Raw genomic sequence first — 72,089 nt, forward strand, 5'->3', positions numbered from 1 at the left:
CACAATTGCACTCATCTCATACACTAGTAAAGTAATGCTCAAAATTCTCCAAGCCAGGCTTCAGCAATACGTGAACCGTGAACTTCCAGATGTTCAAGCTGGTTTGAGAAAAGGCAGAGGAACCAGAGATCAAATTGCCAGCATCCGCTGGATCATGGAAAAAGCAAGAGAGTTCCAGAAAAATATCAATTTCTGCTTTATTGACTATGCCAAAGCCTTTGACTGTGTGGATCACAATAAATTGTGGAAAATTCTGAAAGAGATGGGAATCCCAGACCACCTGACCTACCTCTTGAGAAACCTATATGCAGGTCAGGAAGCACGAGTTAGAACTGGACATGGAACAGCAGACTGGTTCCAAATAGGAAAAGGAGTACGTCAAGGCTGCCTATTGTCACCCTGCTTATTCAACTCATATGCAAAGTACATCATGAGAAACGCTGGACTGGAAGAAGCACAAGCTGGAATCAAGATTGCCGGGAGAAATATTAATAACCTCAGATATGCAGATGATACCAAAGTGAAGAGGAACTAAAAAACCTCTTGATGAAAGTGAAAGAGAAGAGTGAAAAAGTTGGCTTAAAGCTCAACATTCTGAAAACTAAGATCATGGCATCTGGTCCCATCACTTCATGGCAAATAGATGGGGAAACAGTGGAAACAGTGGCTGTCTAATTTTTTGGGCTCCAAAATCACTGCAAATGGTGACTGCAGCTATGAAATTAAAAGACGCTTACTCCTTGGAAGGAAAGTTATGACCAACCTAGATAGCATATTCAAAAGCAGAGATATTACTTTGCCAACTAAGGTCCTTCTAGTCAAGGCTATGGTTTTTCCTGTGGTCATGTATGGATGTGAGAGTTGGACTGTGAAGAAAGCTGAGTGCTGAAGAATTGATGCTTTTGAACTGTGGTGTTGGAGAAGTCTCTTGAGAGTCCCCTGGACTGCAAGGAGATCCAACCAGTCCATCCTAAAGGAGATCAGTCCTGGGTGTTCATTGGAAGGACTGATGCTGAAGCTGAAACTCTAATACTTTGGCTACCTCATGTAAAGAGTTGACTCATTGGAAAAGGCTTTAATGCTGGGAGGGATTGGGGACAGGAGGAGGAGTGGATGACAAAGGATGAGATGGCTGGATGGCATCACCGACTCGATGGACATGAGTTTGAGTCAACTCTGGGAGTTGGTGATGGAGAGGGAAGCTTGACGTGCTGTGTGATTCATGGGGTTGCAAACAGTCGGACATGACTGAGTGACTGAACTGAACTGAACTGAACTGATGCATAGTTTCACACTAAATGAAACAGGTATAAGTGTAAACTAATACACATATGTTATACTGGTAACTCAAATTCCTTAAATGCTGTTGTCATTAATGACAGCGTTTTCCAAAAATTGTGATAAAATCTCTGTACATTTCTGGAAAACCAAAAGTTTGTGGGTTTTTTTTTTTCAGTGTAAAAGAGAAATGCATTTTGTAGAAAAAAACAATGTAGGGTAAAAATTTTTTTTTTTAAAAGGTAAACTCAGGAGGAAGAACTTCAGGGATAGATTATTTGTTCTTGAAATTAAAATGTGTGGATGAAGAGAAGCTTCCCATCTGTGCCTCTGGCCGCTGAGGGACTTGCTCATATTTGGACCTGTAGTAGACTTGAAATCATGGAGAGATAGCTAAGGACAGAAACCACAATGAGTCTTTGATGAGATCATTGAGTTTAATAAACCCTAGAAACTCACTAAATTCAAAATTATTACATAGGATAAATTCTCTCATTAAGTCAAGTTTATTTTTCCCTATTACTTGCAGTCCAAAGCCATGCAATGAACACACTGAAAACATGAGCCTTTCAGGGTGTCACAGGCTGATTGGTGGAGCAGATGCTCTCAGTGGTCTACCCTTATCTTTCTCAGAGCTGTTATGAGAATATAAGATTAAACCATGCAAAAATAAAAAGCCTAAACATTTCTGGGCACATGTTCAGTTCTCCATGATAGTCATTAGTGATATCATATGAAAGATAAGCATAAAGTATATGAGCTGTATATTAGATTCCAAGTGCTGCTATAACTAATTACCACAAACTCAGTGGCTTAAAAAAAGCAGAGTTATTATCTTACAGTTCTGTAGCTCAGAAGTCCAAGATGAATTTCACTAGGCTAAAACCAAAGAGTCAGCAGGGCTATACTTCTTTCTAGAGGTTCTAAGGGAGAAGCCATCCTTTTGCCCTTTCTGGCTTCTAAAGGCTGTTCAGATTCCTTTCTCTATATCCGTAGCCAGCAATCTCATCATTCTAACCCCTGCTCCAGCTATCATATCTCCTGCTCTGACTTTTATCATCCTGCATCCTCTTATAGACTCTAATGATTATATTTAGTCCACCAGAATAATCCAGGAGATTCTCTCATCTTAAGATTCTTGAATAATTAAATCTGCAGTCTCTTTGGCCATGCAAGGTGACACCGTCACAGGTACTGCCCACTATACATTGGGAGAGAGTAATAGCTGGATTCAATGGAATCAAATGGTTAGAAGAGCATTTTGAAGAAGAGAATTAGATGTCCTTCCTTACACATCTTAAGCTTTGTACGCATTAAGATTTGTAACACCATAGAAGTGCTGGCTTCAGGCACAGTCAGGTCTGTGTACTCAAACAACATCAGGAATGTTTGCCATTTTACCCTTAACTCTGCTTTCCTCTGAGTTTTCTTCATTCTTGGGCAGGTAGGCAGGCAAGATGGCCATCAGGTATATATTCTAACAGTTAAGGACCCCACAGAAAAGAGAAAAGTTTCTCTCTTGAGTAAGGAGAGACTTATTCCCCAATAATTTTCATCAAAAATAATAATGGACTGGATGACTCTGATAGGTGTGACCAAGTCCCAGAGCCAGCACTGATTGAATCACAAGGACTAAGAGTGAAGTGTTTCCCCAAAAATAAATCAGGGCATTTTGACCAGATTGGAATGGATGCTGAATGGGCAAAAACTATAGACACCCTCCCCAACTCCTTTATAATGATAGGTAGTCAGCGGTCTGGACTCCATTCTGGGTGGGAACACCAGACGCTAGTGCCTTCATCTTCACTGCTGTGGAGGGCAAAGCCTTCTGGCAGTGACAAAGTGCCACACAGCCAAACTCAAGAGCTTCAGAAAGAGAGCAGAAGTAGATTTCATTCCCAGGCATGAGGACCAACTTGTTCTTCCACAGCGATACCTACTCTCCTTTTTATTCTTATAGAAAGAAGAGTGAATTTTATGTTTGCTGAGTGTCCAGGGAATCATTTGGAGGTTTTAGAAGCTCTACCTCAGATAGGTGTTCCAAATCTAAGAAAGAGAAGTGAAGAGTTGCAGGCCCAAGGACCCTTTCCTAGATGGACTTCATGGGTCTCAAGACACATGTAGTTTAAGCAGAAGTCTGGGAAGCCAGGTAGCTTCATAATTTTCTTACTCTGTGGGTCTTATTCTGTCTCCCTAAGCCCATTTTCCTCATCTGTGAAACAAGAGATCATACTAATACCTAAATTGTGTGGTTATCTCAATAGATGTTAGCTAGTGTATAGGGCGGAGAAGGCTATGGCACCCCACTCCAGTACTCTTGCCTGGAAAATCCCATGGACGGAGGAGCCTGGTAGGCTGCAGTCCATGGGGTCGCTAAGAGTCGGACACGACTGAGCGACTTCACTTTGACTTTTAACTTTCATGCATTGGAGCAGGAAATGGCAACCCACTCCAATATTTTTGCCTAGAGAATCCCAGGGACGGGGGAGCCTGGTGGGCTGCCGTCTATGGGGTCGCACAAAGTTGGACACGACTGAAACGACTTAGCAGCAGCAGCAGCAGTGTATAGGGACTGCTGTGGAGAAAATGTTTTATAGATGGTCTCATTCCTCTCACAAACCTGGAGATGTTGATCAACTTGCCCATAATATAGGTGAACACACAGATATAGTTTAAGCAGTAGGCATTAGAATACACTCTTTCCAGCAGCTGTCTCTAGTATAGGGTCAACTGGTGCTGGAGTGACAATAAAACTAGCTGTCATGAAGCACCTACCATGGGCAAGGTACTCCACTGTATTTGGGTTTTAAAAGCATCATTGAAACATGTATAATATCATATGTGAAATGAATCACCAGTCCAGGTTCGATGCATGATGCTGGATGCTTGGGGCTGGTGCACTGAGACGACCCAGAGGGATGGTGCGGGGAGGGAGGAGGGAGGGGGATTCAGGATGGGGAACACGTGTATACCTGCGGTGGATTCATGTTGATGTATGGCAAAACCAAGACAATATTGCACAGTAATTAACCTCCAATTAAAATAAATAAATTTATATTTTAAAAAGGTGCACACCACAACTAGAGAGTATCCTCAGCTTGAAGCAACTGGAGAAAGCCTACATGCAGCAATGAAGACCCAGAGCAGCCAAAACAAGAAAATCTGTGGTTAAAACCCAACGTTGTCAAGTTGCAATGACAGGAACAACAAATTTTGAATGACCATCTACTATATGTCAAATGTTTTCTTCCAATTCTTTCACAGACTTACTAGCTAGATAACTCAGAAAGTATTATAACCTTTGTGAAATTCAGTTGTAAATAAAAATAATACTGTGTACCAAAAAAAAAAATAGCAAACAGGTTTTAGGAAAAAATAAAATAAAAGCATCATTTTATAAAATCTCTGTAACTCTAAATCAATCAGTGCAAAAACCTGAGAAAGCTGAGGGTCAGTGACATTAAACTGCTTGCCCCAAAGCACATAGTTGTAAAGAGTAGAACCAAGTCTGTCTCTTTAAGCCTCTGTACACTCTTACTGACCTTCCTCATTCATGTGAGCACAGGGTGGATGCAGATCTGGACAGGAAGAAACATAACAGACCATATTAAAGGAAAGTCCACAGTTAAAATTCCTGGCAAATGAGAGTTGAAAAATAAATAGAAGATTGTTGTTTGAACTCAAGTAATGTGTAGTCTGAATGTGTAACTAAAATATATCTAGGATGGAAAATACTTATTATATGCTTTCTATATTCTGGGTAATGCTATGCAGTTTAGCTTATTTTATTAATATAATCATTTCAATTACAGTAGTAATGCCTTGATTATATATATGAGGAATCTAGGAAACTGAGAAAGCTTAGTAATTTTCCCGGGAACAGCTCGCTAGTGAGTGGTAGATCTAGGATACAAACATAGGCTGAGACACTGGGTCAGGGTTCCTTTTCATCAAGTCACACAAAGAAAAACCCTAAACAAGTGCCTAGCTTGCAGCTGCATGGAGCTCATGCACACAGCTCGGCGGGACTCACTTTCCAGCAATTTTCTTCCTTTTTCATTGTTACAGCCCTGCTGTTACCAGTATATTTAATTCCTGCAATGTGCACTGATTTGACAATCTTCTCATTTCCAAGAAGTCCTTGCTCAACAGCTATACTGTGTGTCACAAAACTAAGCCTAAAGAATGTGTGGAAATTTCCCCACATGCTGCTAAACCTGAGTTCAGGGAGCCCAACCGATGCAAAACACATCCCACAGGCAGGAGCCACCAGGCAAGGAGCTGGTTCTTGATCCAGAACTTTAATCAGCTCCCCCATAAGTGAGGCATGGTGGGAGGGAAGCTTACTGGCCCCGACCTTAGATAATGTTCTGTTGGAAAAATCCAGTATACTCTATTTCCTCTATGCATGTGCCATTGTCTATAATACAGAGATGACTATGACCCAATCATTATGCTCAAGAGGTTCATAGTCTGATGGGAGATACAGGCCAACCAATAGTCAACAACACAGGAACCTGAGATGTGTGGGACCTAGGAGCAGGGACAGCTTCAAGGGCATGGTGTTTGTGTAGCTGCACTGGGCTTCCCTGGTGGCTCAGATGGTAAAGATTCGGCCTGCAATGCAGGAGACGCGGGTTCAGTCCCTGGGTTGGAAAGATCTCCTGGAGAAGGGAATGGCTACCCACTACACTGTTATTGCCTAGAGAATTCCATGGACAGAGGAATCTGGGGGGCTACAGTCCATAAGGTCAAAGAGTGGAACCTAACTGAGCAACTAACACTTTCACTTTCACAGGGCCCTATGCTTAGTAGGGCCCATGTTTAGTTTAGGGTCCTGCTGTTACTGTCTTGAAACTCTTGAACAGGAGGCTCCATTGCATTTTCACTGGGTCAGATAAATTATAGAGCCTATCCTGCATGACACATGCTCCTTGCCTATACTGTTGGTAACAGAAATGGCTCAGGGAAAGATGATGCCCCTTGAAGACTGGAAAAAACTAAGAAAGAGGGAGAGGACACTACTTTCGCTTTTGCACAGAGGTGTGAAATAGAGTAAGCAGAAAGAACTCCCAGTATTTATGGGTAAATGAATAAGCCTGGAACAAGAAATAGAAGGCATAGGAGTTGAGAAGGAAAATGTAGATGAAGCCACCAGAACATGGGAGGCATTGGACAGCATCCTCAGGAGTGAATTTTATCTTATAAATGGTAAGGAATTACTGGAGAGATGATGGGAGACTGGCGGATTAGACCATCATTTTAGAGAAATTGCAATGGGTGGGAAATAATTAAATAATAATTAAATAATTAAAAGTGTAATTGTGAAACTATTGTCTTGGTCTACTATGGTCTTCCCAGTGGTCATGTACAGTTGTAAGAGATGGCCCATAAAGGAGGCAGAACGCTGAAGAATTGAACCATTGAACTGTGGTACTGGAGAAGACTCCTGAGAGTTCCTTGGACAGCAATTAGATCAAACCAGTCAATCTTAAGGGAGATCTGCCTTGAATACTCATTAGAAGGATTGATGCTGAAGCTGAAACTCCAGTATTTGGGTCATCTGATGTGAACAGCTGACTCATTGGAAAAGTCCTCGATGATAGGAAAGATTGAGGGCAGAAGGAAAAGAGGGCATCAGGGAGTGAGATGGCTGGATGGAATCACTGATGTGATGGATATGAACGTGGGCAAAATTCAGGAGATGGTGACGGACAGGGAGGCATGGTGTGCTGCAGTCCATGGGATCGCAAAGAATCAGACACGACTGGGCAACTGAACAGTAACAACAGCAAGCATGAAACAGAGAGTGACCAATTAGTAGGCAATTGTAACCATCCAACCAAGCAGTGAAGAGAACAATAGGGAAGGAGGAGAAGTCATGAAGCAAAGAAATATTTAGAAAATAAAATTGCTACAATGGAGCATGGCAAACATTCTAAGTTTTTTATCTTATATTGGGGCTTTCCTAGAGGCTCAGTGGTAAAGAATCTGCCTGCCAATGCAGGAGACATGTGTTGGGTCCCTGAGTTGGGAAGATTCCCTGGAGAAGGAAACAGCAACCCACTCCAGTATTCTAGCCTAAGAGATCCCATGGACAGAGGAACCTGGCAGCCTACAGTCAACGGGGTCACAAAAGAGTTGGATATGACTTAGCAAGTAAACAACAAAAAACACCTTTTATTGACTTTCTTCTCTCTCCTTATGAATATAACTTCAATTTTATGGAGGGCAGCAAGGAATTAAATAACTTCTCTTTCAGTCTTTGAAGCTGGAGAATGGCAGGTGACATAGTCCTGGCCCATGAGATATATATTAATACAAAAGGCACCAGGCCACCAGTGGAGGACATCTCCTGGGAAAGCTACCATGTTCTGATAAAGAGAGACAGACTAGGCCAATACATGTCTTTTGTTGATGGTCTTCCCCATTTATTCCCATTTTGTGATTGTAAGAAAGCCCACGCTAAGGGTGAAAGAGGAAGAAGCTTGGAAGAGCTTAAGTCCTTGTTGACTTAGGCCAACATTGTCGCTTGCCTCTGACAACTCACTACTAAATGCGTTTCTGGGAAAAAGGAAACTTGGTTTAACTAATTCATTATGGATGGTCCTCTGTTAAATTCCACTGCATGCAATCCTGACAGACACAGTTGATAAATGATTAAATGCTAATGGCGAAAGAGACAAAAGGATCAGGTAAGTTCAAACTGGAGAACTCAACTTCCCAGATGAATGGTATTTAATATTATAGTAAAAGCCCCTTTAGAAAGGCTTTTAAAAGTCAGAAAGTCTTGAGATCATGAAATATTAGCAGCAGATATAAATGCTGAAGAAAAATGGGGCAGAGGATAGTATGGTAAACCCAGGGTTTTCACCCTCAGGTAAGCCAGGCCTGGGAGACAGCAAGGTAGAAGGCTACAGAAAGCTCAGCACAGTACCAGAGGGAATGCAGAAACCAAGCTTTGTTGATGGGAAAACAGAGTGACTGAGATGGACTCAACCTTCACTTTGTTTGAAGGTGACTTTGCATAAAATAGATATTACATTAATATTTACTGGTGAAGTATACTACAGTACTGCAAGACTCAATGAAGTTAAGTGACTTGGACAAGGATATACTCTTAATGGAAGTTGGCAGCCAGGACTCCATATCTCCAGATCCAACAATTCCTGCAGCCTTAGGAAGGCTCAGGTGGAGAAGAGAGTCTGGCAGTCAATATGTGGAGGCAGCTGAGCCCGGCACCTGAGCAGTACCAGGAGTGACAAGACAGCCAGCCATCCTTCAGAGAAAGCAGTGGACATGGCCAGAAACAGAGTAAGATCACTCGCTGGAGATGGAAGCATGGATTCTTGCCAGGGCACCTACAGAGGCAATCAAACGCCTCTGGATCAGATGAGAAAATGAGGCTGGGAGAACAGGTAGTCAAAATCCCTGGCCTCTTAGGAAGTCACATCTGGATCCCAGGTCTGGGTGTGAATCACATACTTCCAAGTGGCAGGAAAGTGATGAGCCTTCACATACACCACCAGAAAAGGGCAAAGCCAACAACTTCCCTTGACTTCCCTATTGCCTCTGTTCATAAAAGAAGAAACAGTATATAATTCTCCTGGATAGCATGATTCCTAGTGTCTCCTTTTCAAGCCTGTGTGAGGCACTTTATGTTACTTATTCATTTTTTACACATTATCTCATGACTTAAAAGCTTGGTTCTACCATTTGCTATCCAGTCTGTCATGGTGGATAATGAGCTTCACTTATCTTAGCATTATTGCTGAGGTGAAACAAGATAGAGACAAGAATCTGACCCAAAGCAGGAGCTCAAAAAACTATTTTCACTATACACTGAACATCTCGTGGAATAACATCTTATTGTCATACTGCAGATAAAACACGTGTGAATTAAAGAGGTGCAGTGAGTTTCCCAGGAGAAATTTGAAGCTACATCATTTTATATCACTTAGATTCCACTGCCTCTCAGCTAGTAATAATTATTATAATAACCACCATTCCTAGACACTTGGTCCAGCTCTGAGCAAAAATACCATTATGTATCTATATCTGTTTACAGTTATATCTCCTCTCACCATATCTATAGGACACATATTTTTATTTGATATATTTTAAAGTCTCAGAGTTTATAATAGCTGGATAGATGTCCATAGCAGATGGCATATACACAATGGATATTACTCAGCCACCAATACAGTATACTAACACATGAGAAGATGGGTGGTCAGGGGACACTCTTAGAATGGCATAAGCTATCATGTGAATTGAATTCTATGTCTTTGCAAGAGAGATGTTTTAAAATTTAAAAAATAAAAAACTCAGAGTTCTATAGATTACAAAGCAGAGACTGTAGAGAAATTGGTCCAGAAACTTTATGTAAAACACACTTAGATTACAGGCATTAGTTGGTCAATTAACACACATTTAGGAGAATAAATACCATTTATAGTTTATCTGGAAAGTGATCTGGGATTCACCTAAAAAGCCCTTCATGAGAAGTAGGAGCTTGACAAAAGTAAAGTCACTCAGGGAAGAGGAGATGACTGCATGGAGTTTTCAGAGAAAAGAGAGCCAAGATCCTTGAGATGCCGTGTTCCCTGGCCCTTGACTAGAGGTGGAATGGAGTGGGGAAGCAGCCATATCTTTTTACACTCTGAAGAAGTGAGGTAAATTGGGGAGCAGATGGACTTCAATGGGTATCAAAGTCAAAGACAAGTAGACTTGGAACAGAAAGTGGCCATGTGGCAATGCAGAACCCCAACCAACGTGACCACATAAGCTAGTTTCCAAATTAGGGCAACATTAAAGAGTGAAAGGAGATAGTAAGTGGGCAAGAACACCAACATAGTAAGTGCAGCTGGGGCTGTCCTCAGCAAACAGGTCCCTGCTCCAGGAGAAGCCAGTGTGGAGGTATACAATACATAAGAACCAGGCAGGATCATATACCTGCCAATGCCAGATGTGGACACTTGGTAGCCACAAGAACTAAGATTCTCTGAAGGGTATCTGCAAAATTTAGATATGACTCTAGAGAACAAGAAGACAGTAGGAAATCCTCAAAAGACCGGATTTAAACCTGAAATGACCAAATTTACACGAAATAGACTAACTGCGTGTTTTGGTTTTTTTTTTTTCTAACCACAAGGTAAAATGTGGCTTTTAAATGGGAATTAAGTGAAACTATAGAAAAAATAGAGCACATTACAAGTTTTCCATTTTGGAGACTGTACTTTAAAAATGTAGCAACTACTACACAAATATTACAGGCTGGATCTCAGCAAAACTAAACTCAAAGTATTCTTAAGCAGACGGTCCACAATGATTAAAGTATGTTTCCTATCTTGAAAGTTTTCTCAGGGTTAGTAATATTTTTCCCCTCATCATGGGGTGAAAAAGAAACCAAAATACAAGAGAAAAATTTTATAAGAAAAGAGATGGCTGGGGGGTGTGGCTGATCCTGAAGACACACAATGGCACCGTGAAATTTTGCATATTACACCTAATGATTTGAGGAAGCTGCGCAACTGACAGTTACAGCCCTATTACCCCTGTTTAGTCTTAGCTGATATCCTAGTGTCAGTTGGTTATACCTCCCTTTGTGTTCTTGTAGAATCCACTATTTCACCTTCGTCATAGCACTTACAGTAAAAACAGCTAACAATCGCCATGAGTTAGGCACTGGGTTAAGTGCTTTATGTGCATTATTCCACTGAGCTCCCATAACTCTTTGTGATGGACACTATTATTACTTTGATTTTACACGTGCAAAAACTGAAGCACAGCTATTTATTGACTCTATTTCCCTTTCTGCCTAGACACACACTTGGGCTTCCTTTTCCTGTCTTTTATGTTTTTGCCCACAGAATATTAGATGTTGTCCACTCCCAGGTCTGACCTACACAGACTTCTGGTGTGATCCTCCACTTCCTCTCTTCCCGGTCTGTTAGCTGGACATCAGTGCCTTGAGCAGTCATCATGCATTCTAGACCCTGAACAAGGATGTGGAGCAGAGCTTCCCCACCACACCCAACCCAATCAACATTTGGATTTTACAAGATGAATAAGCAAACTTCTGTTATGTCAAGCCACAGAGACTTTTGTCTTTAACAGAATCTAGCGCTACCTTGACAAATACTCAGAGTGAGGTAAAATAGTTTGTCAAGAGCCATACAATTAGTAAGTGGGGAAGCAGGGATTCTAAATCAGGTAGTTTCATGCCAAAGCCTGCACATCTAGACAAAATGCTACAGTGAGTCACTATATGTTACCTATTTCTCATTAAGTTGTAGGTTCCTTGATGGAAGGGATTTTTTTTTCATTTCTGAATTATTAAAATTTGGTATTAGTAAGGAACCCAAATAAAATGAGTTGAATGGAATTAAATTGATTTGAATGAGATGTTACTTAAACTTTACAGGATCATCATTTCACATCCCCATCCTTCCAGGATTTTTCTTAAAACTAACATTTTCATATCACTTTGCTTTACCTAAATGCATTTTCTAAATTCTCAGAAGTTATTTGTGTTTGGATAGAAGTCCAGTCAATATGTTGTAATTCATCTTGACAATTTCTATGTAAGTAACTCTTTGGCATTTTCACATCATGTTCATGTAAATCATTGAGGTTCAGCAATGACTGATTGAGCTCAGGTCTAGCACTTTGCTATGTCATTAGTTAGTTCCACAGCAATTTCATGAAATATGTATTATCTCCATTTTACAGATGAGAAAACAATGAGTTAGCCAAGACTCAAGATGCTCCGGGACAAACCTGAAGCTAATTATTGAAAAATTTGGAACTAGCATCCAGATTACTTCCTAGCCAATGGTGTGTACTTGTTTTTACCATGCTGATTATTTTCAACATAATGCCTTGAGCAATTTGTTCAGTGTTTTTCAAATATTAGGAGAGTTATTACTGATACCGATACAAATACATACTGAATAATGAGATGTAGTAGAAACAACTGGCTAGTAGTATTATACAACTTGAAGGAAGCAACAAAGGCTATTTCAAATAATGGTTATAATAAAGGCAAGCTTGGAACTCACTCAGTCAAAGGAGGTGTGAGCTCCTCGTATCATGTTATAGTATGGCTCTACATGGCTAGGAGAGTATCCTTGAAAAGGATATCCTGGAAAAGGTTGAACAGCAAGAGACAGTCTTCAGAGCCCCAGATCTAGGATTAAGTTCATCTTCTTTAAAATGAAAATGAAATTAAAATTTTCCAGGCCATAAATACTCACGAGACTCTACCTCCGGTAGGCCAGCACAGCAAAAACTAGGAAGTTCCATAGGCTGACATAACAGTTGGAAATTCATATTTATATAAATGAACATTGGAAATGGTAAATGTGGATACATGTAAAAAATATTATTCTTATGTTTTAATATTTTAAAAGATTAGTGACCATCTAAAGCAAAAATTGCAACAATATAATATGAAGTTTATAGAAATAAAGTAAATGCCAAGAGTAGTGCAAATGTTGAGAAGGGATCAAGTGTAAGATTCTTGTTTTATATGTTAAGTCATATATTGGAAATCCTATAAGAGTAACTAAAATTCAAGAGGTGTAGCCAAAAGATTAAGAAGAAAATAAAATGAAATACTAAAATACACTCAATTATGTTGAAAGAAGACAGGATAAGCAGATAAAAAAGAAATAAAGAAAAATGGGACCATTAGAAAACACACCAAAAGATAGCATAGTTTACTCATTCGTGTCAATAATTATGCTATAACAACATTAGACTCTATGAGAAGCAAGACTCTAGTAAATAATGTCTGCAGGAAACAAACTGCAAATATAAAGCAACAGATAATATAAAGGTACAAAAAAATTTATCAGGCAAACACTAAAGACAGGTAGCTTGGCTGTATTAATAACACAGACTACGGAGACTTCAGAACAAGAAATATTAGAGATGAAAGGAGATATGCCACTATGATAAAAAGAATGTCTTTAGCAGAAATATACAGCAATCTTAAATATTCATGCATCTAATAACAGAGTTTCAAAATACAGAAAAAAAAAACCTTAAGAGAACAAAAAGGAGAGATAAGTTAATCCACAAGTATAGTTGGAGATTTAAAAACTTATTTTTCAGTACTTAAGAAAACAAATAGACCTCCCCTCAGAAAACCCAACTGTGTTACTTATTTCTTAATTTTCATCAGGGAACAGTCTCTATATTAGTTTGTTAAATATATAAATATTTGCTTTTTTACCATCCTGAAAATTCCTGAAATACTTGGAAATTAAACAATACCCTCAATTGTTCTAAATTGTCCATGAGTCAAAGAAGAAATCCCAAATAAACCTGGAAAATATTTTTAAACTCAATGATAATGAAATCACAAAATATCAAAATTTGCAGCATGTAGCTAAAGCATTGATTAAAGGGAAACTTATACCTTTAAATCTCATATGAAAAAATGAAGCTCTAAAATTAATAATCTAAGCAATTCACTTAAAGAAAGTAAGAATTAAAAAAGAAAACCTAAAGTGGTAAGGTAGAAATAATAAAGATATGAACAAAAATTAATGATATAAATAAATAAAACAAGCTAACAAAACCTAAGTTTAATTCCTTGAAAATATCTTTACATTTGATCTTAGTTAGAAAGATCAATTAGAAAATAGAGAGCAAATTATCAATATCATGAATAGAAATTACCATTAATCCAATTACCACAGATAGAAAAAAGTTATGATATTATTATAAACAATTTATGCCAATAAATCAGACAACTTGGAAATCATGTACAAATTCTTGGAGAAATAAAACTTTATAAATATTAAAAATAAAAGTCTATTGGATAAATTTATTAACAATAATTTTTCCACAATGAAAATACCAGATTGTTTCACTGTAGCACTTTAGCAAACTTTTCAGAAATAGTAACACTAATCTCATTAAAATAAAAAAGTCTCTTTCAACAGAAAGAGAAAAATGGAATACTTGCCATATCATAAACCTGATGTTTAAACCAAATAAATATATTACAGGGAATAAAATTACGCACCAATATTCTTCATGAATCCAGGTACAAAATTTCATAACAAAGGCTGGCAAGTCAAATTCAGCAAAACAGTAAAGTTTTACTACAATACGAGAAAGAAGATATGTTCATCTCAGGAATACAAATTTACTTTAACACTTAAAAGTCAATCATTATAAACTGCAATATTGAAATAACATAAAGAATAAAAGTTTTATGATTATCTCAATGGATACAGATCTTGCACTTCATCAAATTCAATGCTAAATGTATGATTAAAAAATCTTAACAAACTAAGAATGCATAGAAACTTCCTAGTCCTGGCAAAGGGCATGTATAAAAAGGCACAACAAGATCACTCTTAATAGAGACTGAATCATTTCCCTTGAGATGGAATAAAATAGGATATTGGGTTTCACCATTTCTATTCATTATTGCACTGGGAAATAAAAGAAGCAAAACAGTCTTCACTTGAAGACAACATAATTATTTTCATAGAATATCTTTGGGAATCTACAAAGTAACTATAATAAATAAAGCAAATCTTAGAATATAGATAATTTATTGTCTACATATACTAACAACAATTTTATTCAAAAAATAAAATTATAAATACCATTTGCAATCAAATAAACTTATATTTAGGAAATGCTTCCAGCAGCTTTATTTTAAAAATCACAGACCTGAAAACTACACAAATATTTATCAATAGGAGAAAGTATAAACATATTGTGGTATGTTTGCATATTATAAACTGATTTAGTAATAAAATAGAACAGATTACCAATAGGTGCAGCGACATGGATGAATTCCAAAAAGAATATAAGCTAGATACAAAGAGTATATACTATGATTTCATTTATCTAAACTTCTACTACCAGAAAAGCTAATCTATGGTGAAAGAACCCAAAATTGGTTGTTTCCAGGCAGTTGAGATAGCTCTCTTGTGCCGATTCCAAATCTATCTAGGATGATGGGAGTGTTTTATATCTTAATAGGTATGTGGGCTATATAGGCAATTGCATGTATCAAAGTTAATTAAATGTATATCTTATATCTGTGCATTTTATTATATGAAAATTGTACTTCAATCAAAAGAAGAGGAAAAAGGCCCAGAGGAAGAAAAGGAGGGAGAGTGGGCAGAGGTAGAAGGGAAGGATGAAGGCGAAGAAAATAATGGCGCCAGAAACTGGAGAGAATCTGAGCCAATAGCTTTGGGGGCTTACATTGCCAGTAGCTGAGAAAAGCAGAGGGCACCACTGAAGGGTCACAGTCCCAGCCATAATTTTTTAATTTTTCAAGTGGCCATACTAAATCTTGATACAAAAGAAAAAACATTTTTTTGGAAATGTAAGATGGAAAAGATGAGCTCTGAACTCTGCCTTCTACCCTATTGGTTTTAAATAGTAGTCAGAATTATAAAGGTCCATTTTCAGAAATTTATTTGTACAGTTTTCTTATTTGGTTCCTTTAACTTGGAATATTAAAGTTGTTTCAAATTGCCCCCTGTATTTGGCCCAACTTTTTATGTGAAGAATTGGATGGCAGGTGTTTCTTTCTGTAATCTTTCTGAGAAGGGTTTGTTTCCATGTTTGAATGGAGTCAGTTATACATGCCCCCTCCCCTCAATCTCTTGTTGCAGCCTTGCTTGAAATCTATTCTTTTGCAGTACAGTGGAATGTTAACCCATTTTTAATTGCAGTGACCATTCATTTCTCTTTCTGTTGCTTTGCTGTGTGCCAAGCACATCACAGCTAAATTCTTGGCAAAAGAGTTTTTTGCTTGTAGTAGTAGGAAAAGGATCCTACTCTGCCCTGAAGTATGTGCGCTGGATGGATATGAGAAAAGGCAGAAAATAACCAAGGGAGGGATGTCTTAACACTAACAATTAATATAGAAAAGTAAATTTTCACTGCAACTACATTAAGATACTTTCAATCTGTGGGGACAAGATGAGGAAAAAATATTTCTTTGAAAGCAAGAACCCCAAAACCCAATATAAAATAAGTTATGTCAACCTGAAATATATTGTGTATCATCAATCTACTTGGTAATTATTGCTACTCCTTTCTACTTCAGATGGGGAAACTTGGTTTCAAAGACACTAAATAATGTGTCTAAGATTAAAAAAAGAAAAAGTTCCACAAATGGGATTTGTATCTTTATGTATTTAGTTCCATACTACACTCTGTTTTCACTATTTCAGCTTCTATCTGTGTACCCTAAGGGTCTAGTACAGTTCTGAGGCATTGAATGGACTCTCAATGAATGTGCTGAATGAAAAATCTGTGCAAAAGTTAGGGCCTGTGAGAGATGGCTGAGAAGTTCTGGGAGAAAACTCATGTATATTAATACATATGTCCAGAGCATCTCAGTTTTCTTAGAACCTCAGAAACAGGGAAAAGATGAATATTAACTAACTATATTATGGAGTATATTTCAGTTTAGTAATAAATAGTAACATGATCCATACATTTCAAAGAACCAGTATTTGAAGAAATGTTTGCATTAAGTTGCTTGAACAGTTTCTAACATAGTTAGGAATTTCAGTGATTAGACCCTCATACACAAAAGATCAAGAACTTGAAGTTATTTCAATAATCACCAAGAAAGTGCTTTACAAATTTTGAGTTCATTTGACCTTCAAATGGCACCAGAACAACCAATCACCATCTATTCTAATGGAGTACAGTAGCCAAATTGATTGATAGTCGATCAGGTTCCAGGTGAGTTAGATAATGTCCATTTGGATAAGTGTATTAATCTTTTAAGGTTTTTGTTTTGTTTTACATTATTTTTACATTAAGTCAGTGGTCTTTAGGTTTCAGTAGAATCCCTGACATTTTATGGATACTTTTGTGGATAGCTATCTTTTGGGGAGAGGTATCATAACTTTACAACATTAGTAATGGGTTCAGGACACCGAGATTGTTAATCATCCAAACATCAAAGTCTAAGGAATGTCTTCAGAGACTTCATTTCTCTAGTGAAAGCAGCATCCACTGTGGATGCTTAGAGCTTGGAATGGAAAAGGAGCCTTGAGAACATAGATGGCCTCCTCTGAGATCTTTATTCTATTTTTAACTATCATTTTTATATTCCTTCTCTGATCACAGAAATAAAGGATGGACTAATGGAAGGCAGGTTTTCTGCAGAATCCAGAGTTATTTTCAGCATAGTGGTCTTCCCAGGTGGCTCAGTAGAGCAGTAAACAATCTGCCTGCCAATGCAGGAGACAGGGAGACATGGGTTTGATCCCTGGGAAGGGGTGCGGTGTGGGGGTCAGGAAGATCCCCTGGAGTAGGAAATGGCAACCCACTCCAGTATTCTTGCTTGGAGAATTCTATGGACAGAGGAGACTGGTGGGCTACAGTGTATGGGGTCACAAAGAGTTGGACATGACTGAGTGACTGAGCATGCATGTGAAAATTTGACAGTGTATTTTCTTCCACAAGGTCTTGGCATATAGCCCAGTGGCTTCTCAGATATTCTCTTTATAAAATTGATTTTCTGGGCAATATTATTTGTCTAGGGTATACAAGAAGCCTGTAATATTTCTGGAAAAACACCTACAGCGTTCTTGAAGCACCTGAACATTTAAACATTAATGAGTATGATTCCACCTACACAACATTCTGGAAAAAGCAAAACTATGTAAACAGTAAAAAGAGGAGCAGTTGCCAGGCAGGGGGATGAGGGATGGATAAACAGGTAGAGTACAGAGGATTTTCAGAAAAGTAAAACTCTTCTGTATTATACTATAACGGTAGATACATGTCATTATACAGTCACCAAAACCCACAGAATATATAGCACAATGAGGAAACACTAATGTCAACTATGGACACTGGGTAACAATGACATATCAATGTAAATTCATCAATTGTAACAAATGTACCACTCTGGTGCAAGATATTGATATAGAGGAGGCTGTGTCTGTGTGGTAATGGGGTATATGGGAATGCTCTATGCTTCTTGCTCAATTTTTTCTGTAAATATAAAACTGGTCTAAAAAAACCAGTCTAATTTTTAAAAAATAATGTATACTTATGGCTATTTTCATGGGCTTCCCCGGTGGCTCGGATGGTAAAGAATCCACCTGCAATGCAGGAGACTTGAATTCCATCCCTGGGTTGGGAAGATCCCCTGGAAGAGGGCATGGCAACCCACTCCAGTATCCTTGTCTGGAAAATCCCCATGGACAGAGGAGCCTGGTGGGCTACAGTCCATGGGGCTGCAAAGAGTCAGACAAGACTGAGTGACTTAGCACATAGCACATGGCTGATTCTCATTGTTGTATGGCAGAAATCAATACAACATTGTAAAGCAGTTATCCTCTAATTAAAAACAAATTCAAAAAATTAATGGTGTATGGGAACAAGACACTATGTTATGGTGAACTGGGCTAATTTTCAGCATTTCCTAGTGTAAAGCTCTGGGCATCCTGGGTTGTAACCCCTGCTATTGCTTCAAGGCAATGGAAACTTTTCCCTCCTCTTAGCCAGAAATCCAGGTGGCAGGATGAGTCCTAAGGAGCAAGGTTTCTTTTACCTTATCATCCAAATACATGGAAGGAAAACGTAGGAACAGGAAACAAAGCCACACATATGTAAATTTTAATCACACAACATCCACAAAAAGGACCCAATCTGACTAGAACTATTTGGAGGAACAAGCAAGAAAGGAGATAGGTTAAAGTTTAGAGAAGTAGATAGAGATGGGCATCCTTGCCGACTACAGCCCTGCTCATTAATATTACTCAACATCCTTGTGCCTAACATTAGATTTTCCAAACAAGCTATTCAAATTGATTAAATTCTCATATAGATTCTCCTTCAGAGGAGAGACCAACCAAATGAAGTAGTTCGATTGGCTTACCAACTTAATTTTTCTAGTTATAGGCATCCTAGTTTATTTATCTGTCTCCTGGTAGGTGCTTATTCTTGTATATCCAAAACCCAGCATGGTCCCTGAATATGGCAGATATTACCAAATGTTTTTTACATTAAATAAATGACTATCTTGAAAGTGATACTCTAAAACACTTCAGAGCAGTGATTCTCAAGATGTGGTCTCCAAGCTAGCAGCAGCAGCATCACCTGGAATGAGCCCCACCCCAGGCTTATTGGGCTTTCCTTGTAGCTCAGTCAGTAAAGAATCCACCTGTAAAATAGGAGTCTGCCTGCAATGCAGTTGATCTGGGTTCAAACCCCAGGTCTAGAAGATAGATCCCCTGGAGAAGGAAAAGGCAACCCACTCCAGTATTCTTGACTGGGAAATTCCAAGGACAGAGGAGCCTGTGGACTACAGTCCATGGGTTCACAAAAGTCAGACACGACTTAGTGACTAAACCACCACCACCAGGACCTACTGAATCAGAAACTCGGGTGGAAGGGCCCAGCAACTTAAATTTCAATAAGCATAATTAAGTTCCCCAAACACTTTTTCTTTATAATTTGGTCTAATAGAATAATGAAGTTCTTGAATTAGCCGGATGTGACCATGATAATCCTACCAAATTTCCCCCTCTGAATTGCTCATTGATAGCAATTCATTGATAGCAATGCATTGAGATGCATCTGGAAGCTGCCAGGTTTTTGACTTACAGAATGTGTACTAAGAGATGTTTTCCATTGTGAATTCAGCATAGTTTATACAGCTCAGATCCTGATCTGATATTTGTCAACCTCATATAGCTGCAGACATTACCTCAATAATGTGTTGAAAGTATCCAGTCTCGGAGAAAATGGCAGGCAAATAAGAATGGTATTTTTAAATTTATAATGAGTAGTATAACTATCACATGGACCATAATAATAATCATTATATTTCCTCTATGGCCGGACCAACCTGGGAAAGTCAAGAAACTCCTTCAAAATTGGGCAAGTAAACCCAGGAGAGTTAACTGAATGATAACTTAATGTAAACAACCTCAAATAATAATAGAAAAAGCTAATATTTATTGAGGATTTTCTAGATGCCAATCCGGAGAAGGCAATGGCACCCCACTCCAGTACTCTTGCCTGGAAAATCCCATGGACAGAGGAGCCTGGTAGGCTGAAGTCCATGGGGTCACTAAGAGTCAGGCACGACTGAGTGACTTCACTTTCGCTTTTCACTTTCATGCGTTGGAGAAGGAAATGGCAACCCACTCCAGTTTTCTTGCCTGGAGAATCCCAGGGATGGGGGAGCCTGGTGGGCCTATGGGGTCACACAGAGTTGGACACGACTGAAGCGACTTAGCAGCAGCAGCAGATGCCAATCACTAAGTAATTTACATATATCATGGCATGTAGTACTCATAATAGCAATATGAGTTGAAATTAATACCATCCCCATTTTGCAGATTAGAAAATGAGAATTTGAGAGGTTGAATAGCTTGGCTAAAGCTATCCTGCTAGTAAATACCAGGGCCAAGATTTAAACCTTTGTGTTACAACACAGCAGTGCTATTAGCTACTATATTGAGCTGTCTGAATGGCAACCCACTCCAGTACTCTTGCCTGGAAAATCCCATGGACCGAGGAGCCTGGCAGGCTGCAGTCCATGGGATCGCTAAGAGTCAGGCACGACTGAGCGACTTCACTTTCACTTTTCACTTTCATGCATTGGAGAAGGAAATGGCAACCCACTCCAGTGTTCTTGCCTGGAGAATCCCAGGGTCCGGAGACCCTGGTGAGCTGCTGTCTATGGGGTTGCACAGAGTCGGTCACAAGTACAACTTAGCAGCCCAGCTATAAGTCTAACATAGACCTCCCCAACTCAAGGTGACCTGGCCATTGGGGCCATAATGATTGTAATTCTTCCACCAAGACCTTTTTGTTAGAACACAAAGTTAAAAGGGGCCTCACTATTGGCCACCAAAATAACTCTTTTTCTCCTCTATATTTCTGTTGCCTGACCAAAAGCCATTAAACTCTGGGGACACTTCCTTTAACTGTGTGAATATATTTAATCAGGTTAGAGTCAGAGCCTTCAGTCGGAGAATTGTTATATCTTTTTAAAATGACTTTGTATTGGATTGACCAAAAAGTTCTTTTGAGTTTTTCTGTAATAGCTTATGGAAAAATCCAAACAAACTTTTAGGCTAACTCAACATATCTGTGCTCTAAGTAATTTATGATTTTACTGTCTTTCTCTTAGAGAATATTTTTTTTTTTGCCACATTTTAGCTTTCTCAAGAGAAAGCTCTCTCAGTATTCTTCAATTACCCCTAACTCAAACACCAATGGGGAAAACTTCTACAGAGACCATAGATAACACTTAACAGAATTTCCATAATTTTTATCAACCCTTTTTTAAAATCATTCTCCTTAAAAATTCTGAAAAGTTGAGGGGAGCAGTGGGAGTTAAAACCAAGGGCCTCCCATATTTCAGGCACAGTTTCTATTATTTCATCTAATCCCTATATGAGTCCTATTGCATCTCTGTTTTACAATGATAAAATCAAGGTTCAGAGAAGATAGAGTCCTTGAGAGATTTTTGTAACAGAAGAACAAATCTGACTCCATATTTGATCTATTCCTTTAGCTTTAACCCTTGTATTCTGTTGCCTGTGCTTAGACATGTTGGCCCTGCACCTTTCTAAAAGAATGCTATAGCCTGAAATATATATGATAGTCCATTCTCTTTAAAGGTATTATTATTTAAAAGGAACAGAAAATGACACTTGTCTTGTTGGAGGTTTATAGGAACATTTTTTACCAGACTTACATAGACAGCTGCAAGAAAAAAGAATGCCTGCACCAAGAAGTTTGCAACAGTCAGCCATACCTCTTACCCTTTTAGTAAAGAAGAAGCCTCAATTCTAACTCAGATAAGATGGTTCTTTAGGATACTAGCCCACTGCCTTCTCTATTTGCTGGCTTTTGCTATTCCTTGCCCCAACTTCTCATGTCTAGACTTACTGGCCTGTCATGTGGCAAGCAGTACAAGTTTGGACTCAGTAACTATTTGAATCCAGGTCTTCCTGTCATCAAAGCTTGGCCTGAGCTTATTTCTCTGCTCCACACTTTGTGTAGCTTCATTGTGAAGTTTCAAAGATTTTCTGGAGGTTGTTGGGAGGTCAATTGGAGAACATATCCTTTTCTCTATCCCATTAAACTCTTATAATCTCTTCCATCTTGATGATGTCTTTCATACTACCAAATACTTTGACAGATTTTTCATCCTACCAAATATTTGACAGAGTTTGAGTCCCCTGGCTTCCGAAAGCTTGGGTATGCAGGGACCCAAGTAGGACAGCCCTAAACATCCTTGATTAGCATACTGGGAAACCAAATCTCAGAAATATTAACTGACTCAGCTAGGGTCACCTATCTGTGAAAGAAAAAGATAGGACTGTACCTAAATCTTCTAACTTTTTGTAGTAGTCAGGCCACTCCACCATGTTCTAGGACATAGCTCAGCTCTGGTTTCCAACATACGATTCATGAAGGAGTTCAGTAGGGGTTTAAAAGTAATAATACCATGACTGTAGCATCAATTCACACCCAAACCTTCTGAAAAATTATTACTACTTTCCTAAATCTCAGATATCCCTGAAAAGAGAACCCATTTTTGAATGGCGTCTGTAAAATATACTTGCTTTTAAGCTCAAAGTCATCATGAGAAACCATTCAATTTGCCCCATTTCTAGAACTTCCCCATGAACAGGACTAGCAGAAAGGGAAATTCATACCAACTACTTCTAGAAAAGTCATGCACACTGACCTATTTCTGCTTGCCTTTTCCTTTTAAAAAGTGCATGCTCAGAACTGCTATCATAGTTAGATGCCTCTAATTTCAATAGTAGGTACCTCTTGATTAGGAGGTTATTTGGTCTCTAAGTAGCAGGGAGCATGCTGTTTTCTTTTTCACTCTTGGCATTTATTCAGGTTCCCAGGGGCTAGTTAGTGACCAGCAAATCCAGTAAAAACAGAAATTGTTACCTAATAAAACACCAAGAGACTTTCCAGGCCTCAGGGCAAGTAACACTCCTGCCCTTTCTAATTCTCAGACCACATTCCAAGTGCAAAATGGAATCATTTTTGTTTTCAAAGTGATGCTAATTTATTAGCCATGGTGCAAATGTTGACTGTGGTAATGGGACTTCAAAAAGAATGTCTGCAGTCCAGAAAGCTTGAGGGGGAAAGGGAAATCAACTGAGAGGAAAATAGAATCCAGTAGAGTTCTCCCAGACCAAACTGACTACATTCAGCAGTTTATCCATTCACTTTTCTCCTCATTCACTCGTTCTTTTATTACTGACCTACTAGATTCCAAGAACTTCCTAGGTATTAGGGATATACATATGCTTAATATATACAGTATTTTCTCATAGAAAGTACAACTCAGGGACACAGACTAGTAAACAGAGCATTGAAGAGAAGTTTATTAATAAGAGGATGGAGCAAGATGTCAGGGAAGCATCGCAGTGGTGGAAGATATCAGGGAAAGCATGAAGAGAGTATGAAATTTTGAAAAGATGATGAACCTGAAAGGACAATTTACACAAACATTATTTCAACAAAACCTTAGATAGTTCAAGGACTAATTAAGTGTGTATGTAAGAAATGCCTATGTGAGTCGAAATAACTTCACAAGAATCCTAAATCTTATTTTGGGTGTTTCTCACCTCTAGAATGTCTTCCAGGCTTTCTCCTTGGAGTGGAGACTTGTTTCAATAAAAGTCTGTTACTCAGGGTTTTGGTTACATGCAAAAACTAAAAAAAAAAAAAAAAAGACTGGCTATATTAAGCAGAAAAGAGCTTTACTGGAAATTTATTAGGGAACCACCCTATTGAGAGCAATTTGGAAGAACAGACCTGGAAAAACAGAGAGAAACCAGAAGAGCTACAAAGGGTCAGGCAGTAAAACCAGAACAATGGTTGACCAAGAGTAATCTGATTTTACTCTGTGCCTCAGAGAGGTAAAGTGACTTTCTCAAGACCACACAACAGCAAGCACCCTTGAAACCTCCAGAGTCAAAAGTGATTTTTAAGCACCTCTCCTCTTGGGCCTTATTAGGGACACTTACCATTATTTGAGCATCATTATACTCTTTCCTAATTGTATACTTTCATTTTTTACTTGATTATTATTAAAAACTTTTTAAATTGTAATGAAATACATATAACACAAAACCTATCATCATAAGTGTTTTAAGCACACAGGTAAGAGGCATTATCTACATTCACATTGATGGGTAACCATCACCACTATCTAGCTTCAGAATTCTTCCATCTTGCAAAATGGAAACTCTGTACCCACTAATCAATAAATTCTCATTCTCCCCCTCCCAGATCCTGACATTACCCATATTTGCATTTTTATCTCCCTTTTGCAGAATCCCTCAGGTTGTGTGGTCCTTCAAGAAATGGCTGCCTCTCAGTAGATTTTCCATTCTTTTCCCAGATAACACAGCACATGTCAGGTGACTTAAATTCAGCCAATTCAGAGCTTTCTCCCAGGAATCTGTATCTTCAGTAAGACATAAAAGATGTTGAGTTGGTTGGAGAGAGAGTCATGGGAAGCTGCAAGGACAAGTGACCTACCCAATATTACACAATTCATTAGTGGTAGAGCCGGGATATCAACCCTGGTGATGTGAAGGCAGAAGCCACAAAGCTATTGAAAAAAGAGCAACATTCCAGCCACTCACTGGACAGAAAATTTGGTGAGTTTCTTTACATATTAGACCATCAGTTCAGTTCAGTTCAGTTGCTCAGTCGTGTCTGACTCTTTGCGACCCCATGAATTGCAGCACGCCAGGCCTCCCTGTCCATCACCAACTCCCGGAGTTCACTCAGACTCACGTCCATCGAGTCAGTGATGCCATCTAGCCATCTCATCCTCTGTTGTCCCCTTCTCCTTCTGCCCCCAATCCCTCCCAGCATCAGAGTCTTTTCCGATGAGTCAACTCTTCACATGAGGTGGCAAACATACTGGAGTTTCAGCTTTAGCATCATTCCTTCCAAAGAAATCTCAGGGCTGATCTCCTTCAGAATGGACTGGTTGGATCTCCTTGCAGTCCAAGGGACTCTCAAGAGTCTTCTCCAACACCACAGTTCAAAAGCATCAATTCTTCAGTGCTCAGCTTTCTTCACAGTCCAACTCTCACATCCATACATATTAGACCATAGGAATATATACATATACAAAAATGTTTCTGCCCTTAAGCAGTAGGAAGTGAGGACATAGACAGAGTCCAGTGGGGTGGTCATTTCTATGAGATTGGATGGGAATATGCAGAAGCTAAGTTGGTAAAGAATCTACCTGTAATGCAGAAGACCCGGGGTTCAATTCCTAGGTCAGGAAGATCTGCTGGAGAAGGGATAGGCTACCCAATCCAGTATTCTTGGGCTTCCCTTGTGGCTCAGTTGGTAAAAAAAATCCACCCACAATGCAGGAGACCTGGGTTCAATCCCTGAGTTTTGAAGATCCCCTGGAGAAGGGAAAGGTTACCCACTCCAGTATTCTTGCCTAGAGAATTCCATGGACTTTATAGTCCATGGGGTCACAAAGAGTAGGACACAACTGAGTGACTTTCACTCTCACATGCAGAAAGAAAAGCCTAGATTGGCCTAGAATGTGGGAAAGAATTTCAAAGGAATTATTGCTTGAACCAGATCTTAAGGTTCGATTTATAAGTATGCACAGCAAGCAAACCCTGGAGAGCTCAGAACATGAAAATTCATGGAGGCATGAGAGATCTCAAAGTCCACCAACTATAAAGGAGCTCAGAGATTGCTAGATTGTGGAGTGGAGGGTGAGACATGGTCAGAGAAGACTCGGGACAGATGGTCGGGGCATGGACTGAGCAGGAGGAGGGGCTCTTATGTCGCGGAAAGAAGCTTTTTAATCCCCTAAGAATATAATTACAAAGGGAGGTCCTTAGAGCCCTGAAGGTTCATAAACCATTCCATTGAAGAGATATAAAATGTTGTTGGTGGATATTTTCCTTAAGGAGAATATCTGGAACTTACATCATGTTTTTGTCTGGTGGGTAGAACCTGGGGCATGAGGTAAAAACAACAGAGAACCTTGAAGTATTCCTGTTTTCAGAAATGCACTCTTGCCTTTGGTAGTTTACATTGTAATCCCCGCATTAGCAAAACTGTCATCACTAGTACTTAACACTGGGATAGAGGAAGAGCATGCATGAGGACGGGGAACATGGGGATATGAAATGGAAGGAGACTGTGATTTACATTTTTCCTTAGGAATGGCAGCACGCTGATTGCCAAAACAATGAGCTCATCCTGAATGTTAACACAGTGAGTGCCAGGTGAATAAATTTTCTATTATTAGACTTCACCATGCAGTAAGTGCTCTTGTTCCCTCCTTTCTTAGGTACACCTGCTGTCTCAATGTATATCAACTTTGGGAACATTGGTCCCCATTAACATGGAAGGAATAGAAAATATTTGAGATAGATGTTTGCACAGGAAGTGATTAGCTGGGAAAAGGAGCTTTGTTGGAGTACTTTAAAAAAAAAAAAAAAAACTCCATTTATGCTAGCAGAGTGGTGGTAACATCTATCTTCCCTTTCTAGATTTATTTTAAGTTTTAAGGCAGGGAATACTAGGATGTAATTCTTCTCTCACCTTTGGCACCTTAAAGTATCCATATAGAAATTTCTTTAAAATGGTATACCTCGCTAACCTGAGTTAAACTATGTCATTTTAGCAAATCACTTAGCAAAGAAGTGAGAACCTTGCTAAATACAGGGACTGTGGGAGTGCTTGTGCACTCTGTCAGCTTAAAATGTATTGGGAGACAGATTGTGAATGCCTAATAAAGCTACAAATAAGAGTAAACTGTGCCCCATAGAAAAAGACAAGGTAATGTGGTATTTTAGCCAGTAGAGTCAGATTAGCCTGGACTAGAATTCTAGCTCTGCAATTTAACAGTTCCATCATCGTGTGTGTGCTCAGTGGCTCAGACATGTCTGACTCTTTGTGACCCCATGGACTGTAGCCTACCAGGCCCCTCTGTCCATGGAATTTTCCAGGCAAGAATACTGGAGTGGGTTGCCATTTCCTATTCTATCCTTAACCTCAGGAAAGTTACATAATCCCCTGGGTCTCAATTTTTTCATTTATGAAATGGAAATAGTAACAGTGCCTCTAGGTTTTGTGTTTTGTTGGTGGTTGTTTGTTTTGTGGATTATAGGCACACTATGTGTGAAGAGAGGTGGCAGAGTATAAGGACACTGGGCTCCCCTCTGCTGACAAACACAGTAAAATTACAACTACATGTAGAGAAACTCTCACTGAAATCAACCTGGGGGTGAGAAGAACAGCGCTTCTATAAGCAAGGCTATAAAGAAAGATACACACAGAGTCTGGTAGGCAGGGCAAAGTATCTGTACCCCTAGTGGGGAATACAGAAGAGGAGGAGGATATCATGGGCTAGGGGATCCTCCCTGCTAGTGATGGGCTCAAGTCATATATTAGGTACCCTAGCCCTGATATCTGACACTATGAAGACAAATCCCTTAATGGTTTAAGAATGAGTGGGGCTTACCATAGGGATGTAAGAAACTGAGATTCCAATGCCTGTGAAGAATTCACACTCAGAATTACTTATTCTTAGACAGTCAGGTAGCAAAAGGTTGAAAAATGCCTGGCTTATCCGACCACCTCAGTGCCCCAAGCCCATAGCAGGCTCTTGCTCTAGGCTCTTGCTCCAGCACTGCCCCCACCAAGGGAGAGGCTGTCACTGGGAGTGCATACACCTGGAGAGAAAAGAGCTGATGTAAACACCAGTCCTCCTCTGATCGGGCTGGAGGCAGCCATTGCCAGTTCACATGTCCCTACACATAATTTGAATGGAGCAAATGTAACTCCAGGGTGAAAAACACCACATCAGGAGTATGCACATTTGGGAGGGGATGGGGCAAGCTAATTGGTGTGGCACCAACCCCTTCTGCTCCACTCAGGATTTAACCAATGCATGCATACAGTGTGAGTGTGGGGCAATAAGAGGGGTTGAAATAATCACAGAACTTTACGATCCAGTCATGCTCCAAACCAACGTGAGACTAACATCACACCCAGAGAAACCCAAATCCCTCATGGCTCCTATTCCAGACTTCTAGGCACCAATCCCATCCTTAATAGGTCAGAGATGGCCAGTGGGTATAGGACAAGCCCTAGTCAGCACCTGATTCTGGCTCTAGGCATACCAACTCCAGCCTTACCTCCCACCAAGTCAATGACTGCCAGCACACCTTAGGGAAAGATATAGCTGATGCTCACTTCATATCTAGCTCTCCCACCAAAGCCACTGGGTACATGAAAGTTGCATAGGAACATCCCCATACAAGGACACATTCTCAAAGCCAAGACAGGTAACTGTTTCACCTAATTTCATAGAGACAGAAAAAGTTAAAAAAAAAATGAAAAGACAGAAAAATGTGTTTCAAATGAAAAGACAAGAGAAAGACCTGAAAGAAACCCTAATGAAACAGAAGTAAATAACTTACCCAACAAAGAGTTCAAAGCAATAGTAACAAGAATGCTAACTGGGAAAAGGATAGATGAACACAGTCAGAATTTTAACAAAGAATGATGTGGCTCAAGTGGTAAAGAATTCACCTGCAATGCAGGGAGACCTGGGTTTGATAACTGGCTTGGGAAGATCCCCGGAGGTAGGCATGACAACCATTCCAGTTTCTTGCCTGGAGAATCCCCATGGACAGTGGAGCCTAGCAGGCTACAGTCCATGGAGTCACAAAGAGTCAGACACAACTGAGTGAATAACCACAGAAAATACAAAAAGAGCCAGTCAGAGCTAAAAATATGATAATTGAAATGAAAAATACATTAGAGGAATTAATAGCAGTTAGGTGAGACAAAAGAAAATGTAAGTGATCTGGAAGAAAGGATAATGGAAATTACCAAATCAGAATAGCAGAAAGAAAAACAAATTTTACAAAATAATAGTCTAAGGGACATCTGAAACAGTACCAAGCATGCTAACATTAACATTAGAGAGGTCTCAGAATGAGAAGAGAAAGAAAAAATGGTACAAAATATATTGATGAAATTATGGCTTAAAACTTCCCAAATCTGAAGAAGGAAACAGACATCCAGGTGCAATAGCAAAGAGAGTCCCAAAGAAGATGAACCCAAAGAGATACACACTGAGACATATCATAATAAAAATGACAAAAGGTAAAGAATTTTAAAATCCGCAAGAGAAAAACAGTCACCTAGATGGGAAGCTCCATTAGGCTGTCATCTGCACTATTATACTCTACCCAGCAGAGTTGGTTCAGTTCAGTCACTCAGTTGTGTCCAACTCTTCATGGCCCCGTGGACTGCAGCACACCAGGCTTTCCTATCCATCACCAGCTCCTGGAACTTGCTCAAACTCATGTCCATCAAGTCAGCGATGCCACCCAAACAACTCATTATTTGTGCTCCCCTTCTCCTCCTGCCTTCAGTCTTTCCCAGCATTAGGGTCTTTTCCAATGAGTTAGTTTTTCAAATCAGGTGGCCAAAGTAACCCAGAAAAGTTAACATTCACATTGAAAGAGAGAGATATCTCAGACAAAAACTAACTTCATCAGTACTAAACTGACCTAACAAGAAATGTTAAGGGTCTTCTTTAAATGAAAATGAAAAGATTATAATAAAAAATTATAGGAAGGGAAAAATCCCACTGGCAAAGACAAATAAATGGTAAAGGCTGTGAGGGGGTTAAAATCTAAATAAGTCAGTACAAGGTTAAAGGACAAAAATTATAAAATCAATTACAACTATAATAAACAGATACACGAAGATGTAAAGTATAGTATCAAAAACATAAAACAGGATGGGAGGGAATAAAAGGTGTAGAATTTTTAGAATGTGTTTGAGCTTAAATAACTATCAGCTTCATTCAGTAGATATAGTTATAGGTCAGCAAATATGAACTCCATAGTATCCACAAATTGAAAAACCTACAATAGATCTATACAAACTAAAGAGAAAGGAAAACAAACATAATAGTAAAGAATATCATCAAACCAAATGAAATAAACTAAAAAAGAAAATAGAGAAGAATGACCAAAAAAACCCCATAAAATAATTAACAAAATGACAAAAAGTACTGCCCTACTGACAGTCATTTTAAATGTCAATGGACTAAATGCTCCAGTCAAAAGACATAGGGTAGTTGATTAGAGTTTTTAAAAGACCTATCTATATGTTCCCTTCAATAAAGACTCACTATACAGCTGAAGACACACAGAGACAGAAAATGGGAAGATAAAGAAAAGATATTTTATGCAAATGGAAAGGAAAAGAAGCTAGTGCCCCATACCTACATCAGAAAAAAAAGTAGACATTAAAACAAAGTATACAATTAAATACAATTAAAGAAAAAGAAGGACATTATATACTGATAAAGCATTGAATACAAGAAGAGGATATAACACTCATATTTTTGAACCTAATATAGGAGCACCTGAACATATAGACCATATATTAACAGACATAAAAGGAAAAACTGACAATACTATTAATAATAATAGGTGATTTTAACACCACACTTACATCATGGACAGATCATCCAGACAGAAAATTACTAAGGAAATAGTGATCTTAAATGACATATTTGATTAGTAGGAGTTCATGAATATCTATAGAACATTCCAATAAAAAGGAGCAAAATACACATTCTTTTCAGGGGTGCGTGGAATGTTTTCTAGGATAGATCACATGCAAGGCCACAAAACAAATCTCAACAAATTTTAAAAGATACAAATTACATAAAGCAGCTTTTCCAACAACAAAATATAACACTAGAAATCAATTACAGGAAGAAAAACAGTAAAAGTACCAATCAGTGGAAAAGAAAAACATACTACCTAAAAACCCAGCTGGTCACTAAAGAAATCAAAGAGGAAATCATAAACTACCTTGAGACCGGTGAAAATAAAAACATGTTCCCAAAATATGTGTGATGCATCAAAAGCAGTTATTAAAAAAGAGATTAATAGCAATACAGACATACCTCACAAAAAAGAAAAATCTAAATTAGCAACATAATCTATCATCTAAAGGAATTAGATAGGCTCAAAGAAACCAAAGTCAGCAAAAGGAGGAAATAGCAAAAATCAGAGAGAAAATAAATAAAACAGAGGCAGAAAGCAATAGGAAAGATCAGTAAAAGTAAGAGTTGGTTATTTAAAAATATAAACAAATTTGCTAAACCAAGAGCTAGGTTGATTAAGAAAAAAAAAAGACTCAAAGTAAGAAATGAAAGAGGAGAAATTACAACCAATATTACAGAGAATGCTCTATAATATTCATAAGAGAATATGTTCAGAAAATACGTTCAAATGTTCATAAGAGAATGCTATGAATAGTTATTTGGGCTTCCCTTGTGGCTCAGCTGGTAAAGAATCCACCTGCAATGCGGAAGACCTGGATTCTATCCCTGGGTTGGAAGATCCCCTGGAGAAGGGAAAGGCTACCACTTCCAGTATTCTGGCCTGGAGAATTCCATGGACTATATAGTCCCTGGAGTCACAAAGAGTTGGACACAACTGGGCAACTTTCACTTTCATTTTCAACAAATTGAATACTCTAGAATAAATTTAGTAATTCCTATAAATGTACTGTCTTACAAAAACTGAATCAGGAATAAATAGATTATATGAAAAGACTTCTTACTAGTACTGAAATCGAATCAGTAATCAAAAAATTTCAAAATCCAGGACCATAGAGCTTCACAGTAGAATTCTACCAAACATATAAAGATGAGTTCAAACTATTCAGAAAATGTGAAGAAGAGTAAACACCACCAAATTCCTTCTATGAGGCTACCATTACTCTGATGATACCAAAACCAGATAGACACTACAGAAAAAGAAAATTATAGATCAACATTCCTGATGAATACAGATGCAAAAATTCTCAATAAAATGCTAGCAAAATGAATGCAACAATATATAAAAAGGATCATACACTACAACCAACTGGGATTTGTCCCAGGGATGCCAGGAAGTTTCAACATCAGCAAGTCAATCAATGTGGTTCACCACATTAACAAAAAGAAAGAAAAAAATCACATGATGCAGAAAAGGTATTCCCTGGTGGCTCGGATGGTAAAGAGTCTGCATGTAATGCGGGAAACCTGGGTTCAGCCCCTGGGTCAGGAAGATTCCCTGGAGAAGGAAATGGCAACCCACTCCAGTATTCTTGCCTAGAAAATCCCATGGATGGAGGAGCCTGCCCGACTACAGTCCATGGGTCACAAAGAGTCAGACACAACTGAGTGACTTCACTTTCAGTTTTCACTTTCTTTCAATACCCATTCATGATAAAACTCTCAACAATGCTGGTAAGAGAGAAAATATCTAAAATAATAAAGCCCATTTATGACAAACTCATTGCTGATATCATACTTTATGATGAAAAACTAAAAGCTTTCCCTCTGAAATCAAGAGCAAGGAAAAAATTGAGGATATCCAGTCTCACTATTTATATTTAAAATAGTATTGGAATCTCTACCCACACTAATCAGACAAGAAAAAGAAATCAAATGCATCCAATTAGAAGGTAATAACTAAACTCTCACTATTTGCAGAAGACATGATACAATGTATATAAAATATCAAAGTTTTCATCAGAAAACTATTAGAACTAATAAATGAATTTACTGAAGTTGCAGGATATAAAAGTAACATACAGGAATCTGTTGCTTTTCTATACATTAACAATGAAATATCAGAATGAGAAATTGAGGAAATAATCCTATTTGCAATTATAAAAAGAATAAAATACCTAAGAAAAAACAACCAAGGAGGTGAAAGACTTATAGTGTGAAAACCATAAGATGCTGATGAAGGAAATTGAAGACAGAAATGAATGGAAAGATATCCTGTGTTCATGGACTGGAAGAATATTGTTAAAATATTCACAGTACTCCAAGTAATCTACCGATTTAATGGAATGCTTTAAAAATTATCTATGACATTTTTTACAGAGCTAGAACAAATAATCCTAAAGTTTATATGGAACCACAAAAGACCCTGAATAGCCACATCACTATTGAGGGGAAAAAAAAAAAAGCTGGAGATTTCATACTTTCTTATTTCAGACTATACTACAAAGCTACAGTAATCAAAACAGTACTGTACTGGCACACACACATGCACACACACACACAGACACATAGATAAATGGAACAAAATAAATAAACCCATAAATAAATAAATCCCATAAATAAACCAGTGCACACATAGTCATTTAGTCTATGGCAAAGGAAATAAAACTATACAATTGATAAAAGACTATTGAAGAAGTGGTGCTGTGAAAACTGGACAACTGCATGTAAAAGAATGAAATTATAACATTTTCTCACACTATATATAAATATCAACTCAAAATTTATTCAAGGCCTAAATATAAGACCAGAAACCATAAAAACCCTAGAAGAAAACATAGGTAGTCCACTCTTTCACATAAATTATAGCAACATGTGTTTGCATCTGTCTTTTCACACAAGGGAAGTAGAAAAATAAACAAATGAGGGCTTGTTTGGTGGCTTAGTAGTAAACAATCCACCTACCATTGCAGGAGACACCGGTTCGACCCCTGATATGGGAAGATCCCCCACGCCATGGAGCAACTAGGCCTCTGTATCACAACTACTGAGCCTGTGCTCTAGAGCCCAGGAGCCACAATGACTGAACCCACATGCCAACTACTGAGGGCTGCATGCCTAAAACCTGTGCTCTGCAACAGGAGAAGTCACAGCAATGAGAACTCTGCACACCACAACTAGAGAGTAGCCCCCACTTACTGCAACTAGAGAAAACACCCACACAACAACAAAGACCCAGCACAGCCATGAATAAATAAAAATTTAAAAAATAAACAAATGGGACCTAATAAACTTAAAAGCTTTGCACAGTGAAGGAACCATCAACAAAACAAAAAGACAATCTGTTGAATGGAAAAAAGATATTTGTAAATGATATGTCTGAGGAGGGGTTAATATCCAAAATGTATAAATATTTCATAAGCTCACCATAAAAAAAAGCAACTTAAAAATAAGGGCAAAAGATCTAAATAGACATTTTTCCAAACTTTTTCTGACAGGTAAATGAAAACATGTTCATTATCACTAATTGTCAGGGAAATGCAATCAAAACCACAGTGAGTATCATCACACACCTGTCAGAATGCTTATCATCAAAAATAAAACAAATAAGAAATGTTTGTGAGGGTGTAGGGAATAGTCCTATATCAGTTCACTGATGGTGAGATTAAAAGTTGGTACAGCCACTATGGAAATTGGTATGGAGGTTTCTTAAATTAAAAATTGAATTTTAAAATCTTTAATTCTTACATGCGTTCCCAAACATGAACCCCCCTCCCACCTCCCTCCCCACAACATCTCTCTGGGTCATCCCCATGCACCAGCCCCAAGCATGCTGCACCCTGCGTCAGACATAGACTGGCGAGTCAATTCTTACATGATAGTATACATGTTAGAATGCCATTCTCCCAAATCATCCCACCCTTTCCCTCTCCCTCTGAGTCCAAAAGTCCATTATACACATCTGTGTCTTTTTTCCTGTCTTGCATACAGGGTTGTCATTGCCATCTTCCTAAATTCCATATATACGTGTTAGTATACTGTATTGGTGTTTTTCTTTCTGGCTTACTTCACTCTGTATAATTGGCTCCAGTTTCATCCATCTCATCAGAACTGATTCAAATGAATTCTTTTTAACGGCTGAGTAATACTCCATTGTGTATATGTACCACAGCTTTCTTATCCATTCATCTGCTGATGGACATCTAGGTTGTTTCCATGTCCTGGCATGTAAGAATTAAAGATTTTAAAATTTAAAAAATAAAAAACTAAAAAAAAAAAAACATACAGTGAAACAAAAAAAAATTGAATTATCACATGATCTAGCAATTTCATTTCTAAGTATACATCTGAAGAAAACAAAAGCACTAATTGAAAAAGATACATGCACCTCAATGTTCAAAGCAGCATTGTTTACAACAGATAAGATATGGAAGCAGCTCATTGTCCATCAACAGATGAATGAATAAAGAAGACATAGCATATATAGGAGCATGGGCTGCACAGTGCAGGAGTGGCTGGGAGGAGAGAACCCATGTCCAAGATGAGGAGTGGTGGCTGTGAGGAGATACCCTATACCCAAGGGAAGAAGCAGCAGCTGCGCTTTGCTGGAGCAGCAGTGAAGAGATACCCCATGTCCAAGTAAACCCAAGTAAGAGGATAGGTGCTGAGAGAGGGCATCAGAGGGCAGACACTCTGAAAGCACAATGGCAGACAACTAGCCAATCTGATCACATGGACCACAGCCTTGTCTAACTCGATGAAACTAACCATGCCATGTGGGGCCACCCAAGACAGACAGGTCATGGTGGAGAGGTCTGACAGAATGTGGTCTCTGGAGAAGGAAACGGCAAGCCACTTCAGTATTCTTGCCTTGAGATCCCATGAACAATATGAAAAAGTAAAAAGACAGGACACTGAAAGATGAATTCGCCAGGGGGGTAGGTGCCCAATATGCTACTGGAGACAGTGGAGAAATAACTCCAGATAGAATGAAGGGAAGGAGCCAAAGTAAAAACAACACCCAGTTGTGGATGTGACTGGTGATAGAAGCAAGGTCCGATTCTGTAAAGAGCAATATTGCACAGGAACCTGGAATGTTAGGTCCATGAATCAAGGCAAATTGGAAGTGGTCAAACAGGAGATGGTAAAAGTGAACATTGACATTCTAGGAATCAGCAAACTAAAATGGACTGGAATGGGTGAATTTAACTCAGATAACCAGTACATTTACTACCGTGTACAGGAATCCCTTAGAAGACATGGAGTAGCCATCATAGTCAACAAAAGAGTCCAACATGCAGTACTTGGGCACAATCTCAAAAACGACAGAATGATCTCTGTTCATTTCCAAGTCAAAGCATTCAATATCACAGTAATCCAAGTCTATACAACCAGTAATGCTGAAGAAGCTGAAGTTGAATGGTTCTATGAAGACCTATAAGACATTTTAGAACTAACATCCAAAAAAATATGTCCCTTTCATAATAGGGACTGGAATACAAAAGTAGGAAGTCAAAAAACACCTGGAGTTATAGGCAAATTTGGTCTTGGACTACAGAATGAAGCAGGGCAAAGGCTAATAGAGTTCTGCTAAGAGAACACACTGGTCATAGCAAACACCCTCTTCCAAAAACACAAGAGAAGACTCTACACATGGACATCACCAGATGGTCAACACTGAAATCAGATTGATTATATACTTTGCAGCCAAAGATGGAGAAGCTCTATACAGTCAGCAAAAACAGGACTGGGAGCTGACGGTGGCTCAAATCATGAACTCCTTATTGCCAAATTCAGACTGAAACTGAAGAAAACAGGGAAAACCACTAGACCATTCAGGTATGGCCTAAATAAAAGCCCTTATACAGTGGAAGTGAGAAATAGATTTAAGGGACTAGATCTGATAGACAGAGTGCCTGATAAACTATGGACAGTGGTTAGTGACATTGTACAGGAGAAAGGGATCAAGACCATCCCCATGGAAAAGAAATGCAAAAAAGCAAAATGGCCATCTGAGGAGGCCTTACAAATAGCTGTGAAAAGAAGAGACGTGAGAAGCAAAGGAGATAAGGAAAGATATACCCATTTGAATGCAACATTCCAAAAAATAGCAAGGCCTTCCTCAGTGATCAGTGCAAAGAAATAGGAGAACAAGAGAATGGGAAAGACTAGAGATCTCTTCAAGAAAATTAGAGATACCAAGGGAACATTTCATGCAAAGATGGGTTCAATAAAGTACAGAAATGGGATGGACATAACAGAAGCAGAAGATATTAAGAAGAGGGTGCAGCAATACACAGAAGAACTGTACAGAAAAGACCATCACAACTCAGATAATCATGATGGTGTGATCACTCACTGAGAGCCAGACATCCTGGAATGTGAAGTCAAGTGGGCCTTAGGAAGCATCACTATGAACAAAGCTAGTGGAGGTGATGGAATTCCAGTTGAGCTATTTCAAATCCTGAAAGATGATGCTGTGAAAGTGCTGCACTCAATATGCCAGAAAATTTGGAAAACTCAGCAGTGGCCACAGGACTGGAAAGGTCAGATTTCATTCCAATCCCAAAGAAAGGCAATGCCAAAGAATGATCAAACTACCACATAGATGCACTCATCTCACATGCTAGTAAAGTAATGCTCAAAAATCTCCAAGCCAGGCTTCAGCAATATGTGAACCATGAACTTCCAGATGTTCAAGCTGGTTTTAGAAAAGGCAGAGGAACCAGAGATCAAATTGCCAACATCTGCTGGATCATGGAAAAAGCAAGAGAGTTCCAGAAAAATATCTATTTCTGCTTTATTGACTATGCCAAAGCCTTTGACTGTGTGGATCACAGTAAACTGTGGAACATTCTGAAAGAGATGGGCATACCAGACCACCTGACCTGCCTCTTGAGAAACAGTATACAGGTCAAGAAACAACAGTTAGAGCTGGACATGAAACAACAGGCTGGTTCCAAATAGGAAAAGGAGTACGTCAAGTCTGTATATTGTCACCCTGCTTATTTAACTTATATGCAGAATACATCATGAGAAACCCTGGGTTGGAAGAAGCACAAGCTGGAATCAAGATTGCTGGGAGAGATATCAATAACTTCAGATATGCAGATGACACCACCCTTATGGCAGAAAGTGAAGAAGAACTAAAGAGCTTCTTGATGAAAGTGAAAGAGGAGAGTGAAAAAGTTGGCTTAAAACTCAACATTCAGAAAACTAAGATCATGGCATCTTGTCCCAACACTTCATGGCAAATAGATGGGGAAACAGTGGCTGGCTTTATATGTGGGGCTCCAAAATCACTGCAGATGGTGACTGCATGAAATTAAAAGATGCTTACTCCTTGGAAGCAAAGTTATGACTAACCTAGACAGCATATTAAAAAGCAGAGACATTACTTTGTCAACAAAGATCCATCTAGTCAAGGCTACGTTTTTCCAGTAGTCGTGTATGGATGTGAGAGTTGGACTATGAAGAAAGCTGAGTGCTGAAGAATTAATGCTTTTGAACTGTGGTGTTGGAGAAGACTCTGAGAGTCCTCTGGACTGCAAGGAGATCCAACCAGTCCATCCTAAAGGAGATCAGTCCTGGGTGTTCATTGGAAGCTGAAACTCCAATACTTTGGCCACCTGATGTGAAGGGCTCACTCATTTGAAAAGACCTGATGCTGGTAAAGATTGGAGGCAGGAGAAAGGGATGACAGAGGATGAGATGGTTGGATGGCATCTCCAATTCAATGGACATGAGTTTGGGTAAACTCCGGGAGTTGGTGATTGTCAGGGAGGCCTGGTGTGCTGCGGTTCATGGGGTCGCAAATAGTCGGACATGATGGAGCCACTGTACTGAACTGAGTATATGTATATATGTGTGTGTGTGTGTGTGTGTGTGTGTGTGTGTGTATATATATATATGTGTATATATATATATATATATGTATGTATGTATATATGTATATATATATGTTTGTGTGTGTATGTGTGTGTATATATGTATATACCCAAACTTACACATGTACATATATGTATATATACACATGTGTATATATGTATACACACACAAACAATATAATATTACTTAGCTATAAAAAGAATGAAATTATGATATTTGTAATAACATGCATGGACCTAGAGGTTATTATGTTTAGTGAAGTAAATTAGACAGAAAAAGATAATTACTGTCTATTTTATATGTGGAATCTAGAAAATAAATGAATACAACAAAACTAAAACCGACTCATGGATACAGAGAACTAACTAGTGGTTACCAGTAGGGAAAGGGAGAGCTACAAGACAGGGCAAGGGGATTAAGAGATGCAACCTATTAGGTATAATATAAGATACAAGATGTAATATATAGCACAGGGTACACAGGCTATATTTAATAATAAACTTAAAAGGAATATAATCTACAAAAATATAAAATAACTATGTTGTACACCTGAAACTAAGACATTGTAAATCAATTCTACTTCAATAAAAAAATAAATAAAATGTTTCATAAATATTTTTTATCATACATTTTATTTTATTTTTATTTTTTTTAATTTAATATCTTTAATTCTTACATGCATTCCCAAACATGAACCCCCCTCCCACCTCCCTCCCCATAACATCTCTCTGGGTCATCCCCATGCACCAGCCCCAAACATGCTGTATCCTGCGTCATACATAGACTGGAGATTCAATTCTTACATAATATTATACATGTTAGAATGTCATTCTCCCAAATCATCCCACCCTCTCCCTCTCCCTCTGAGTCCAAAGGTCCATTATACACATCTGTGTCTCTTTCCCTCTCGCATACAGGGTCGTCATTGCCATCTTCCTAAATTCCATATATATGTGTTAGTATACTGTATTGGTGTTTTTCTTTCTGGCTTACTTCACTCTGTATAATTGGCTCCAGTTTCATCCATCTCATCAGAACTGATTCAAATGAATTCTTTTTAACAGCTGAGTAATACTCCATTGTGTATATGTACCTCAGCTTTCTTATCCATTCATCTGCTGATGGACATCTAGGTTGTTTCCATGTCCTGGCTATTATAAACAGTGCTGCGATGAACATTGGGGTACATGTGTCTCTTTCAATTCTGGTTTCCTCGGTGTGTATGCCCAGCAGTGGGATTGCTGGGTCATAAGGTAGTTCTATTTGCAATTTTTTAAGGAATCTCCACACTGTTCTCCATAGTGCTGTACTAGTTTGCATTCCCACCAACAGTGTAGGAGGGTTCCCTTTTCTCCACACCCTCTCCAGAATTTATTGCTTGCAGATTTTTGGATCACAGCCATTCTGACTGGTGTGAAGTGGTACCTCATTATGGTTTTGATTTGCATTTCTCTAATAATGAGTGATGTTGAGCATCTTTTCATGTGTTTGTTAGCCATCCATATGTCTTCTTTGGAGAAATGTCTATTTAGTTCTTTGGCCCATTTTTTGATTGGGTCGTTTATTTTTCTGGAATTGAGCTGCAGAAGTTGCTTGTATATTTTTGAGATTAGTTGTTTGTCAGTTGCTTCATTTGCTATTATTTTCTCCCATTCAGAAGGCTGTCTTTTCACCTTGCTTATATTTTCCTTTGTTGTGCAGAAGCTTTTAATTTTTTTTTTTTTTTAGTTTTTTATTTTTTAAATTTTAAAATCTTTAATTCTTACATGCATTCCCAAACATGAACCCCCCTCCCACCTCCCCTCCCCATAACATCTTTCTGGGTCATCCCCATGCACCAGCCCCAAGCATGCTGCATCCTGTGTCAGACATAGATTGGCGATTCAATTCACATGATAGTATACATGTTAGAATGTCATTCTCCCAAATCATCCCACCCTCTCCCTCTCCCTCTGAGTCCAAAAGTCCGTTATACACATCTGTGTCTCTTTCCCTGTCTTGCATACAGGGTCGTCATTGCTAATTAAAATTAAAAGCTTCTGCACAACAAAGGAAAATATAAGCAAGGTGAAAAGACAGCCTTCTGAATGGGAGAAAATAATAGCAAATGAAGCAACTGACAAACAACTAATCTCAAAAATATACAAGCAACTTCTGCAGCTCAACTCCAGAAAAATAAACGACCCAATCAAAAAATGGGCCAAAGAACTAAATAGACATTTCTCCAAAGAAGACATACGGATGGCTAACAAACACATGAAAAGATGCTCAACATCACTCATTATTAGAGAAATGCAAATCAAAACCACAATGAGGTACCACTTCACACCAGTCAGAATGGCTGCGATCCAAAAATCTGCAAACAATAAATGCTGGAGAGGGTGTGGAGAAAAGGGAACCCTCCTACACTGTTGGTGGGAATGCAAACTAGTACAGCCACTATGGAGAACAGTGTGGAGATTCCTTAAAAAATTGCAAATAGAACTACCTTATGACCCAGCAATCCCACTACTGGGCATACACACCGAGGAAACCAGAATTGAAAGAGACACATGTACCCCAATGTTCATCGCAGCACTGTTTATAATAGCCAGGACATGGAAACAACCTAGATGTCCATCAGCAGATGAATGGATAAGAAAGCTGTGGTACATATACACAATGGAGTATTACTCAGCCGTTAAAAAGAATTCATTTGAATCAGTTCTGATGAGATGGATGAAACTGGAGCCGATTATACAGAGTGAAGTAAGCCAGAAAGAAAAACACCAATACAGAAGCTTTTAATTTTAATTAGATCCCATTTGTTTATTTTTGCTTTTATTTCCAGAATTCTGGGAGGTGGATCATAGAGGATCCTGCTGTGATTTATGTCTGAGAGTGTTTTGCCTATGTTCTCCTCTAGGAGTTTTATAGTTTCTGATCTTACATTTAGATCTTTAATCCATTTTGAGTTTATTTTTGTGTGCGGTGTTAGAAAGTGATCTGGAGGGTAGAAAAAGATGGCGGAGGAATAGGACGGGAAGATCACGTTCTCCCTCACAAATTCCTCAAAAGAACATTTCAACGCCGAGCAAACTCCACAAAACAACTTCTGTAGGCTGGCAGAGGACATCAGGCAACCAGAAAAGCAGATCATTGTCTTCAAAAACAGGTAGGAAAAAATATAAAAGACGAAAAAAGAGACAAAGGAGGTGGGGAGGGAGCTCCGTCCCGGGAAGGGAAGCCCGTCCCGGGAAGGGAATTTTAAGAAGAGAGGTTTCCAAACACCAGGAAACACTCTCCCTGCCGAGTCTGTGGCGAGCCTTGGAAACACAGAGGCAACATAACAGGAAGGAAAAATAGATAAATAATTAAAACCAAGAGATTACAAGCCCACCAGTAACTCCCCCAGCGGAAAAGCAGCACAGACGCCTGCATCCGCCATTGGGAAGTGGGGGCAGGGCAGGGACGCGCGGGAGGCGCAAGCTGCAGAGCTTTGTAAGAATCGGGCAGGAACGCCCCACGCGCAACCAGAACGATCTAACTTGGGCTAGCAAACCAGACTGTGGGATAGCTACCACGCGAAAAGCTCGAACATAAGACACCGCCAGGACCGAGCACAGAACAAAGGACGGAGCGGAAAAAGCCGGCTGCAGACCATTCCCCGCCGGGGACAGGCAGCCAGAGCCGTAAGGACTGGAAAGGGGCAATTGCAGACCCGGAGAGACTTTACGTACCTAACTGCAAGCAGGCTCCTTTGCTAAGACTTCTGGGGGTGCTGGACAGTCACAGTCTGCCTCACGGGGTGCGCCAGCGGTCCACCCAGAGAGCTGAGCGGCAGCGGCGGAAAAGGTGACAAGCCGCGGTGATCGCGCTCGCCAAACTCCTGAGCTACTCGGACCTGGGAAGGGCACAAAGCGCAGTCCCAGCTGCATTTGTGCCTCTGAGGGCTGCCTGAGGGCCGAACCTGAGCGGCTTGGACCGGGGAAGTGCACGCAGCCTAGGGCCGGCCCCAGAAGGTTCCCGGCTGAGCATCGTAGAGCCGGAGCGGTTTGTGCGCCGTGAGAAAGGACAGGTCAAGCGGGGCAGAAATACTGTGTGCACACGACAGTGCTATTTGTTTGCAGCATCCCCCCTCCCCACAGCGCGACTGAACTAGTGAGCCTAAAAACCAGCAAACAGAAGAAGTTAAACAGAGGGAACCACCTTGGAAGTGAGCCCACACGGCCCATAACATCAGAGAAGAGCCAGATATATTTTTAATTTTTTAATATTTTTAAAATCATTCTTTTTTTTGGTTTTTTTTTTTTTTGTTTTTTTTTTTTTTCATTTTTTTCCGAGCTTTTTTTTAAATTGTTAAGTCTTCTATTTCTCCTCTAATTTTTATTTCTATAACCTAGTATTACTATTTAAAAAAAAAAAAAGACTTTTTTTTTTTTTTTTTTAAGGCAAACACCATATATACTTTTTGGATGGTTGTTGGTGTTTTGTTTTGTTGTTTTTTTTTGTTTGTTTGTTTGTTTTTTAATAATTCTTTTTTTTTCCTCTTTCTTCCTTTTTCCTTCTGCTTTTCTTTAATATTGTATCTTTGAAAATCCAACCTCTACTCCAGATTTTTAATCTTTGCTCTTAGGTTTTTGTTGTCAATTTTGTACATTTAAAAACCCAAACTTCACTACCCAAGTTTACCTGAGAGCGAGATTACTGGCTTGACCACTCTCTCCTCCTCTGGCCTCTCCTTTTTCTCCACCAGGTGGCCTCTGTCTCTTTTCTCCCCCATCTCTTCTCTATCCAACTCTGTGAATCTCTGCGTGTTCCAGACGGTAGAGAACACCTAGGGAACTGGTTACTGGCAGGATTTGTCTCTCTCCTACTCATTCCTCTCTCTTATCCTCCTGGTCACCTCTGTCTACTTCCTCCCTCTCCTCTTCCCCGTATAACTCTGTAAATACCTCTGAGCGGTCCAGCCTATAGAGCGCACATAAGGAAGTGACTACTGGCTAGCTTGCTCTCTCCTCTCTTGATCTCACCGCATCTCATTCCAGTTACCTCTAACTACCCCCTCCATCTTCTCTTCTCCTTGTAACTCAGTGAACCTCTCTGAGTGTCCCTCAATGTGGAGAAACTTTTCATCTTTAACCTAGAAGTTTTATCATCAGTGCTGTATAGATGGAGAAGTCTAGAGGCTACTGTAAAAATAAAACTGAAAACCAGAAGCAGGAAGCTTAAACCCAAAGCCTGAAAACATTAGAGAACTCTTGAATTCAGGGAACATTAAGCAATAGGAGCTCATCAAATGCCTTCATACCTACACTGAAACCAAGCTCCACCCAAGGGCCAACAAGTTCCAAAACAAGACATACCACCCAAATTCTCCAGCAACACAGGAACACTCCCCTGAGCCTCAATATACAGGCAGCTCAAAATTATCCCAAAACCTTTGATGTCTCATAACCCATTACGGGTCACTCCACTGCACCCCAGAGAGAAGAAACCCAGCTCCACCCACCAAAACTCCAACACAAGCCTCCCTAACCAGGAAACCTTGACAAGCCACTGATAGAACCCCACCCAAAGTGAGGAAGCTCCATAATAAAGAGAACTCCACAAATTATCAGAATATAAAAAGGCCACCCCAAACGCAGCAATATAACCAAGATGAAGAGACAGAGGAATACTCAGCAGGTAAAGGAACAGGAGAGTTGCTCACCAAACCAAACAAAAGAGGAAGAAGTAGGGAATCTACCGGAGAAGGAATTCCGAATATTGATAGTGAAAATGATCCAAAATCTTGAAATCAAAATGGAAACACAGATAAATAGCCTAGAGACAAGGATTGAGAAGATGCAAGAAAGGTTTAACAAGGACCTAGAAAAAATAAAAAAGAGTCAAAATATAATGAATAACACAATAAATGAGATCAGAAACACTCTGGAGGCAACAAATAGTAGAATAACGGAGGCAGAAGATAGGATTAGTGAAATAGAAGATAGAATGGTAGAAATAAATGAATCAGAGAGGAAACAAGAAAAACGAATTAAAAGAAATGAGGACAATCTCAGAGACCTCCAGGACAATATGAAACGCTCCAACATTCGAATCATAGGAGTCCCAGAAGAAGAAGACAGAAAGAAAGATCATGAGAAAATCCTTGAGGAGATAATAGTTGAAAACTTCCCCAAAATGGGGAAGGAAATAATCACCCAAGTCCAAGAAACACAGAGAGTCCCAAATAGGATAAACCCAAGGCGAAACACCCCAAGACACATATTAATCAAATTAACAAAGATCAAACACAAAGAACAAATATTAAAAGCAGCAAGGGAAAAACAACAAATAACACACAAGGGGATTCCCATAAGGATAACAGCTGATCTTTCAATAGAAACTCTTCAGGCCAGGAGGGAATGGCAAGACATACTTAAAGTGATGAAAGACAATAACCTACAGCCCAGATTACTGTACCCAGCAAGGATCTCATTCAAATATGAAGGAGAAATCAAAAGCTTTACAGACAAGCAAAAGCTGAGAGAATTCAGCACCACCAAACCAGCTCTCCAACAAATTCTAAAGGATATCCTCTAGACAGGAAACACGAAAAGGGTGTATAAACCCAAACCCAAAACAATAAAGTAAATGGCAACGGGATCATACTTATCAATAATTACCTTAAACGTAAATGGGTTGAACGCCCCAACCAAAAGACAAAGACTGGCAGAATGGATACAAAACAAGACCCCTCTATATGCTGCTTACAAGAGACCCACCTCAAAACAAGGGACACATACAGACTGAAAGTGAAGGGCTGGAAAAAGATTTACCACGCGAATAGAGACCAAAAGAAAGCAGGAGTGGCAATACTCATATCCGATAAAATAGACTTTAAAACAAAGGCTGTGAAAAGAGACAAAGAAGGCCACTACATAATGATCAAAGGAACAATCCAAGAAGAAGATATAACAATTATAAATATATATGCACCCAATATAGGAGCACCACAATATGTAAGACAAATGCTAACAAGTATGAAAGGGGAAATCAACAATAACACAATAATAGTGGGAGACTTTAATACCCCACTCACACCTATGGACAGATCAACTAAACAGAAAATTAACAAAGAAACGCAAACTTTAAATGATACATTAGATCAGTTAGACCTAATTGATATCTATAGGACATTTCACCCCAAAACAACGAATTTCACCTTTTTTTCAAGTGCTCATGGAACCTTCTCCAGGATAGATCACATCCTGGGCCATAAATCTAAACTTGATAAATTCAAAAAAATCGAAATCATTCTAAGCATCTTTTCTGACCATAATGCACTAAGATTAGATCTCAATTACAGGAGAAAAACTATTAAAAATTCCAACATATGGAGGTTGAACAACACACTTCTGAATAACCAACAAATCACAGAAGAAATCAAAAAAGAAATCAAAATATGCATAGAAACGAATGAAAATGAAAACACAACAACCCAAAACCTGTGGGACACTATAAAAGCAGTGCTAAGAGGAAAGTTCATAGCAATACAGGCATACCTCAAGAAACAAGGAAAAAGTCAAATAAATAACCTAACTCTACAACTAAAGCAACTAGAAAAGGAAGAGTTGGAGAACCCCAGAGTTAGTAGAAGGAAAGAAATCTTAAAAATTAGGGCAGAAATAAATGCAAAAGAAACAAAAGAGACCATAGCAAAAATCAACAAAGCCAAAAGCTGGTTCTTTGAAAGGATAAATAAAATTGACAAACCATTAGCCAGACTCATCAAGAAGCAAAGAGAGAAAAATCAAATCAATAAAATTAGAAATGAAAATGGAGAGATCACAACAGACAACACAGAAATACAAAGGATCATAAGAGACTACTATCAGCAGTTGTATGCCAATAAAATGGACAACGTGGAAGAAATGGACAAATTCTTAGAAAAGTACAATTTTCCAAAACTGAACCAGGAAGAAATAGAAAATCTTAACAGACCCATCACAAGCACGGAAATTGATACTGTAATCAGAAATCTTCCAGCAAACAAAAGCCCAGGTCCAGATGGCTTCACAGCTGAATTCTACCAAAAATTTCTAGAAGAGCTAACACCTATCCTCCTCAAACTCTTCCAGAAAATTGCAGAGGAAGGTAAACTTCCAGACTCATTCTATGAGGCCACCATCACCCTAATACCAAAACCTGACAAAGATGTCACAAAAAAAGAAAACTACAGGCCAATATCTCTGATGAACATAGATGCAAAAATCCTCAACAAAATTCTAGCAATCAGAATCCAACAACACATTAAAAAGATCATACACCATGACCAAGTGGGCTTTATCCCAGGGATGCAAGGATTCTTCAATATCCGCAAATCAATCAATGTAATTCACCACATTAACAAATTGAAAAATAAAAACCATATGATTATCTCAATAGATGCAGAGAAGGCCTTTGACAAAATTCAACATCCATTTATGATAAAAACTCTCCAGAAAGCAGGAATAGAAGGAACATACCTCAACATAATAAAAGCTATCTATGACAAACCCACAGCAAACATTATCCTCAACGGTGAAAAATTGAAAGCATTTCCCCTAAATTCAGGAACAAGACAAGGGTGTCCACTTTCACCGCTACTATTCAACATAGTTCTGGAAGTTTTGGCCACAGCAATCAGAGCAGAAAAAGAAATAAAAGGAATCCAAATTGGAAAAGAAGAAGTAAAACTCTCCCTGTTTGCAGATGACATGATCCTCTACATGGAAAACCCTAAAGACTCCACCAGAAAATTACTAGAGCTCATCAATGAATATAGTAAAGTTGCAGGATATAAAATCAACACACAGAAATCCCTTGCATTCCTATACACTAATAATGAGAAAGTAGAAAAAGAAATTAAGGAAACAATTCCATTCACCATTGCAACGAAAAGAATAAAATACTTAGGAATATATCTTCCTAAAGAAACTAAAGACCTATATATAGAAAACTATAAAACACTGATGAAAGAAATCAAAGAGGACACTAATAGATGGAGAAATACACCATGTTCATGGATTGGAAGAATCAATATAGTGAAAATGAGTATACTACCCAAAGCAATTTACAAATTCAATGCAATCCCTATCAAGCTACCAGCCACATTTTTCACAGAACTAGAACAAATAATTTCAAGATTTGTATGGAAATACAAAAAACCTCGAATAGCCAAAGCAATCTTGAGAAAGAAGAATGGAACTGGAGGAATCAACTTGCCTGACTTCAGGCTCTACTACAAAGCCACAGTCATCAAGACAGTATGGTACTGGCACAAAGACAGACATATAGATCAATGGAACAAAATAGAAAGCCCAGAGATAAATCCACACACATATGGACACCTTATCTTTGACAAAGGAGGCAAGAATATACAATGGAATAAAGACAATCTCTTTAACAAGTGGTGCTGGGAAAACTGGTCAACCACTTGTAAAAGAATGAAACTAGATCACTTTCTAACACCGCACACAAAAATAAACTCAAAATGGATTAAAGATCTAAATGTAAGATCAGAAACTATAAAACTCCTAGAGGAGAACATAGGCAAAACACTCTCAGACATAAATCACAGCAGGATCCTCTATGATCCACCTCCCAGAATTCTGGAAATAAAAGCAAAAATAAACAAATGGGATCTAATTAAAATTAAAAGCTTCTGCACAACAAAGGAAAATATAAGCAAGGTGAAAAGACAGCCTTCTGAATGGGAGAAAATAATAGCAAATGAAGCAACTGACAAACAACTAATCTCAAAAATATACAAGCAACTTCTGCAGCTCAACTCCAGAAAAATAAACGACCCAATCAAAAAATGGGCCAAAGAACTAAATAGACATTTCTCCAAAGAAGACATACGAATGGCTAACAAACACATGAAAAGATGCTCAACATCACTCATTATTAGAGAAATGCAAATCAAAACCACAATGAGGTACCACTTCACACCAGTCAGAATGGCTGCGATCCAAAAATCTGCAAGCAATAAATGCTGGAGAGGGTGTGGAGAAAAGGGAACCCTCCTACACTGTTGGTGGGAATGCAAACTAGTACAGCCACTATGGAGAACAGTGTGGAGATTCCTTAAAAAATTGCAAATAGAACTACCTTATGACCCAGCAATCCCACTTCTGGGCATACACACCGAGGAAACCAGAATTGAAAGAGACACATGTACCCCAATGTTCATCGCAGCACTGTTTATAATAGCCAGGACATGGAAACAACCTAGATGTCCATCAGCAGATGAATGGATAAGAAAGCTGAGGTACATATACACAATGGAGTATTACTCAGCCGTTAAAAAGAATTCATTTGAATCAGTTCTGTTGAGATGGATGAAACTGGAGCCGATTATACAGAGTGAAGTAAGCCAGAAAGAAAAACACCAATACAGTATACTAACACATATATATGGAATTTAGGAAGATGGCAATGACGACCCTGTATGCAAGACAGGGAAAGAGACACAGATGTGTATAACGGACTTTTGGACTCAGAGGGAGAGGGAGAGGGTGGGATGATTTGGGAGAATGCCATTCTAACATGTATACTATCATGTGAATTGAATCGCCAGTCTATGTCTGACGCAGGATGCAGCATGCTTGGGGCTGGTGCATGGGGATGACCCAGAAAGATGTTATGGGGAGGGAAGTGGGAGGGGGGTTCATGTTTGGGAATGCATGTAAGAATTAAAGATTTTAAAATTAAAAAAATAAATAAATAAATAAATTTAAAAAAAAAAAGTGATCTGGTTTCATTCTTTTACAAGTGGTTGACCAGTTTTCCCAGCACCACTTGTTAAAGAGATTGTCTTTACTCCATTGTATATTCTTGCCTCCTTTGTCAATGATAAGGTGTCCATATGTGTGTGGATTTATCTCTGGGCTTTCTATTTTGTTAAAACAAAACATCTCAATTGCAAAATACAAAAAATACTGTAATAGTTATATAACAGCCACTCAGGTTTAACAAATGCACATATTTAACTATTTGAGAAAGAAAGACACAGTGATTAAAGTATGTAACACAGTACATGCAAATGCTTAATTGGTGAAAATTGCTAAAAAGACACTAGATTCGAAAGGAGTGGGTCATTAGCTTGGAGTAGCAGTATAGAAGACATCTGAACCCAAGGAGGTGCTACTTGACACAAACTCTGAAAGATATGTACAGTTACTGCAGGAGAACAGAGTGAGAAGAAAACAGAACAAACCTGGGAAACCATGTAAATGAGTGAAAGTACACGCCAAAGAGATGGAGAACAGAGCACAGGCTAGTATCAGGTCACTTCAGCCGCTCAGTCATGTCCAACTCTTTGTGACCCCCAAAATCACAGCACTCCAGGCCTCCCTGTCCATCACCAACTCCCGGAGTTCACTCAGATTCACATCCACCCAGTCAGTGATACCATCCAGCCATCTCATCCTCTTGTCATCCCCTTCTCCTCCTGCCCCCAATTCCTCCCAGCATTAAAGCCTTTTCCAGTGAGTCAACTCTTTGCATGAGGTGGCCAAAGTACTGGAGTTTCAGCTTCAGCATCATTCCCTCCAAAGCAATCCCAGGCCTGATCTTCAGAATTGACTGGTTGGATCTCCTTGCAGTCCAAGGGACTCTCAAGAGTCTTCTCCAACACCACAGTTCAAAAGCATCACTTCTTCGGCACTCAGCTTTCTTCACAGTCCAACTCTCACATCCAAACATGACCACTGGAAAAACCATAGCCTTGACTAGACGGACCTTTGTTGGCAAAGTAATGTCTCTGCTTTTGAATATGATATCAAGGTTGGTCATAACTTTCCTTCCAAGGAGTAAGCATCTTTTAATTTCACAGCTGCAGTCACCATCTGCAGTGGTTTTGAAGCCCCCCAAAAATAAACTCTGACACTGTTTCCACTGTTTCCCCATCTATTTCCCATGAAGTGATGGGACCACATGCCATGATCTTCATTTTCTGAATGTTGAGCTTTAAGCCAACTTTTTCACTCTCCTCTTTCACTTTCATCAAGAGGCTTTTTAGTTCCTCTTCAGTTTCTGCCATAAGAGGTAGTATGGACACAACCAAAAAGTCATGGTTCAGGAAGAAGTTCACAGAGGGAGAAGATACTGGAAAACTAGATTCAGTTAAGAGGATGGACAGCCATCATGCTTTGATAAGGAGCACAGTTGAATGACTGAATGAATTATTGATCTGTCGTCAGTGATACAGCACTGAAATCTTCATTTAAAATAATTTTTAGGAATGCCTCCATTCTCTTCTACATAGTCTCTCTGTGTTGTTTGGACTTAGAAAGAAAGGAAGTAGAAGATGTTCATCCTCTTAAGGCCTGGGTTACAAAGTCCTTAGATGTCACTTCTGATTGCTTCTTTTTGTCAGAATGAGTCTCAAGGACAATCCAATTTCAAGGAGAAGATCAACAAGTCCCACCTTTTTATATGAGGAGAAGTATGCATATATGAGGAGGAGAAAGTTGTTTGAGGCTATCTTTGGGAACTAGCTACCTCTGATGTGTTCTCAAATGATTTAAACTAAGGAAACTGACTTGAAAATCTTCTAGTGGCTCGGTTGTGTCCAACACTTTGTGACCCCGTGGACTGTAACCCACCAGGCTCTTCTGTCCATGGGTATTCTCCAAGCAAACATACCGAGTGGGTAGCCATTTCCTTCTCCAGGGGATCTTCCCAACCCAGGGATCAAACCCAGGTCTCCTGCATTACAGGCAGATTCTTTACCACAGAGCCATCTGGGAAGCCCCTTCCAAAGATTAGGAATCAAAAATCAATATCATAAAGTAATTGGTTTCTAATTGCCTACAATCTCCTCTAATCCCATAATTTTCATGATTTCCTATTCTCTGATGGTTTCTGAAATAGCATCTATTCTTAGTTCTATAATTTTTCAGATAATGACTCTTTAAACTGGATCTTCCACAGACAAATCAAGCTTCAATAGGCCTAAACTAAATTTACCCCCTCTCCTCTTCTACTCTGAATCACCCAACTGCCAAAGGAGCCAACTGTTTTCCTCTGGGGTTTTGTGTTTCAGTGCATGGTATTCTTGTACAGTCTGCTTCAGATCAGTTCAGTTCAGTTCAGTTCAGTCGCTCAGTCGTGTCCGACTCTTTGCGACCCCATGAATCACAGCACGCCAGGCCTCCCTGTCCATCACCATATCCCGGAGTTTAAACAAACTCATGTCCATTGATTCGGTGATGCCATCCAGCCATCTCATCCTCTGTTGTCCCCTTCTCCTCCTGCCCTCAATCCCTCCCAGCATCAGAGTCTTTTCCAATGAGTCAACTCTTCACATGAGGTGGCCAAAGTACTGGAGTTTCAGCTTTAGCATCATTCCTTCCAAAGAAAGCCCAAGGGTGATCTGCTTCAGAATGGACTGGTTGGATCTCCTTGCAGTCCAAGGGACTCTCAAGAGTCTTCTCTGACACCACAGTTCAGAGAGTGCCTGATGAACTATGCAATGAGGTTTGTGACATTGTACAGGAGACAGGGATCAAGACCATCCCCATGGAAAAGAAATGCAAAAAAGAAAAATGGTTGTCTGGGGAGGCCTTACAAATAGCTGGGAAAAGAAGAGAGGTGAAAAACAAGGGTGAAAAGGAAAGATATAAGCATCTGAATTCAGAGTTCCAAAGAACAGCAAGAAGAGATAAGAAAGCCTTCTTCAGCGATCAATGCAAAGAAATAGAGGAAAACAACAGAATGGGATAGACTAGAGATCTCTTCAAGAAAATTATAGATACCAAGGGAAATTTTCATGCAAAATGGGCTCGATAAAGGACAGAAACGGTATGGACCTAACAGAAGCAGAAGATATTAAGAAGAGGTGGCAAGAATACACAGAACTGTACAAAAAAGATCTTCACGACCCAGATAATCACGATGGTGTGATCACTCATCTACAGCCAGACATCCTGGAATGTGAAGTCAAGTGGGCCTTAGAAAGCATCACTACAAACAAAGCTAGTGGATGTGATGGAATTCCAGTTGAGCTATTTCAAATCCTGAAAGATGATGCTGTGAAAGTGCTGCACTCAATATGCCAGCAAATTTGGAAAACTCAGCAGTGGCCACAGGACTGGAAAAGGTCCATTTTCATTCCAATCCCAAAGAAAGGCAATGTCAAAGAATGCTCAAACTGCTTCAGTTAGTACTTCTCAAATGTTAAAAGGAAAAACATCACTTGGGGATCCAGTTAAAATGCAAATTCTGATTGAGTAGGTCTGGAGAGAGGCCTAAGAATTTGCATTTTAAGTTTCCTGATTATGCCAATATGGTTGGTCCATGAGTAATAAGAATCTAGGCTGTATATTGTCATCCTGCTTATTTAACTTCTATGCAGAGTATGTCATGAGAAACGCTGGACTGGAAGAAACAAGCTGGAATCAAGATTGCCGGGAGAAATATCAATCACCTCAGATATGCAGATGACACCACCCTTATGGCAGAAAGTGAAGAGGAACTAAAAAGCCTCTTGATGAAAGTCAAAGGAGGAAGAAAAAAAAAGAAAGTCAAAGGAGGAGAGTGAAAAAGTTGACTTAAAGCTCAACATTCAGAAAATGAAGATCATGGAATCTGGTCCCATCACTTCATGGGAAATAGGTGGGGAAATAGTGGAAACAGTGTCAGAGTTTATTTTGGGGGGCTCCAAAATCACTGCAGATGGTGACTGCAGCCATGAAATTAAAAGATGCTTACTCCTTGGAAGAAAAGCTATGACCAACCTAGATATCATATTCAAAAGCAGAGACATTACTTTGCTGGCTAAGGTCTGTCTAGTCAAGGCTGTGGTTTTTCCAGTGGTCATGTATGGATGTGAGAGTTGGACTGTGAAGAAAGCTGAGCGCCAAAGAATTGATGCTTTTGAACTGTGGTGTTGGAGAAGACTCTTGAGAGTCCCTTGGACCTCAAGGAGACCCAACCAGTCCATTCTGAAGGAGATCAGCCCTGGGATTTCTTTGGAAGGAATGGTGCTAAAGCTCAAGCTCCAGTACTTTGGCCACCTCATGCGAAGAGCTGACTCATTGGAAAAGACTTTGATGCTGGGAGGAATTGGGGGCAGGAGGAGAAGGGGACGTCCAAGGATGAGAGTATTGGATGGCATCACTGACTCGATGGACGTGAATCTGAGTGAACTCCAGGAGTTGGTGATGGACAGGGAGGCCTGGCGTGCTGCAATTCATGGGATCGCAAAGAGTCGGACAGGACTGAGCGACCAAACTGAATAAGGGTCTAAGTCACAGAACTTGTGTTTTTATGACATTGATTTATTTCCCTTTTCCTTCAAAAACAATTATTTACCAAATCTTATCAATTCCAAACAGGTATTCTAAATGCTTATCAATAAATGCTCAAACTACTCCCTTTTCCTCTCTCCACTGTTATTTCTAATCTGGTCTGGAAAATAGCAGTAAGCATCTCACTTTGCTATTTGTTCTTAGGAATGATGCTAAAGCTGAAACTCCAGTACTTTGGTCACCTCATGCAAAGAGTTGACTCATTGGAAAAGACTCTGATGCTGGGAGGGATTGGGGGTAGGAGGAGAAGGGGACAACAGAGGATGAGATGGCTGGATGGCATCACCAACTTGATGGACATGAGTTTGAGTGAACTCTGGGAGTTGGTGATGGACAGGAAGGCCTGGCTTGCTGCAATTCATGGCGTTGCAAAGAGTCGGACACGAGTGAGTGACTGAACTGAACTGAACACTAATGTATCTTATAGGGTATTGCCAAAAGTATTTCTTTCACATAAAAATATGATCATGTTACTTCTCCTTGCTTAACACATTCTAATGCCTCCAACAATGTGAAATATAAACTTATTTGAATATTCTGCCTATACTTATTATATGTTTCACCATGCCTGCAACTCTCCTTTTAACACCACTTACCCCACCTCCAACAGGCACATAGTCTGTGCTCCAGAACGCAGAGTGATCATTTCAATATCTTTACTTCTGTACATGCTGTTTCCCTGACTCCAATGCAACTTATGATTTAAATATCAATTAAACATTTCCTAATTCACAACATCTTCTCCTACCCCCTGGATTAATGTAGGAACCCCTTCTTCTAAGTGCTCACTACACTTTGTATGTACCATCATCGAATCAATCTTTGTATTATTTGCTTTCATGTATATGTTCCCATTAAACTATATGGACTTTGAGAGCAAAGACCATAACTTTCCTGTTTTGTTTCCCAGTGCTTATCCACAGCTCAGAAAATGACTATGATTCACATATTGAGAAAAATATGTGAATAAATTATCTTAACATTTACCTTATTAGTAAAATTGGATTTTAGCCAAAAGGAAGCTCAAGTTTTAGTGCAACTAAGCCTCTTGTATATATACACTGTGCAGTAGTGAGCTCTCTGTACCTGAGAGAAAAATAGACAGGGATCACATAAAGGAATTTCCATTTAAAGTATGCATATTAAGCATATAGTATTTCAAGTCTCTTTCCATTATGAGATTATATGATGTAAGATGACTTTAAAAAGGATATTTATATTTGAAAGATTTCCAGACCATATAATAAATACTTTACTCCTGAACTACACAGGAATTCCTAATTTGTGGAACATAGGAAGAAAGTAATTCTGTCTTCCACACTTTCAATTACATGTAACTTAAGCATCCCTGAAATGAATCATGATTATCAGTATTTCTTCACCACATCCTCCACTGCAACAAAAACTTTTCCAGCTCAACAGAAACATCCACATTACTATAGCTTTGGGAGGCAGGGTAACAATGTAGACAAGCTGATTTTGACTTTTTTTTTTTAATGTGATATCTAATCTGGGTAAAATCCTTGCATTGTAAGTCAGTAAAAAAATTTGTTGCCAGAAGAAAAATTGGAATTTATTAAATCATAATCTTAAAGAACAGAAAGTACTTTCAGAAGACATACTTTTCATTTGGACATATTGCATTAATTCTACAATGGTCACTCTGGCCCATCTTACAGGAAAAACTAATTTCCTTCCATTTTATATTTGAACAATACTGTTTCACTTATTCAGTCATAATGTTGAAGAACACCATGGCTAATTGAACTGTGTAAATCCATTTATTCAATTTTGTTGTTGTTTAGTTGTTAAGCTATATTTGATTCTTTGTGACCCCATGGACTGTAGCCCACCAGGCTTCTCTGTCCATGGGATTTCCCAAGCAAGAATACTGAAGTGGGTTGCCATTTCCTTCTCCAAGGGATCTTCCTGACCTAGGGATCAAACCTGTGTCTCCTGCATTGGCAGGAGGATACTTTACCACTGAGCCACCAGGGACTAAACAAAAATTATTAAATATTTAGAAGTTCTATATACAATTCCATGTTTTGTGAATATATAAACAAGATAATTCCTACCCAAAGAAAGATCAAAGTTAATTTGATAAATGGGACTTCTCTGGTAGATCAGGCAGTAAAGAATCCACCTGCAATCTGAGAGACCTGGTCCAATCCCTGGATTGGAAAGATCCCCTGGGGGAGGGCATGGCCACTCACTCCAGTATTCTTGCCTGGAGAATCCCCATAGACAAAGGAGCCTGGCAGGCTACAGTCCATGGAGTCACAAACAGTCAGACATGACCAGCAACTAAGCACAGCACAATACAAGGACAACAATAAAAAGGTTTCCTGATATTAATTCACTAAATGACTATATCAGTGAAAGTGTGTTTTACCAAATTTTATTTTTTTTATATCTGCACTTACTTTGATTGTGCCATATTTAGGTGATTGGATATTGGATGTGCTTTCCCTTTAGTGTATGTGATACTTTAGCCTCTGTCTAGTGGTGGACATATGTCCCATGCACTTCTGTTGTCTTTGCCCTTCACTGTACCCCACCTCGTGGCCAGCCACAGGCTGCATGGCAAATACAGAGTCTAGGCAATTTTCTAGAGCACAGCCAGATTTTCTCCAGGGCCCAGCGCTAGATCTGACAAGGGCAAAACAAACATACTAAGAATAAGTCTGTAAGGAGTTAGTGAGATAACCTTTGGTGAACTGACTTTTGCAAAATTGACTTTAAAGAAGTCAATATCAGACTCACTATCAAGGATCTCACCATCTAGTCAGAGGATAAAAGAGTGAACTGATGATCACCGTAGAAGCAAAGTCCTCAAACTGTGGCTCCTGGACAGCATCAACATCACTTGAAAGCTGGTTAGAAAGCAAATTCTTAAGGCCCACCCTAATCTGTCGAATCAGAATCTCAGAGTGGGATCCAACAATCTTTGGTTTAATAAGCCCTCCAGGTGAATCTGATGAAGAACCGTATTTGAGAACTCTGGTGGGTATGAAAAGTTCTGGAAGAGCAGCAGTCCTCAACATCTTTGGCACCAGGGACCAGTTTCATGGAAGACTGTTTTTCCAGGGACCGGGGCAGGCAGGTATGGGGATGATACAAGCACATTACATTTATTGTGCACTTTATTTCTATTATTATGATATCAACTCCACCTTAGATCATCAGATCTAAGGCATCAGATCTCAGAGGCTGGGGATCTCTGTGGTGGACAGACATTTCCTGGCAATGTATGAAGCACGGAAGGGGCTAAATAACCTAACATGGAGAACTCAAGGAAGGCTTCCCCCACAAAAGAGTTAGCACCTGACACTTTTTAAATCACTTAATTCCTCTTCTCTTTTCTTACATTCTGTCAGGGATGATAACAATAATATTATGTAACTTGAATTTCTTCATGTCTCCCTTTTCACAACTATTTTCCAGTGACTGTTAATAATAAGAAGAAACACAGGAAATAGAGATGATATAGATAGTATAGAAATAACCAGTTTTTCTTTAATGCTGTATAATCGGGTTTTTAGAACTAATTAAACCTAAGGATAAGATTATCAAATGTAGGAAAATTGTAACATGTCCAGTTAAATTTTAGTGTCAAAAAGTGAATAATTTTTTAGTATAAGGATGTTCCAAGCAATATATGGAATTTACCTATACTAAAATAATTATTCATTTGTTACTTGAAATTCAGGGTCTAACTGTGTGTCCTGTATTTTTTTCTGGTAATCCTATCCCAAGTTCAAGCCATGGACTCATTCACTTTTCACCTTAAATTGTAATTAATACCAATAAGAGCAGATATTTCAGGAGCAGTTATGATTCACTAGACTTGATTCAAAGCATGTGGGAGCATTCCTATTAAATCTTTACACTATCCTTATAAAGTAAGTACTATTATTATCCTCCTTATACACATAGGAAATTAAGGTTTAGCAATGGAGTCAAAACTAGTAGAAAGTAGAGTCAGAATTTTAATCCATACTTAACCTGACTCCAGAACCCCAAAGTTTTAATGACTATATTCTATTGTTTATCCTATACTGAAATTTTCTTAATCTTTGTGAAACTTAGTTTTGTTTTTTTGTTGGTTATTATGAAGACTAATTGAGATTATGTGTGGCACCTAAGCCAGTTTGTGGCCACTGGTATACATTAGAAACCCTTATTAACGGTAATATATTCAAATTCAAGAAAACTGACCCCCCAAATGCACTTGGCTTCAGAACAATACTTCACTCTACTGTAACCACAGGTTAATGAGTGAGTCCCGAGAAAGACTCTGGTTTATCTAGGATGGTATGGACTTATGTTTTGGCCTGAGGTCATTAAGGATAAAGTTAAATCATGTATATCCTGGCCAGGAGTTACTGGTCTTCCTGTGTGCTGGGAGGAGGAGGCGTGTCCCTCCACAGAATGCCACAAGCTGTGTGTATGTGGCGGCGGGGTGGAATTCACAGAGTTTCATCCTGAGTCCTAGATTACTCCGAGACCACCAAGGGCCACAGCTTTCTACATGGATAAGGTGAGAACTAGCATGACTATGTGGATGAGCGGAATGACCAAAAAGCCTAAAGGAAGAACAAGAAGAAATAGAAGGCATGGTTGTCAAAATTATGAGCCTTGCTGTGTCCTACCTCACTGGTTTTTCTGAGGATTAAAAAAAGTGATGTATGTACTAGGGAAGTAATACCTAATCAACCAAGGATATGCATGTTAATTATTATTATTATGGAATAAACAGACAATGCATGTTAATTATTATTGTTGTTATTATGAAATAGGCAATCCTTTCTGCAAAAAGATTCTCTTTAAAACAAGAAACATAAACTCTTTCAAGTCACAGTTATTTGTTTCAGGCAAGACTCAAATAATATACCTTGTTTGTGCTTTAGAATTTGCCATCCTTAACAAACAGCAAACATGAACATTTGTTCTGGCAATTCCCTGATGGTCCAGTGGTTAGGACTCTGTACTTGCATTGCAGGGGGCACAGTTTCCATCTCTGGTCAAGGAACTAAGATCTGTGTAGTGTGGCCAGAAAAACAAAAAAACAAAAAACCTCTTGTTCCTACCTCTCTGTTAGGTATTATAAAAAGCTTTAAAGGGTCTAAAAATTTAACTTATTGCAAACTACCAAGTTAACCTGCAACAAACTCATGGATCTTATTAGAAGACATAAGACAAAGGACAGTTCATGATTCATAGTGATATCAGAAACCAATCAGAATATTGGCAATTTTTGCATTGTTCCCCAAGCTCCAGTTCCCACAGTGTGACAAGAGGAGGGCTAAATATTATCTGCACATTTGTATTAACATAGTGGATTTTGTCACATAAGAGGAGTCCTGAGCCTAGGATACTCAGATCTTTTAAATGAGTATTAAACGTGCCTCCCCTTTCTTCAGGGTGTGAAGGACTGTTACCTTTATTATGTGTGTGTTTGTTAGTCGCTCAGTCATGCCCGATTCTTTGCGACCCCATGGACTGCAATCCACCAGGTTCCTCTGTCCATGAGATTTTCCAGGCAAGGATACTGGAGTGGGTTGCCATTTCCTTCTCCAGGGGACCTTCCCAACCCAGGGATCGAACCCAGGTCTCCTGCACTGCAGGAAAATTCTTTACCAACTGAGCTATACTGGGCAGTAATCATGCCCGTCTTCTGAGACTCTAAGCACATCTGCCCTTTGCTCCAGTAAAAACTGTTATCTCTATCGTCCAATGTTTTTACTATACTAACATCTTTAAAAAGCTAGTCTGGAACTAAAGTCACCAAGACAAGCCAGAAAACTGTGTTGATGTTCCATGTTTTGCCCTAAAGAGACCCAGTGTAATTTTAGGTGGCTCTAATTATGATGTGGGATTCTCTGGTGGTTCAATGGTAAAGGAACCACCTGCTGTTGCAGGACCCTGGTTCAGTGCGGGTTGGGAAGATCCCCTGGAGAAGCAAAGCAAAAGGCAACCCACTCCAGTATTCTTGCCTGGGAAATCCCACTGACAGAGGAGCCTAGCAGGGTCAAAACAGAGTTGAATGTGACTTAGTGACATAACTAGGACATGAATTAGCTAAAACAAGAACAACAATTATGACAAAATTTATTCTCGCATGTACTGTTTCAGGATATATATGATGCTATGAAGAAGCTTCATAAATTGCAACCTTGTGTTCTGACTCTTCCTAAAACAAACGTGTGAAAAATAATATACTCTTTGGAAATGAATATATAAGAAAAATTTTAAACCAAATCCAACAAAGCACACACTTGGTCTAGATAGCCAAATTGTATAATAAGCTTTCAATAACAAAAAAACCTGTGCTTTTTCTTGCATAACTTTTATCATAGTTGTAATTATGTAAACTTGTATTTACTTTTTCATTTAATTCCCATCTCCCTAGAGTATAAGCTCTCTTTCACTGAGGGTCCTCTTTTCATTCATATGCTGAGTCACCCAGCATGGCACCTGGCATGTAGTAGATATACTATATATATATAGATACATGCTGCTGCTGCTGCTGCTGCTAAGTCGCTTCAGTCGTGTCCGACTCTGTGTGTGACCCCATAGACAGCAGCCCACCAGGCTCCCCCGTCCCTGGGATTCTCCAGGCAAGAATACTGGAGTGAGTTGCCATTTCCTTCATCAATGCATGAAAGTGAAAAGTGAAAGTGGAGTCACTCAGCCATGTCCACCTCTTACCGACCCCATGGACTGCAGCCTACCAGGCTCCTCCATCCATGGGATTTTCCAGGCAAGAGTACTGGAGTGGGGTGCAATTGCCTTCTCCGATACATATACATACACGTATTTAAAAAAAGGTATACATATATGCAAAAAGTATTTTTGAATGTTTTGACTGAAATGAAGTACACTTCATTTATAAATAAAATATTAAAATCTAGTGACACAAATTTTACCAGGATTTCCAAGAATCTGATTTGAGTTTCTTAAAAGGCTGGATGGGGAAATGACCAAAGAAATCATCTAGGGTTTCTGCTTTATTGTATAGACAAGGAAACTAAGGGCCAGAGGTAGCAAATGAATTATCCAAAGTCACACAGCATGTTGTGATAGACTTAGGCTAAAAGTCAAGTTTCTTGACTCTTGGCTTAATGCTCCTTCACTAATTATATGTCTTCACCTGTTCTTTCAACCTCTTCAGGCAATATTTCAAAGCACTTCTATGTTTATCCACGATGAAGAAACATCGTAATGTGTTGTTAAGGCAGGAGTGGGGAAATGGGAACACCTGCAGCTCTGTGCAAATACCATCTGTCACCACATGGGTCAGAGAACCTGCACTCCCAAACACAAAAATAATCTGCAACGTGTTTTCAGTGTTAAACTTTGCCTGAGGCATTTTTTAAAGTGTGCTGAGGAAAGGAGCAGGTTCAATCCCTGGGTCGGGAAGATCCCCTGGAGTAGGAAATGGCAACCAACTCCAGTATTCTTGCCTAGAGAACTCCATGGACAGAGGAGCCTGCTGGGCTACAACAGGGTGGCAAAGAGTCAGATATGATTGAGCAGGCACGAGGAAAGGCGGTACCACACAACTCAGAAAGACTGCAAAATATATCTACAAATCAAAATGTCTGCGCATCTGCCAAAGCTCAACTCAGAGGAGCCAGAGACATTTCTATTTTTTTCTCCTATTTTAAACTGGCAAATAAGAAACTTCACCTACTTTAATTTGTTATCAGATTGTAACAAATTGGTAGTGAAAGCATTATTGTTTAGGGCTGTAGATACATTGAAATAGAGAACCTAAAGGATTTCACCTCTTCCAAAACTTTAGAAACTTCTTATGTTAACCATCCCCCCAAAAGTGAAGCAAGTACCTCTGCAGTAAAGATCCTGGAAAGTCATTTCTGTTTTTAATATAAAAGAATGTTTGATGTCACGCTTACCCTGTGGGCTCTGCAACCTCCCTGTGATCAATTGTTCCTCTAGGAGCCACTCGGACAAAGATGTTGCTATGTAGGAAAGGTGGTCTATAAATATAAAAATAAATAAATGGATGGACTGGGCCAGAACAACATAGGCTATGGATTAAATAGAGGCAAGAATTTGGTTTTCAAATTTAAAAGGAATGAGGGACTGGTCTTAGTCTCCCACCTTGGGAAAAGCTACAAAGATTTATTCTTGTGAACACATCACAATTCTCATTATCAAGCAGCTGTAGTTATTGGAGTACCTGAGGTAAGATTGCTTTATGGCCCAACAAGAGCAAATACAGGTCTCTCTTGCCTTATAGGCTAAGTGGTTTCGCACTCATTTCTGAGCAATGAATCTAAGTTTCCAGTAAATTCCATGAAAATATTTTTAGAGTTGTAATGCTGCAGAGCAAAATTTCTGTCAGAGTGAATGGAAAATTTTTAGAGAGAGGGTAGTCATCAATTTCCTGAGGAAGCCTGGACAAGCAATACTCTTGCAATGTGTTTCAGAAACTGGTATCTCAGTCTATAATTTCTCACACAGATATCGCTTTCAGGCATTGAAGTTTACTTAAGTCTGTATTCTCACAGATTCACAATTTTACTCATTTTGTTCTATGGAAATGAGGTTTAGTATATAATTGTATTAGAACTATTTTGCTAGCAACTTTCATCATTAAGATATATCTTACCCCTGCCCGGACATTTTTTTTTAAGTCTGAGGTTCTCATTTATAGAATCACAGGACTCTTCTAGTTCTTTTTAACCAATTTTCCCCTCATCTATGGACAATAAACCAGTTGCCTCACTCATGTGTGTCAGAAAGTTTGGACTATTAGGAATCCATTGTAAAGTCAGGATTGGTTTGTGGACCACACCATCATCAATTTTCTGGTTTTAAGCATGGCAGCTGTGATGGAAGGCTCAGGAGTGCAGCTGGGAGGAGCTACCCCACACCCGAGGTCAGGCACGGGTGGAGAGGACCTACCCCATGTCCGAGGAGCGGTGTGTGCAGGCGCAGGAGGGCCAAGGGGAGCTACTCCACGTTCAAGGTCAGGAGGGGCGGCCATAAGGAGATACCCCTTGTCCAAGGTAAGGAGCAGCAGCTGTGCTTTGCTGGAGCAGCCGTGAAGAGATAGCCCACATCCAAGGTAAGAGAAACCCAAGTAGGACGGTCAGTGTTGTGAGAGGGCGTCAGAGGGCAATACAATGAAACCGCAAAAACAGAAAACTAGCCAATCTGATAGCATGGACCACAGCATTGTCTAACTCAGTGAAACTAAGCCATGCCCTGTAGGGCCATCCAAAACAGACAAGTCATGGTGGAGAGGTCTGACAGAATGTGGTCCACTGGAGAAGGGAATGGCAAACCACTTCAGTATTCTTGCCTTGAGAACCCCATGAACAGTAGGAAAAGGCAAAATGATAGGATACTGAAAGAGGAACAACGCACGTAGGTCAGTGCTCAATATGCTACTGGAGGTCAGTGGAGAAATAACTCCAGAAAGAATGAAGGGATGGAGCCAAAATAAAAACTACACCCAGTTGCGGATATGACTGGTGATAGAAGCAAGGTCCAATTCTGTAAAGAGCAATATTGCATAGGAACCTGGAATATTAGGTCCATGATTCAAGGCAAATTGGAAGTGGTCAAATAGGAGATGGCAAGAGTGAACATCAACATTCTAGGAATCAGCAAACTAAAGTGGACTGGAATGGGTGAATTTAACTCAGATGACCATTAGATCTACTACTGTGGGCAGGAATCCCTTAGAAGAAATGAAATAGCCATCATAGTCAACAAAAGAGTCTGAAATGCAGTACTTGGGTGCAATCTCAAAAACAACAGAATGATCTCTGTTCATCTCCAAGCCAAACCATTCAATATCACGGTAATCCAACCTATGCCCCAACCAGTAACGCTGAAGAAGCTGAAGTTGAATGGTTCTATGAAGACCTACAAGATCTTTTAGAACTAACACCCAAAAAAGATGTCCTTTTCATTATAGGAGACTGGAATGCAAAAGTAGGAAGTCAAGAAACACCTGGAGTAATAGGCAAATTTGGCTGTAGACTACAGAATGAAGTAGGGCAAAGGCTATTAGAGTTTTGCCAAGAGAACACACTGGTCATAGCAAACACCCTCTTCCAACAACACACAAAAAAAGACTCTACACATGGACATCACCAGATGGTCAACACTGAAATCAGATTGATTATATTCTTTGCAGCCAAAGATGAAGAAGCTCTATAAACTCAGCAAAAACAAGATTGGGTGCTGACTGTGGCTCAGATCATGAACTCCTTATTGCCAAATTCAGACTGAAATTGAAAAGTAGGGAAAACCGCTAGACCACTCAGATATGGCCTAAATAAAAGCTCTTATGATTATACAGTGGAAGTGAGAAATAGACTTAAGGGATTAGATCTGATAGATAGAGTACCTGATAAACTATGGACAGAGGTTTGTGACATTGTACAGAGACAGGGATCAAGACCATCCCCATAGAAAAGAAATTCAAAAAAGCAAAATGGCTGTCTGAGGAGGCCTTACAAATAGCTGTGAAAAAAAGAGAAGCGAAAGCAAATGATAAAAGGAAAGATATTCCAATCTGAATGCAAAGTTCCATAAAATATCAAGGAGAGATAATAAAGCCTTCCTCAGTGATCAGCACTTCCCTGGTGGCTCAGACGGTAAAGCATTGGCCTGCAATGCAGGAGACTTGGGTTCGATCCCTGGGTGGGGAAGATTCCCTGGAGAAGGAAATGGCAAACCACTCTAGTACTCTTGCCTGGAAAATGCCATGGACAGAGAAGCCTTGTAGGCTGCAGTCCATGGGGTCGCAAAGAGTCAGACACGACTGAGCAACTTCACTTCACTTCATTTCACTTCAGCGATCAATGCAAAGAAATAGAGGAAAACAACAGAATGGGAAAGACTAGAGACCTCTTCAAGAAAATGAGAGATACCAAGGGAACATTTCATCCAAAGATGGGGCTTGATAAAGGACAGAAATGGTATGGACCTAACATAAGCAGAAGATATTAAGAAGAGGTAGCAAGAATACACAGAAGAACTGTACAAAAAAGATCTTCACAATCCAGATAATCACAATGGTGTGATCACTCATCTACAGCCAGACATCCTGGAATGTGAAGTCAAGTGGGCCTTAGAAAGCATCACTACGAACAAAGCTAGTAGAGGTGATGGAATTCCAGTTAAGCTATTTCAAATCCTGAAAGACGATGCCGTGAAAGTGCTGCACTCAATATGCCAGCAAATTTGGAAAACTCAGCAGTGGCCACAGGACTGGAAAAGGTCCGTTTTCATTCTAATTCCAAAGAAAGGCAATGCCAAAGAATGTTCAAACTACCGCACAACTGCACTCATCTCACACGTTAGTAAAGTAATGCTCAAAATTCTCCAAGCCAGGCTTCAGCAATATGTGAACCGTGAACTCCCTGATGTTCAAGCTGGTTTTAGAAAAGGCAGAGGAACCAGAGATCAATTGCCAATATATGCTGGATCATCGAAAAAGCAAGAGAGTTCCAGAAAAACGTCTCTTTCTGCTTTAATGACTATACCAAAGACTTTGACTGTGTGGATCACAATACACTATGGAAAATTCTGAAAGAGATGGGCATACCAGACCACCTGACCTGCCTCTTGAGAAGCCTGTATACAGGTCAGGAAACAACAGTTAGAACTGGACATGGAACAATAGACTGGTTCCAAATAGGAAAAGGAGTATGTCAAGGGTGTATATTGTCACCCTGCTTATTTAACTTCTATGCAGAGTACATCATGAGAAATGCTGGGCTAGAAGAGGCACAAGCTGGAATCAAGATTGCCAGGAGAAATATCAATAAGCTCAGATATGCAGATGATACCACCCTTATAGCAGAAAGTTAAGAACTAGAGAGACTCTTGATGAAAGTGAAAGAGGAGAGGGAAAAAGTTGGCTTAAAGCTCAACTTTCAGAAAACTAAGATCATGGCATCTGGCCCCATCAGTTCATGGGAAATAGGTGGGGAAACAATGGAAACACTGTCAGACTTTGTATTTTTGGGATCCAAAACCACTGCAGATGGTGACTGTGGCCATGAAAATAAAAGACGCTTACTCCTTGGAAGGGAAGTTTTGACCAACCTAGATAGCATATTAAAAAGCAGAGATGTTACTTTGCCAACGAAGGTCCATCTAGTCAAGGCTATGGTTTTTCCAGTGGCCAGGTATGATTGTGAGAGTTGGACTGTGAAGAAAGCTGAGAGCCAAAAAATTGATAGTTTGCACTGTGGTGTTGGAGAAGACTCTTGAGAGTCCCTTGGACTGCAAGGAGATACAACCAGTCCGTCCTAAAGGAGATCAGTCCTGGGTGTTCATTGGAAAGACTGATGCTGAACCTGAAACTCCAGTACTTTGGCCATCTCACGCAAAGAGTTGACTCATTGGAAAATACCCTGATGCTGGGAAGGATTGGGGGCAGGAGGAGAAGGGGACGACAGAGGATGAGATGGCTGGATGGCGTCACTGACTCGATGGACATGAGTTTGGGTAACTCCGGGATTTGGCGATGGACAGGGAGGCCTGGCGTGCTGCGATTCACGGGGATTCTCTCAGTTGGACACGACTGAGAGACTGAACTGAACTGAACTGACTGGGTAAAATATTACCATTGAGGAGACTAGGCAAAGAGTGCATCTCTGTTCTATCTTTGAAATTCCTTATGAATTACATTTAAAATAAAAAGTGAAAGAATAAAGACTTGGAAATAGAATATATAAAAATATGAATTAGGTATTATAGTGATACTGGATAAGCTAGCTCTCTATATTTGTATTTATTAAACTATAATATTGAAATAGCATCAAATATTGAATAATGATTAAATGACTTGTTTGCTGCTGCTCCTGCTGCTAAGTCACTTCAGTCATGTCCAACTCTGTGCGACCCCATAGACAGCAGCCCACCAGGCTCCCCAGTCCCTGGGATTCTCCAGGCAAGAACACTGGAGTGGGTTGCCATTTCCTTCTCCAATGCATGAAAGTGAAAAGTGAAAGTGACGTCGCTCAGTCCTGTCTGACTTTTAGCGACCCCATGGACTGCAGCTCACCAGGTTCCTCCATCCATGGGATTTTCCAGGCAAGAGTACTGGAGTGGGGTGCCATTGCCTTCTCCAAATGACTTGTTTATACAGTGGCAATATGGCAAAATTAATATCATGTCCTCTAAAGTCAAACTGCTCCACTAAAATCCCAGATCATGCAATTTTTTCTGTGTGTGTTTGGCCAAGGAATTTAATCTTGCCTCAGTATCTCAATCTGGAAATTTGGATAATGAAAATATCATCATTATAAGAGAGCATTATTAAGTGAGTTAACATGTGTAAGGTACTTTAGGACAATGCCCAGTAGTTAGCAATTATGCATGACTATTGGCCATACTGTGAAGAAATCTCTTTACACCTAGCTCAGTAAATGTTCACTTTACACCTAATTCAGTAAAACTAAATGTTTTCTTTCCTTTTCTGATAACTAGTTAAAGGCTATAGGACGCTCATCTAACTAGTTAAAGGCTATAGGACGCTCATCTAGAGTGGCATAGAAAGAAAAAAGAATTGTGGTATATTTACATAATTGAATACTATAAAATTTTAATGAATGAACAAGCTTCTACTACATGCAAAAATATGGGTGAATCACACAAACATAATACTGAGTCAAAGAAGCCATCCCCCAAAGGTGCTTATTGTATGATTGCAATTATGTAAAATAATAGAAAAAATAGCAAATAATAGTAGAAAATAAATAATAATTTTAAGATAAACTTTAAGCTGAATTTTGGCAAAACATTTCAGATTCCCTCAAATTGTTGCATATCAGTAAGCAAAATGTACATATTCTGATTTTGTACTACATGTCAAATCCCAAATTCCCAGTGGTTGGTAAGATAAATTAAACTATATGTATTTTAAGCAAAAATAAGCTTTAAACCTGTAAGAGAAATGAAGTTTTAAACAAATTTTTTTCCCAATTGAAGTATAATTGACATAAAATACTATATTTGTTTTGATGTAAGATATAATGATGACAAATTTATACATTGTGAAATGATCACAATAAGTTTAGTTGCCATTTTTCACCATACACAGTTGCTAGCATCTTTCTTTTGATGAGAACTTTCAATATTTACTTGGCAACTTTCCAGCTTATAATACAATGCTACTGATTATTATCACCATGCTGTACATTACATCCCCCCTTTTTTTAACTGAAACATTTTACCTCTTGATCTTCTTCACCCATTTTGTCCATTCCTCAAACCCCATCCCCCTGGCACCCATTAACTTGTTCTTATACGAATTTTAGTGTGTTCATTTTTTTGTTTTGTTTTTTATATTACTCTTGTAAGTGAAATCATACAATATTTGTCTTTCTTTGAGTGACTTATTTCACTTGACATTATACCCTCAAGGTCCATTCTGTTGTCCCAAATGGTAAGATTTCATTCTTTTTATGGGTAAGTAGTATTCCTTTGTGTATGTGTGTGTGTATATATATATATATATATATATTTATTTATTTATTTATTTATATTTATATATATGTATATATACTGTATATCTTGGCTATTATAAATAATGCTACAGTGAGCATTGTGTTGCATATATCTTTATAGATAAACAGTTTCATTTTCTCCAGATAAATAGCCAGCAATGAAACTGCTGGATCATAAGGTAGTTCTATTTTTAATTTTTGAGGAGCCTCTATCATTGGAGAAGGAAATGGCAACCCACTCCGGTGTTCTTGCCTGGAGAATCCCAGGGACGGGGGAGCCTGGTGGGCTGCCGTCTATGGGGTCACACAGAGTCAGAGACGACTGAAGTGACTTAGCAGCAGCAGCATACTGTTTCTCATAGTGGTGTGCTGTATACCAATTTACATTTACACCAAGATTGCAGAAGGTTGGTTTTTTTTTTGCACATTTTCACCAACTATTGTAATTTCTTGTCCTTTCGATAATGGACATTCTGACATGTCCATTTTTTAATTAGGGTATTTGGTTTTTTGCTCTTTAACTGCATGTCTTTATTATGTTGGAGTACATTCACTCTGTACCCTCTTTGTTGAGAGTTTTTATCATAAATGGAAGTTGAATTTTGCTTCTGCATCTATTGAGATAATCAAATGACCTATGTCCTTTATTTTGTTACTGTGACAATCATGCTGGCGAATTTATAGGTATTGAACTATCCTTGCACCCTGGAATAAACCCCACTTGATCATGGTGTATGACCCTTTTAATGTATTGTTGAATTCGGTTGTTAATATTTTGTTAAGAATTTGTGCGTCTAATTTCATTAGGCCTATAATGTTCTTAATTTGCAATGTCTTTATCTAGTTTTTGGTATTAGGGTAATACTGGCCTTATAAAATGAGTTTGAGAGTGATCACACCTCTTCAGTTTTTTGAAAGTCTGAGAAGGTTTGGTATTAAATCTTCTTTGAGTATTTGGTACAATTCATCTGTGAAGCTGTCTAGTCTTTGACTTTTGTGTTTTTTTTTTTTTTTTTTCAGTATCCTTACTAGCAATCAGTTCACTCAGGTTTTCTATTTCTTTCTGGTTTAGTCTTGGAAGATTTTTATGTTTCTAGGAATTTATTCATTTCTTCTAGTTTATCCAGTTTGTTGGTACATGTTGTTCATGATAGTTTCTTTGATCCTTTTTATTTCTTTGGCATCAGCTGTAACTTCATATGTTTCTGATTTTGAGCTCTTTTAGTGAGTCTAGATAAAAGTTTGCCAATTTTGTTTATCTTTTCAAAGGACCAGCTCTAATTTCATTGATTTTTTTTCTATTTTATTTTTAATATCTATTTTATTTGTTCCTGCTATGATATTCATTATTTCTTTCCTTCTATTGATACTAATTTTGGGCTCCTTTTGTTACAGTTTTTTCCTAGTTTCTTTAGGTGCTGTGGTTCATGGGGTCGCAAAGAGTTGGACACGACTGAGAGACTGAACTGATCCTTCACCATGGAGTAGCTATTCAGTTACTTCTCAGGTTCTTTTCAGAGCAAATTGTTCCAATTATAGATGTATACTTTCTATGACTATGGGAGGAAGTGAGTTCAGGATTATACTTTGCCACCATCTTTAATGCCTCCCGCAGGGTGTCTTTTTCAGCAGTTACTGATTCAATCAAGTCTGTGATGCCAAACTCAAGTGACAATGTTATATTTGAAACAAAAAAAGAAAAGGTAACCAACCCTTAGAGGGTATATTATAGTATGGACTATATATTTTCTGACAATCTATATCAGCATTTAAGGTTTAGTTACAAAAAAAGAAAAAGCTGATTGTATAACTGGTACTGTGCCAACTCTGCCATCAAAACCACAAGAAATAAAACTGGAAAAAAGATGAAACAACTGTTTTTGGGCAATTAATAGCATAGACTGTGCTTGCTGAAAGAATGTTGACCTTTGTCTATCTTGTATTTTTACCTCTAAGTACTTTTCAGACTCTTATTTAGAGGCAAGGAACCCAAGCAAAGCAAGGCAATATATCTAAACTGAGGACACAGAGATTGGATTTCAAGAAGGCATAAGCAGTTGACATTTATGAGGCAGAGTACATGATAATAGAAATCTATGCACAAAAAGATCATATGGGGCACTCAGTAGGGACTGTTAAAGTTCACATGTTAAGAGGAAAGATAAGTAAAGGCATCTCAAAACCTACATTAAGCAAGTTTAAAAACAAGCTTCAAAGAGATAAAGATAATCTGCAAGGAAAATTCCTGTATGTGGGAACAAATTGGGATATTCTTTAAAAGAAGACAACAAAATCCAAACACTCAAAAATAGAAAAATCATGGTGTCAGATATCCAAACCAAATTTTTTGATATGCCAGGATACAAAGAAATGAAACTCTTAGGTAAGAAAAAAGTCAGTTTATAGAAAGAGACAGAGAAATGATAAAGATGATAGCATCTCTTTACGCTCTAAAACAGTTTTTACAAACAGATTCAAAGACTTAAAAGGTGCCATTAATATAAAGAAGAAAGTAACATTATAAAATAAGAGTAAATGAAAATTCTGAAGTGAAAATGAAGAAAACATTGGATGGTTTTGACATCAAATCAGACATTGCAGAAAAAAAATATGAGAAAATTTGAAGCCAGAAAAATAGAAACTATCCAAAATGAGGCACACATTCACAGGCACAGACACACAAAGTTAAAAGAAATTATCAAAGTAGCTGTAACCTCTGGGACAAGATAAATTGGCTTAACACACATATATTTGGTGTTTAGGGTAGAGGAGGCAGAAAAAAATTAAGGGATAATGACCAAAATATTTCCAAATTTAATAACACATAAAACTACAACTCCAAGAAGTTAAACAAACCCTAAGAGGAATAAATGCAAAGAAAACCATAACAGGCATATAATAATCAAATTGTTCCATGCCAGTAAGAAGAAAACCTTAAAATAAGCTTGAGGGAAAAAAACATTGCATAAAGAAGAACAGAGATAAAAATTAATACTGACTTTGCATTAAAAAGAATGGAAGCCACAGGCCATGGAACAATAAACTGCCATAATGAAATTTTTAAACTATTAACTTAGCATTCTATAGCCAGGAAAATTATCCTTCAAAGTAAATATAGACATACCTAGGAGATGTGTGGGTTCAGTTACAGATCACCTTGATAAAGTGAGTATCTCAATAAAGTGAGTCATAGAAACTTTTTTGGTTTTCCTGTACATATAGAAGTTATTTTTACACTCTTAAGTGTGCAATAGAATTATGTTTAAAAGACAATGCACAGAATCAGATCAAGGCCACAGAGTAGGATGACATGAAGCTCAATCCCCCCACCATGAACATGTCAAAAATACATTTATAATTCTCACTGAAAACTAGCTGGAGACTGGCAGAGTCCTGTACAACAAAGGCTATACAAACAGCCACAGAGAATTGGGTAGGAAGGGAAAGAAGTAATCAAGTTGGGACTTATGTCCCTAGGAGAGGACTTGAGAGGAA

This window comes from Ovis aries, chromosome 1 (genome assembly GCF_016772045.2).
Source record: "Ovis aries strain OAR_USU_Benz2616 breed Rambouillet chromosome 1, ARS-UI_Ramb_v3.0, whole genome shotgun sequence".
NCBI classification, from domain to species: domain Eukaryota; kingdom Metazoa; phylum Chordata; class Mammalia; order Artiodactyla; family Bovidae; genus Ovis; species Ovis aries.